The 57,179-nt window shown below is 25.0% G+C and overlaps 2 protein-coding genes across 5 annotated transcripts in view; one reads left to right on the plus strand and one right to left on the minus strand.

Moving 5' to 3' along the window:
* LOC112600411 (midasin) overlaps positions 1 to 14,192 on the minus strand; it is a 26,518-nt gene extending 12,326 nt beyond the window's left edge. The window contains exons 1-26 of the mRNA XM_025347612.1: positions 14,019 to 14,192; positions 12,057 to 12,269; positions 11,759 to 11,984; positions 11,524 to 11,668; positions 10,929 to 11,056; positions 10,439 to 10,732; positions 10,121 to 10,361; positions 8,349 to 8,520; positions 7,596 to 7,920; positions 7,314 to 7,530; positions 7,040 to 7,250; positions 6,510 to 6,975; positions 6,209 to 6,452; positions 5,794 to 6,002; positions 5,002 to 5,287; positions 4,816 to 4,926; positions 4,630 to 4,746; positions 4,238 to 4,552; positions 4,038 to 4,165; positions 3,773 to 3,951; positions 2,997 to 3,176; positions 2,776 to 2,939; positions 2,374 to 2,705; positions 1,323 to 1,520; positions 974 to 1,240; positions 265 to 486 (exon numbers count right to left, since the gene is read on the minus strand). Of these exons, the coding sequence (XP_025203397.1) occupies positions 265 to 486; positions 974 to 1,240; positions 1,323 to 1,520; positions 2,374 to 2,705; positions 2,776 to 2,939; positions 2,997 to 3,176; positions 3,773 to 3,951; positions 4,038 to 4,165; positions 4,238 to 4,552; positions 4,630 to 4,746; positions 4,816 to 4,926; positions 5,002 to 5,287; positions 5,794 to 6,002; positions 6,209 to 6,452; positions 6,510 to 6,975; positions 7,040 to 7,250; positions 7,314 to 7,530; positions 7,596 to 7,920; positions 8,349 to 8,520; positions 10,121 to 10,361; positions 10,439 to 10,732; positions 10,929 to 11,056; positions 11,524 to 11,668; positions 11,759 to 11,984; positions 12,057 to 12,269; positions 14,019 to 14,152 (5,724 nt within the window). The 5' untranslated portion in view covers positions 14,153 to 14,192. The remainder of the gene's footprint in view (positions 1 to 264; positions 487 to 973; positions 1,241 to 1,322; positions 1,521 to 2,373; positions 2,706 to 2,775; positions 2,940 to 2,996; positions 3,177 to 3,772; positions 3,952 to 4,037; positions 4,166 to 4,237; positions 4,553 to 4,629; positions 4,747 to 4,815; positions 4,927 to 5,001; positions 5,288 to 5,793; positions 6,003 to 6,208; positions 6,453 to 6,509; positions 6,976 to 7,039; positions 7,251 to 7,313; positions 7,531 to 7,595; positions 7,921 to 8,348; positions 8,521 to 10,120; positions 10,362 to 10,438; positions 10,733 to 10,928; positions 11,057 to 11,523; positions 11,669 to 11,758; positions 11,985 to 12,056; positions 12,270 to 14,018) is intronic.
* A 14,457-nt stretch (positions 14,193 to 28,649) lies between these two features.
* Positions 28,650 to 54,597, plus strand: LOC112600369 (patronin). 4 transcript variants are annotated; one of them, XM_025347558.1, is made up of 26 exons: positions 28,652 to 29,455; positions 41,687 to 41,782; positions 41,852 to 42,058; positions 42,291 to 42,500; positions 42,559 to 42,806; positions 42,878 to 42,987; positions 44,084 to 44,194; positions 45,354 to 45,435; positions 45,498 to 45,690; positions 45,786 to 45,969; positions 46,035 to 46,256; positions 46,351 to 46,523; positions 46,588 to 46,707; positions 46,779 to 46,888; positions 46,972 to 47,604; positions 47,681 to 47,892; positions 47,961 to 48,235; positions 48,304 to 48,534; positions 48,610 to 48,846; positions 48,944 to 49,142; positions 49,294 to 49,386; positions 49,485 to 49,556; positions 50,089 to 50,178; positions 51,950 to 52,130; positions 53,318 to 53,593; positions 54,157 to 54,597. In XM_025347558.1, the coding sequence occupies exons 1-26, from the start codon at positions 29,399 to 29,401 to the stop codon at positions 54,299 to 54,301; spliced, it is 4,767 nt and encodes a 1,588-aa protein (XP_025203343.1). In that variant the 5' UTR covers positions 28,652 to 29,398; the 3' UTR covers positions 54,302 to 54,597. The 4 variants fall into 4 exon arrangements, with proteins under 4 accessions (XP_025203346.1, XP_025203343.1, XP_025203344.1 ...); XM_025347559.1 differs by lacking the exon at positions 50,089 to 50,178 and having other exon boundaries at positions 28,653 to 29,455; XM_025347560.1 differs by lacking the exon at positions 44,084 to 44,194 and having other exon boundaries at positions 28,654 to 29,455.
* Positions 54,598 to 57,179: the final 2,582 nt, after the last annotated feature.

Genomic DNA, 57,179 nt, shown 5'->3' on the forward strand with positions numbered 1-57,179 from the left:
CTTTTTGAATATTTCTTAGATATGTAACATAGATTATATGGTAGATTTAACATTTACAGTATGAAACAATCAGTAAAACTTGTATTTTTCTCTGTGTAATTTCCTAGATAATTTTAAGTATGTATACAATTTTTAATACTAAGAAAAATGTTAAATACAAATTTATAAACCACTAATATAAATTGATTGAAAAATAATTCAGAATAAACTAATGGAAAGTAAAATGTAAATAAACTCAGTACATATAACAAACGTATACATTACCAAAATTGGCATCCAATTCATTTTCATACAAACAGCTAAAGAATTCAATGTGTGGATATGTGATCCCAAAATCAACTTATTATTACTTTGATCTATCGGCATGCCAATTGCGCGTTTACGTGGTACTATAAATCTATTAAACATAATACCAGAAGGAAATATTCTTAAGAAATCATATTTCTTCTCAGTAGTGACAACTATTGTTTTCAGTTCCTTGATGACCTACATAAAATAGTATTATTTAAGCAATTATAATTACAAGCAAAAATAGGTCAGAGAATTTTAAGTAATTGTCTGGTTATTCAAATATAAAGCTCAATTCCACCCATCAAAAAATATAATATCATAAATACAATCTTTATCTTTATTTTTAATAACGCAATGTGGAAAAAAGGGGATAGGTTTGCCTCAGGTGGAAAAGTTCTGTTTCTATACATTCATATTATATTTACAAAAACTAGACAGGTTAAAATTATAAAACTTAATTTGTGCTTTACCTTCATGTAATCTATAACTAAGATATAATTATTTTTTTTAAATTTTTATAAATTATTAATTTTGAAAAGAATTGTTTTATACTATAAGACTATAATAAGGAAAAAAAAATTCCTTGGTTATATGTATTTAAAATGCAAAAATATCTCTGACCTAAATATAAATATATATAAATAACAAAATAATAAATTATATTAAGTTTGATGATAAGTACCTCATTTTCCAAGCTTTTTAGACTTGCTGTACGGTCAGTAAATATTAATGGTAAATGATCTAAGATATTACATTTCAGTGTCAATGTTACATCAACCCAACGCAATATATCTCTTAGATTTATTTCCACATTATATTTATCACAAAAAGTCAAAGTAAATTTTACTACTTTTTTTAAATTTAATGGTCGAATCTTTGTCATTTTTGATTCATAAATTGTATTCATTATGCTTACAATATTTGTATAATCTAATGTATTTAAATGAACCTAAAACATTATCATGGTATAAATTAATTAATGATATCAAAAATATTTATAAAATGATAGGTATTAGTAGTTTTTTAGTTACTTGAAGAAAACGATTTAAGAATGATTTTGGTAGTCCTTTTCGTGCTCCTCCTTCGCTCATTGGATTTTGACAAGCAAATAATTTAGTTTTCTTTGATTCTATGATAAAAGTTCTACCAAGTTCAGGTATATATAATTCACCTCTATGATCAAGAACTGCATTTAACCCTTCAAGTACTGATTGTGATGCTAAATTTAACTATTAAAATTAATAAAACACTCATTATACTTATTATTATTACTATATATTAAAACAATAAAATATTATTATAACTAATAAACTTATTCATTTTTTTTTTTTTTTTTTGTAATAAAGAGTAACAATTTATGTTTGTCAAGTAAAAAAGTTACTTGAAATGCACTATGCTAAAATAACAATAAATTATTGTCTTTCAGTGCAATTTATTTTAAAAGTGGGAATCAGCATTTGTGTATAGTTAATTTAGTTGAGTAAACACAGTAAAAAACTTAAATTTTTAAACTTTATTGCTATTTTTATATCATTTTAATATTATGAATAACTAGAGCGGGATTTCTATGCAATTGCATATTTTTTCCCTTTTACTTTTTTGGATTTTCGTCATTTATCTTCACGAATCATAACAATTTGAATCTAATGGAGAAATTTTATTTGAATGTTTTTGTATATTTTTTACAAAATTTGAAATATATTGCATATCAAAACAAAAATATTTTGTATACTTAGTTTTTTTAAGTAATTAATTATTGTAAGTTGTTTAATTTGTGAATTTTACAGAAATAAAATTTTCTTGCAATTTTTATAATTTTTACTGCATATTATATGGCATATTTCAATACTTTTTAGTTTTTAGTGCATAAAAATCAGTGTTCTATTATTAACTATTTACATAAATTAAAAACAAAAAATTATACTTTTTGTGATTCTTAATAAAAACAAGATATTTTTTTAGATCTATGTATAAAAAAAAGTTGTTAATCTAGACTTTAAATATAATTTGTACACTATTAGAAGTGAAAAACAAATGAGGATCTAAATATTTTAAAGTATAAATTAAAATAGTATATCTTACTTCATCTAATAAAATCCAATTTCCTTCTTTTAATGCTCTTAAAAAAGGACCATCTCTCCATTCAAAACTACCACCATCACCACCATCTGTAGGTAAATCTGCCCCAAATAGATCTGACACATCTGTTTGTTCTGAGAGATTAATACGTGTCAATTTATGACCAGATGCTTTGGATACCGCTTGAATTAAGCTAGTCTTGCCAACACCTGGGCTACCTTCTAGTAAAATTGCTCGATTCTCTATCTGCATGCATCGTAATAATCTAATGACATTTGATTTGGTAGTAGGAGCGTCAAATGAAAATGTAGCAACTGTTTCTATTGGCATGTTACCTAATAATGAAGTGCACGAAAAAGAAAATTATAGTATTTTAGGCATAAAAAAGAGTATAAATATAATTACCTTTAGGTATGTAATATCCATCAAATCCAAACCATTCTGGTGGGCATTTTAATGGAAAAAATTCGACCAATTTATCAAAAATTTTAACATTTTCAGTCTTTAAAGATTTAGAAAAATGTTTAAGTAAAGTGTTTTTTAAGGCGCTTTCAATGGCTTGGTCATAACTAAAAAAATATAAAAATATAAATTTTATAAAATCAACTAAGAAAATTAAAACTTACGAATGGTTTATTGTATTTTTCTTGTCTAAAAATGTCATGATTGCTCCTTCTTTATAAAACGTAAAAAAAGCTCGAATACTATTGTAATTAATATCATTACTTGGTATTTGGCACATCATTGATTCAATAAATTTTACCCAAATTAAATAATCTCTAATAGTTACGTTCAACTTCAAATAACTATAAAAGTAATATTTATTAATTTATTATATAATTAACAAATATTATGGTATTTAAAATATCAATTAAATAAATATATACATTTTTAAAATATTAAATTTACAATTAAAAAACAATTGACAAGAACATCAACCTGCATTCAAAATCCATGCCAATTCAGAAATAAAATATATATTTCTAAATTTAAACAAGCAAATTTGATAATTTGATATTTGTCAACGACTAATACATGAGTTTATTATAATAATTATTCAAAATAAAGATCAATGCTGTGAGTTGCTAAAGATACATTAATATATAATATACAACGCACTATTTATAAAAACTTTAAATTATATTTTTTAAAACAATCAATATTTGTCAAATAAAAGGCGTATTAACAAAACTTTTGAGTAAGGTTTTGAATTTAAATTTAGTCCTTTCTTTTAATAACCCTAAATAATCCAATAAATATATAACCTGTTATAAATATGATAAATAAAGACAGTGCATTTAATAAATCTTTAGCAGAATTCTTTTTAAGTGATATAGTTTATAATACATACAATATTTAAAGCAAATAATTACATATATTTAAATGATTTAAGATTACTTACCCTTTTATTTGGTCAGTACATTTTAACCAGTTAACAAAATCAACCATTGATTTACTCAAAAAAAGACTGTGCTCATTAGATACTGAAAAGTTATGATCAATAATTTGTACAAGATCATCATAATCAGAACAACTCTCACACCAAATTTCTGTTAAGCGATTTCTGAGTGCTGGTGATAACTAAAATCATTAATTAGTAAAATATAAACAACAGCTTTAATATGAATATTTATATTAAAATTATTATTTATTTTTACTTAACATACTTCTTTCTTTCCATAATCACCTCCGGGGTTCATTGTACCAACAAAGCAAAACCCTGGATGCGCAACAAGTTCTGATTCACTTTCAGCATCTCCAATTTTTTCAGTTAGTAAAAGTTTTCTCTCAGGTTCTGAAAATTAAACAATGCACAGTTATTTATTTAATAATATTAAATAAAATTTAAAGCATATTAAAAACTAACCTAACAATGAATTAAAACGTTCTAAAACACTATCATCGGCCAAAGAAATTTCATCAGCTAAAAACATATGACCATCAGTTATTGATTCTATTAATGGTCCATCCACCCATTCAAATAACCTCTGATCATTATCTCGCTCTCTATTACGAACAGGTCTTAGTCCACCAAGAAAGTCTGAACTTTCAGTATGCTGATGACAATTAACAGTTAATAATTTTTCTTTATTAATTGCAGCAATCATTTGACACACTGTTGTTTTACCACACCCAGTTTCGCCAACTAATAAAACTGGTTCATTGAATTCTATAGCTTTACCTAATTTAAAAACAAGTAATTTTACACATGTAAGTACCATAAATATGTTATTAAACTATTAGACCAAATATACTTACAGACAAGTACTATCATTCGTCTAATGTTTTTGGACATATAAACATGTTTAAATCCAGGAAGATGTATTTCTATTTTTTGAAGTATATGGCGAGTTATTGGTGATGTTTTATCATTTACTACAAAAATTTAATTACGGCTTTTAATACAAAAATATAAAAATATAATAATTAATAAAAATATCTTACACGTAAATAATCTATCTAAAGAGAGGGAACATTTAAAATGTTTTTCTAGTATTTGTGATATAGTTTTTTCCTCTTCTGGTTTACGAACTTTAGAAGCTAATACCAAAAAACCTGCAAAATTAAATATAAAATTATAATAATGAAAATAATAATCATAAAAAAATAAAAGTAATATTAATTTATCACCTTCGTCTACTAAATGTTGATTCCAATCATAATTATCTGATTCTTTTGCTAAACGGTATCGCTCACCCCATCTGAATAAATCTCTTAGGGTTATAAAACCATGTTTTCCAGCAAATGCAGCACTTCCTTTTCTTGTTGACTGTAGATCTTTCATAACCGATATTACTTTTTTAGCATATGACAAAGGCATTTCACAGCGTTGAAACAATATTGTTTCTAATTCATCAGCTGGAATCTCGTCAAAATGCATCTCAATAAAACGGTTTTTGAATGCTCTTGATAATATCTAAACATAAAAAAACAAATTCAAAATTAATTGTTTCTTGTAAAAATCAAATAAATCATCAATAGGATTATGTCGAAAATATTATCACCAAGCATTATATTAAAAAATATAACCAATATACAAAATACTAAATAAATTATCAACAATTTTTATCAATAAAAAGTATTGTATTCTTACTTCTATGCGAGTAATAGAATACTGTAATATTTACATTTTTGTTGCATTTTTATACACTGCGTTATATTATAGAATTGTTACGAAAACATTAATTTTATTTTAGCATAATATGATTAGAATTATATAATACAAAACTAATAATAATGAATGATTATTTTCAACTAGTTTTCAAATCAGAAAGTATTATTATTATTATTATTCTCAACTGTAATTAAAACCAAAGATCAAATTATTTACCTATTATTTATTTAACAAGCCTTAAAATACCTTTTTAATAATTAATATTCTAAAAAAATATGAAGCTTAAAGTTGAGTAATAATTAACTTACTTTACGACCACCATATAATCCCGGAGGATTTTGAGTTGCAAATAATCTAAAACCAGGATGAGCTTTGATGGTAGTTTGTGTTTCTGGTATAAATAATTCACGATTATCATCTAATACACGATTCAAAGCTTCTAAAACATCAGTTGGTGCTAAATTCAACTCATCTAATACAATCCAATGACCCTTTCTCATTGCTTCAACCAAAACACCTAAAAAAATGAACATAATAAAATTGAATAAAAAAAAATGTTAATTAATAATTAATATAAACATAATTAAATAGACAGGACATAGTGGAGTAGGGACACTAGTTACCAACAGATATTAATGGATAACTTTTAGGTTTAACATATTTTTTAAAAGTAATTTAAAAAAAAACTTAGATAAAACTAATGTAATAATGTTCATTACAAACCTTCTTTAAAAACTAGTTGGCCAGTAATAGATTGAGCAGAATATGAACCAATATACTCTTGTAAATCTGTGTGTTCGTGGTTATTAATACGTACTAAGACATTACCAGATGCTGCAGCTAAATAAGTAATAAGACTTGTTTTTCCAACACACGTGTCTCCTTGAATTAGGACTGGGAAACAACTCAATGAAACAGCTCGAACAAGATCACGTAAATTTTTTCTAACACTATTTGTTAAAATATACTGTAAAATATTTCAATTTTAGTTAAATGTATCTAATTCTTAATTTTATATCCATACCTTTTCAGCAGTTGAAGGTTCTAATATTCCTTTTTGAATCCAATAACCTTCAAAATGAATAAAAGATTCTGTTTTACTTAAAGGTTTAGGAATAGGCTGATTAATAACTCCTTGAATTAATTTTTCACCAAACATAGTATTGGCTATTAAAGACTCAACACGTTTATGAGAGGAACTATCTAATTGAGTAAGGAAACTTAAACAGAAAGATTCATATAATGATCTCTGAGCTGTCTGACATGGATTCGAAGATGCTATAGACAACGCACGACAATAAGTTCTCAAACTATAATGAGGTTTGTGTCCTGTGCCATCAACTAAAAAGTTTTCAGCTTCACGTCTAGCAATTAAGTAAAATTTAGAAATAGCGTTTAATTTTTGAGCAGAATAATCTGATAAATAGCAAGCTGTTAAAGTAATTAAATCAGAACGTTCTGTTAACTCTTCAACGAAAAATTCTGTAAATCTGAGAACCAAAAATAAAATAAGTTAATAAAATAAATACAAATTGGCAATTTAATAGACAATACCTGTTTCGTATGCCAGGAGGTAAATCTTTTTTCCCCACATCAGTAGCTGGATTCATAGCAGCCATTAATCTAAAATTTGGATGTCTAGATATAGGTTTAGAATCAGTTTTTTCATATATCGTCACAGTTCCATCAGATTCGAGTAAACTAGATAAGCATTGTAGAGTTTCAGCTGAAGCAAGATTTATTTCATCCAATAAAACCCAATATCCTAAAAATGTATGAAATAAATATATGGTGCTACAAAATTTAAATTTTATTTTTATGTCATTACCTTCTTTAACAGCTTGTATAAGACTTCCTTCTACAAATGCAAAAGCCATTGCAGTCTGACAATGTTTAAATTGAATTTCAAAACGATTTAATTTTTCATTTAATTCTGACCAAGATTTAGTAGGTTTATTATTTTTAGTGTTTTTGTTTATAGCTTTCTTTAGAACATGCTTCATTAATTTTATCAAATTATTCCAGTCACGATTATTAAAACATTTCTAGAATAAAAAAAAAAAAATTAAGTTACAAGTTTAATATTATATATTTATCATAATGAATTTACTGATATATGGCCCAAAAATTTTGTATTTTGTTCAACATTAAATTCTGCTCTAAAAAGACTTTCAAACTCTTCTCTAATTGGTTTGATAATAATCTTTAATTCAACTGGTTTGTAGCCTCCAATAAGATCAACACTATCACTTTGTTGATTCATATTTAAAACGGTTAATTTATTTCCTGTATGCTTTGCTAATAGCTGAAGTGTAGATGTCTTTCCTGTACCAGTTTCGCCAACAAGCAACACAGATTCTTTGGTAGCAATTGAACAAGCAATACGTTCAAGAAGACAAGAAGAAGAACGCGTTAAGGCAAATTTTGAATTTGACCTGAAAAAAAATTATACAATGAATATGTGTGTACTGTGTAGTATAGTATAAAAACTATAAACAAAATAAAATTTGTTCAACCAATCATACAGAAATGTGTAAGAAGCTAAAGAAGTTTAATTTAAATTCAATTTTTAATTTTTCTATTATCAAAAGGGCAATATATATTTTTTTGTAAGTATATTTTACACTTAAAAATAACTAGACTAAAAATTCAAAATATCAATTAATTTTAAGAATTTAAAAATGGTAAATATAGAATGTATCATCTATATAACTTCCAATTGAATACAATTTTATTAATTTTAAGTTCTCAGCAAAATTTCCAATATTTCTATGTACAGTATGACTTGTTAATACAGATATAACAATAATATTGGATAATACAACATACAATTATATATGAATAGAAAATATTGAATTCTTACATATAGTTGTCTGTTAAAAATGAACCAGTACGTGGTAAAGTAACTCGGCCTGCAATGCAGTGTTTCTCATCAAGTACAATAGTTGGTTTATATTCATTTAAAAAAAATTCTGCTTTAGTTTTCACAACCCCAATTAAAGAAGCAACGTGACAAGCAAGTTCAAGTCTTGTTTCTAAAATGAATAAATTATTAAAATACATATTAATACATATATTGTGTTATATAATTAATAATTAATTTAATAAATATATAAAAAAGCCCAGAATAATTTACATAAAAGGATATCATAAACCTGCTATTAATGGGGTTTGATTTAACCAATTTTAACCTTGAATAAATTTCTAAGGTGTTGGGTATCTATTCTGTTGCATAAGATAACCATACTTAATGATTAAAATTGTTATTAACACTTATTAGTTTTAAATTATTCTTTATAATTATTATTTATTAATAATAATAATATATAAATATAAATTTGTTAAGATACAATGACTCTTACACCATCCAATATAACAGGGATGGGCAACTCACAGTTACTATAGGGCCAATTTTTAGAAATTTAAAATATAGCGGGCCAGAGCATAGAAAGCAAAAAAAAAAAAAAGGTTATATTCTTTTAAGACCGCAATAACGCTTAAACAAACTAGACATTGAGGTTTTTTTTGTTTGTTAATAATAAATAAATATTCATTCTCCCATGAGGTATTAAAAGTTCTATTTTCATCATCAATTTTACGCTTTTTTGCGGACATTATTAGGCACTACAAAAAACGAAAACAATAAATTCAACGACAGCACGACACGAACGATACGAAGAAACTGATATAATTAAATAGATCGGTACAAACAGCTATGGTTAAAATCTATACGTATCCATACGTGTGTATATACCTACTATAACTATATTGTGACATTTATACATTTAACAATGTTCAATACCAGATAACAATTATTATATCGATAAGATAGACTAGATAGAGTATACACTATACTAGACATTATAGATTATAGAGTATAGACGATAAAGTTTAAAATTGTATACCTATACCTAATGCAATTTGAAAATGTAGCGCGGGCCAGATAAAAAAGGCTCGCGGGCTGGATGCGGCCCGCGGGCCGCCAGTTGCCCACCCCTGCAATATAATATTAAGAGGACATGATATCTACATGTGTTGTATCTGTCTTACAAATGCATAACATAACAAATTTTACACTCAGAAGATCACGTTTTGCTTTGTTAGTTTAAAAATTAGAGTGAATTGATCTCTTATAAAATTTAAAGGTAAAAATATTATTTAGACGACTTCATGGACTTTTTACTATATTTTAATTTTAAAGGGAATTATAAATGTTTTAAAATTTATAAAAATTTATAATTTTAAAATACTTATGTTATGGAGTCATCTTAACATGTCATACCAGCATGTTTTGTCTACATCTTACTATCACAACCATATCAAAATAAATGTTCAACAGTTTCAATTTTGTGAGTTTAGCTTAAATATTTGAATGGCCTATTATCAAACTTAAAAATAAGAACATTATGTTTTATCATTGGTTTTTTTAAATATTTTATTTTTTATATGAGAAAACACAGATAATGTTTTTACTTTCATTTCACTTTAATATTTAAGCTTAACACACAAGATTGGAATTGCTGAACATATATTTTTTTATTATATGTGTTAGTCAAATAAAAAAAAAACAAGAGATACAACTTTCTCTTAATGATACTAATTAATTAAATTATATTTTAAGTTTAAAATATATACTTGGATTTGCTGCACTACAGCAAAATATGTCAATTGCATCTTGGATTACTTTTAAAGCTGATTCACTTGATGTCACATCATATTCTTTAACAATCCTTGCACACCATTTCATCAAATCTCTAGTAGAAGTTAATCTTCCATTTCTTTTTAAACTCAATATAGCATCGCTATCATGAAATCCAGCAGAAAACAGTAAAAAAACATCAATAATTTTTGGAGCAATTGTCTTTAGTATAGGAAACTAAAAAAATATTTTTTTATATATATAATAATATTAGTAAATGATTTTTATAATTTATAAATAAATTTAAAAACTACCTTTATTTCAATAACTTCAATTAGTTCATTTTTGCTAAGTGGTTCAACATTTATTTGAATATAATGTTTTCCTAATAAATCAGTTGCAATGTTTTGCTTATGATAGTAACCATTGGTAGTAGTTATAACTCTCTGAGTGAAAAACAGTTGAAATCCAGTAGCTGGAATAAGTCTGTCTCTAAATCCAGGAACAGTTAATGATCGACTCTCAATAAGAGAGACAAGAACAGCAGCTAAGTCACTAGAAGCTGAATCAATATCTTCAAGTAATAACCATTTTCCTTCAGTTACAGCCTAAATATAAAAAAAAAACAGTAATATATACTTTGTTTTCAATATTTTACAATTATTTTTTTATAAATATATATTAAGTAACACTAATTAAATCAAACTGATGAATAATCACAAAAATTGTATTAGTTAAAAAATAAATATTTTATGTTATTTCAAGCTAATAATAATACAGGTAACAAAGTTTTTAGTAACAAACCTTTGTTAGAGCCCCTGGCTGCCAAACAAATTCTCCAGGAATATCCGTACAATGATATGATCCTAGCATCATTTTAGAATCAGTTTCGTCGCCCAATTGAACAGTAAGTAATTTTTCGTCAGTATGTCCTATATTATACAATAATAGTTTCATTTTATTTGTATAATTTACAAGATCATCCCAAAATACCAAAAACCACTATTGTAAAAATGACTAAACAAGCAGCCATTCAATTCTAGAAGGTAGAATTGAATACAAAACTTAATTATTAATAATGTAACAAACATTGTTTAACAATATTATTATAATTTCATAAATTTAACCATTAATTTATTGTTTCACAATTACCAAATAGAATGACTGAATTTCTATTTAATAATATTAGTTTCTTAATAAAATATTAGTCAGAAAATTTAATAATAAAATATTTTGTTATTTTGGTGAATTCTGTTGTTTTAATATTAGATATTATATAAATAATATTTATATATTTTTAAAGATTATAGTAAGAAATAATTATTGTTTAATAGAAAGTACAAAATCATAAGCATATATATAAAAAAAATCAAAAACCCATTAATTGAAATGTACAAACCAGTAATATTTGCTAAATAATGTACTAAAGCACTCTTTCCACTCCCAACAGGTCCAACCAAACAAGCTGCTTTTCCTGCCGAGACAGCTAATGATAGGTTTCTTAGATTTTGTTTAGTAGAATTAACAAGTATAAGATCACCAAGCTATACAATAAATATTTTAATATATTAATACATATTTAATTGTATTAATTTATATAACATAGGTATAACAATCAATTTATGATATTATACCTGTTTCGGAGGCCCAACTATAGACAGAGATACTCCTTCAACAGTTGTATACTGGTCTGGGTCTGGTATATATGATTTTAAAAAGTCTTTATAATTTGAATTTGACTTTTTTTTGTATTTTAACATATTTTCTTCATTGGTATTTTTATCCATATGAAGCATAATAAGATTGTTTTTTTCTAATTCAGTCAATTGCAATATTATTGCCATGCATTGACAAGCCAACCTTAAAAATAATAAAATAAAATAACACCTTTTTGTTTTGATTGTAATAATAAATCTTTAATTTAAATTTTACCAAACGACATATTTGTCATTGTGATTTAAATAGCAGTTGGCAAATTGTGACCAATCCCAAAGATTTCGAAAATGTTCAGCAGCTAAAGTTAATGAACGTAAAACATCTTCAACAATTTTTAAATCTGTGTCAGCCATTTTCATCTTTTTAGCTATTGATGGTGAATTGTTAATCCAAGGTGGTGGATGTTGAGAATAGTAATCAAGGATTATTCTAAATATATATTTATAAAACAATTAATTTACGCATAACATGGATAATTATTATTTATATTATCAGAAGATACATTTAAAAAACATACAGGTAATAAGTTTTAATTTAAAATAAAAATTTATACTATACATTTTTTAAAATCAATTATTTAATAAAAAATTAATTATTTTAATACATTTTAATTATTTTTATATGTTTAAGAAAACATTAGAAAAAAATTCATTAATTTAAACTATTTTTTTATTATTTAACATGTTGGATGTGTCATTCATGAAAACAGTTATTACTAGGGCTCGGAAGTTGCAGGAATTGCATGTTGTTCTGTATGCTCTCAATTTATAGCAGATCAAGCTAGAAATTTGAACAGTACAATAGAATTAAAAAAATGAAAATTGAAAATGCATATTTTCGAGTATATTTTGCATATTTTGTCAATTTTAGTTAAAAAAAAAGTGCATATTTCATTGATTTAATACACATATTGCATACTTTTCTAAAAAAATTGATTTTTTTCTTTCTTAACCTGTACTCATATATTTCATTTAATATTGAATATAATATTCAAAATTTTCAACAAAAGTATTTATTACAATTTCAAAAATACTGAGAAAATATTTTTAATTATATTAAAAACCAGTTATAAATTTTTTTCAGTTATTAACAGTCTTTATGTATAATATTATTTCATTAATTTAATAACAACATCTGATGTATTTTTATTTTTTAGGAATTCAAAATTATTTTTCGCATATTTAACATCATTTTTAATGCATATTTTATATTTATTTATTTTTGTGCATATTTTGCCTTTTTTAGCTCCTACAACTTCTGAGTTCTAGTTATTACTTATTAGTAGCATATTAGTTATTAGTAATATGCTATTAGAATATATAATACCTAAACTAATAATTATAATTATAAATAAAATAAAAGGTAAAACATATAGTTTAAAAAGTAGTATACCTATTTGATTTAATTTAATTTAAAAATCTAAAATAAGTCAGTACGACTAGTGATATAATGGCGATTAAATAATATATAATAATATCATACATTACATACCTACTTAAACATAAATAATCTTTTAAACTTAATTAAGATTGTTGAAGATTTACATAAATGTTATACATTAATTTATTTTATTGAGAATAATTACGACTCTTAGAAGTTAATGAAGTTTATATTACTAAAATTGTCTGTTCAGGCATTAATAAATAATAAACTCTGAAAACACTGTGGCAAATAACTAGCAGCTTCAGACACATTGAAAAATTCTCCTAATTTTGCATTGCTAGTTGCATTATAGTTACCAAGTTAAAAGTACATAACACTAATAAAACTAACTAGAAAATATTTAATGATTTTATGGAAAATCTGTTTTCTAATATTTCAAATATAATTTATAAGATTGATACCTAATTAATAAAATATTTGTAACATATTATTACTAATTGAAAAAAACAAATTGATTTATTTTTCAACATCAAGCGCATGAAATAAATATATAGATATCAATCATTATTTAAACTTTCCCTATTTATTATTTTTTCTTGTACAGTAGCTAAATAGACTAACAATTTGGGAAAATATTTACAAAAACACTTAATTTTTAAAAATAACTTATCAATAGTTTTATATATAAGAAAATGAGAATAATAGGACAAAAAATGGATAAATAATGGGAGTTATTAGTTATATTTTAAACATTTAAACAATCTAAAAATATTATGTAAAATATTAATTCTTTACCTCTGCTCATCCACAGATAATACGTTAGGTTTTTCTTGGTCCATCACAAAATATTCGTTTAACACAATATAATCAAAACCATACAAAGTGAATAATGCAGAATTTTCATTTACTTCACATATATTAATTATCATACATACATTGTTGAATTAACATACGCACCGCATCGACCGAAATCTGTCGTTGGAAAAAAACGAAATACACGTGACTTACATGATGCATAGATAAAAGATAATACATATAATCATGATGGACAACTATGAAGGTATAGTCGAAACACTTGTATACGACTGTATTTAACGGCGGACTTGTGGGAGATATAAATAATTATCACAGTATTATACCTCCATAGATAATAAAATAGATTAAATCATGACACAATTAATTGTTTTATAAACCTATCTTACCTATTGTAAATGGTAAATCGCAATTCATGTCGTTCATATTGAGTTTTGACAATATAAGCAACAATTAATATTTAATAACTAAGTAATCCTTTTTTTTTTCAAATTTAAATTTAAATTATTATACATAATATTTATCAGAGAAATTGAAAACATTACCATTTTATAATTATATATTTGTGATAATGTCTACTTGTGTGAAATATGATGTGAATAAAACGATTCGTGGAGTCTATACTCTATACTCTTACTACTAGATTCTGTTTCTTTATCGTATGCATTACATTATAAAGTTTATTTACATAATTTTAAGACATTCTAAAGCCTTTAAATATTTTAGATAGATAATAAAATCACTCGAAAAATAAATGAGATACTAAGGATGAATCCATTTTTATTTTAAATTCACAAATTAGTACTAATGGTCAGATATTATAATATGGTGTCATTTCGTTTTACCACAAGTATTTTTCATCAAACAATACATTTTTATGCAGAATCACAAAGCTTTTTTATGTTATGCATAAAATAAACAAATAGTAAATCTATAAGTAATATACAACTGTAATTATGATAATTTTTTGGCTAATTTATCATAAATAACTGAACAATAATTTTGTATATGATGTTATAGCAGGTGATACCATTATTAATATATTAAATTAGACTTAATTAAATGATTATCTTAATATAACAGTGAGCTTTTTCTTGTATTAATAAACATATTATGTCTAAAATTAATACAAAATTACTGACCACTTTGATATAATAATTAAATTTAATAGGATAATCATCATTGTACATTCTTAAAAAATTTTGAGTATGAATAATAATAAAAAAAATAAGTTTAAAGCTATTAAATTATATTATTAATACTGTAAATTGAGTTAATGTTTTAATTTCAAATGATATTGACAATTGTATGAAATCATCCTTAATTGAAATGGACTAATTAACACTAACCCTTACACATCATTTTCCTATTCTCTAAATAAGTATAAAAAAAGTTTAACAAATAGACCAGTTATCTCTATAAGAATTAAGAAATAAACATAAAATGTTTAAAAAATTGTTCTAAAATTAATCTAAAAAATATATTGTCAAAATTTATTTCAAAAGTATCAATATAATCAAAAAATAACATGACAGATTAAAAACAAAATTGCACGTAAATCACAAAAAAAAAAATGATATTGAAAATATTAAAAAATAAATAATTACATTTTGAGTGATTGCACCAGTATAACAGATGAATTCAACATTTTTTTATTAATATGGAAAATATTATTAAAGATAATATTTATGTAAAAAAAAATTAAGATGTTCACTTCTTTGTAAATAAATATATACACGAGAAGTTAAATCAAATAAATAAATTTATGGGCAAGTATATTTTTAGATAATAATTATTATTATAAAAATGATTAATCATGAATTTCTATTTAAGAAATTAAACTATACTGATATATGTGGTACTGAAAATAATTTAAAAAGTTTTTACTCAAATGACAGATATCAAATATAGTAAAAATTAATGATAAATTTAATTTTAATCATGAAGTACTAGAGGGAACTTTTTTTTTATATTATATATACCTATATTAATTGATTATACTGTAATACTAATATTGATTTGAAAATAATTAACTTTGCTGATAACACAGTAATATTTCCTCTTGAAAAAATATTGAAAACTTATTTAAGATTATTTATTACAACTAATTCATTAAAAAATGTATGTCTTCTGAAATCTGAAACTATACTTAAGGAAAACCAATCAAAAATAATATTTATACTTCAATTGTGCAATTAAATTAATATTTAGGGTTGTACTTATGAAATTTATGTAAACAAACTAAAAATAACACTTAACAAGCTAATTAAATTTATATTAAAGTACCCTAATATAATTAATACTAATTTTGTTTATAATTTGTTTAATGTATTATTTCAAAAATGTTTGTTTATGCTTATGCATCAGTAAAAAATATTATTTAACATTCTAAATCTAGGTAAAATATTAACTTAACTTTAACTAAATATCATAAATCTTTTGGTCTTAGGAGTAAAAGTCTGTTTAATACCACTATTATAGTATTATGCTTAATGTGCTTCTGATTCATTAAAATTTACCTCCAATTAATAAAATTATGAAAAAGCTCTATAAGTACTATTGTTTTTGACGATAAAGGTTACATCAATTATCAATAATTCACAATTATATCTGTATGATGAAATTATAAAAGTTTAAGGCTCATCATGATCTACAGTCATTCATTTCAATAATTATAAAATCATTTATTTTAATAACATTCAATTCCCACTTTCCCAGTTTAAATGTTTATATTTATTTTAATAGTAATTTGTATTTTATTAATTTAAAGATTATTATAGGATTTAAATAGTTATTATCTTTAAAAGATTTTTTTTATATTTCTCATTTTTTAAGAAGGAGTATGTTTAAACTAGCCACTGATTAATTTCTTCATAAATTGTTACTGCAGGGCAAAATTTATGCCCCATTAAAACAAATATAAACCATTAAATTATACTATTTCTAAATTCAATAAATAATTATACAATTATAATATGCAGGTAATATCTTGGACTCTTTAGTATAAAAACCTTTTATTTTTATGAACAATGTCAATATTTACTTACAGTTCACTTTCATTATTTACATCGTGAAATTCTTGTTGATTATTTTGGTAATGAACTAAAGAATATTGATGTACTTGACTAAAAATTAACTTTTCATAGACCAACATAATATACAAATATAACATTTTAAATTATAATGGAATATAGAAAAGCACAAAAAAAGCATAGAAAATTCATAGTTGTTTTAATGTTTAATTTTAGCTTATAATTTACCAAATCAACATTTTAATGTTACTTAAAATGTATTTTTTAAATCTTTACAACAAGCAACTTATAGATATATACATATATAGCTATGTAAGTACAAAATAAAATAAATAATCTGTATTTTACTTAAACTAGCCAATATGCCAACAGTTTTATCAAAGTTGGGTAATAAAAATTAAAATGCAACTTATTGTAAAATATAGAATGTATTTTGTCAGTTATATATTCAATAGCATGATCTATACGTTGGACTTGGAATGTACTCTAATGAACAAATTGTAAAACAAACAATTATTGTTTGTTATCTAAAGCTCTAATTTTTTTTATTGTTTTTATATTTCTTCATTTAACTATTTATTGAAATTATTATATTTATATAATTAACCATAAATATTAAAACTTGAAATATAGGACGTGAGTACGTGAATGGTATAAATTTGATAAAGTATATGCATCTGTGACTCTTGTAGACCATAAAATATAAATGCTCTTTATAGTTTACATTTGTCATTAAAATGTATTGACACTTCAGCAAGACAAATGACAACATTCCAGACAACATTCTGAAATGACGCTACTAATAATTACAAATACTTAATGGCTTATTTAAATTTTTATATTAAACTCATGTTATCACAATTTGTCATGACCACTTTAAAATACGTGCTAAACTCTGAAAGCTTCAAGAGATTTAGAGTTAACGTAGTAAATTTCAATAATGTGATGAAATTTTGAAGTTTTATGTGATAACAATAAAATATGATTATTATTACGCTTATTGGCTATTACGTTTCGGAAAAAGTTATCACTCGATGATATCGTGCACTCGTGCCTTAAACCCGTGATAGTGATTTTTATTTTTATTTCAACCATTTTTTATCGAATGTCGATTGTTTGTATGTCAGACTTCAGTTTTAGAAATTATGTACATGATTGCAACATTTATTACGCGGTTCGTTAGTTACTAAATCGGATGTGTGTTGTACTACTATAAGAGAGGAATAAATCGAAATTCGTGATTTATATTAAATGTGTTTGCATGCGCCATTGCAAATAATATTAATTAATCCATTATATTTTGGAAATCGCATATAATATACATAATACTATCATTATGGCTGTAGAAAATTTAAAACAGTTTGTTTTTCGCAACAAGGAAGTTCTCATGTTTATAGTGGGATTTGGAGTAATGCACATTGGCTGGTATAATTTGCAACGTAACAGTACCTTGAATAAAGCAATAGCAGCGTCTCGTGATAAAGAAACTATTAAGGTAAGCATTGCTAGATTGAGGTGTATTTATATAACTCTTTTTGATGTCTCTGAGAAAGAAAAAAGTGTACACATGGTTGGCAAGTATTTTATTTAAAAATATACCTATTCTGTTATTTAAAGAAGTCTGGAGTCTATGTGTGATAATTTGGAACAACGCCAGAAACTTTTATATTTTCATAGCACTTAAAAGAATAAATTATAAATATTACCTATTATATAAACAGTGAGCATTAAATTGTCCATAGTAGCCAATAGATATTAAATAAATAGTTGTTTTACTTCAGCTTATTAATAAATAATAATAGATAGTTTCTTAATGTTATTTAATTATTTTCTTGTTTGCTATTGCTCAATTATTGCTATATTTAATTGTTCCTTATAGCATCATTATGATTTATACTTTTTACTAGATCCAACATGTATATAATAGATATATATTTTTTTTATAGATACCTATTTACTTATAATTTATTTCCAATTATCTTGAATTAATTTTTAAAGCATAGGTATGATTCAATTTAATCTATTATTGATAGGTATTTTGAATTTACTACTGAAATTTTATTAATAACTATTGTGGCGGAACTATGTTTTTTTAGGCCCAAGAATAAAATTTCTATAGGGTACCTATCTTATTTTTTTTATTTTTTTTTTTTTATTGACAAGTATAAAATTTAATAATGTTATAGTGAACAAAACGTGGATATTATAAAAACAACTTTTAATTTTTCGGTATATTTATCTTTAAAAGTCGTTTAAATTTTTTTTAAATGTTCAGCATCTATCTATTTAAGACTAAGATATATTAGGTATTAATTATAATATTAATATGTATGTTTTATTTAACTATAAAAATCTTAATTATATAGTTTTTCTGTGTTTTAGAATAATTTCATTTAATTTTTTTTTTTTTTTTTGACAACTTAAACAATTTTTTAAAACAATGTTGCTAGAATGTACACAGAGTAGTGAACCTACTAAAGATTTTAAAATAAACAAAATAATCATTTGTTCAGTTTTCTAGTAATTATGTAAACCATTTCATTGTTCATCTACAAATTTTTATAAAGATTATTAGGTTATATATTTTTCAAATGAATTAAAAATTTTAGGTAAATCAATTAAATCTAAATACTACACAATTTGTAATATTTAATTTAAGTTTTAAACTTAAATTTTATTTTTGCTATAATTTGACTAAGTGTAAAATTTTTTTTTTCTTTAAGGAATATAAACGATTAGAACGTGAAATTAATACAAACTGGTCAGAATTACCATCTTCAAAACAACAGCATCAACCTCAGACAGCTGGTATAGTATTAACTTCAGCAGCAGCATTTACAGAAAAATCTTCTAATACTCATTAATTATATATGTATTTATTTCAATAAACAATTAATTTGTTATTTAATTTTATATATATTTATGACAATGAATAGTTATTATGAAAAACAATTATATTTCTGTCTGTGAAAAATGTAGGAATAGCTTATTTTTAGACAGCACCTAAATACTAACAGAGACTTAAAATGTAGACTAATCATATTTATTATATTGTGATATAAAAATGTTATCTAGTCTCTAAAATGATAGTTATATAAAGAGTATAATAGGTTGCTATTTTTAATATGCTTATTCATTCATATATATATATAATATAATATATATAAATATTATGTAGAAACTAACTATAGTTCTTTTTTTTATTAAATATTATGACTTATTTTCCTTATTAATATTAAGATAAAACAAAAATGTTAACATTATGATAGATTTATAGAGTAGAACTATTTTAATAAATTATGATTTAATAAAATATATTTAAGCATTGAAAAGTTACTATTTATATTTATATTTTTGTTATGTTACATTATACTGGTATTTAAAACTGGTAGTTATGTTAAGAAGAAATTAACTTGAAAGTTTCATTTGTAGATTCAAAAGAAAGATAGTAACAAACTAATCAAATAAACATTCAGAAAATCTTACTTTACATTATTGATTAAAAAAATTTTAAATAAAAAGAACCTGCTAAATAGATCCATGCAATATATTATTATTACTAGTCTTATTAAAAATACTAATCACATTTACTCGGAATACATATTTAATTACTTGTTGTCATTTGTATTAATTGAATATACATGCAAATATTTTTTAGAGGTATTTGAACAATATTATACAAATACTTTTTTGTTTAGTTTAATAAAATTATTAGTTAATAAAACATAGATAATTAAACATATTTTGAAATATTTAATGTACACATACTTCAATAAATTTAGAAATTTCAGATATTGCTTGTTATAATATAGTTACTAATTAATTACCTCAAGTTAACTTAAGCTAGGTTATACCTGCTGGTATACCTGCATTTTAGCTATTAAAATTATAATATATTGTTTTAAAAATAAAATTTTAACTATTAAAATACAAAAATATTGTTCATTAAATTATGTTAAAATTAAAAAAATAAATATTTTCTTCTTCAGAATATAAATTTGAAAAACAGTATTTAATAATATAAAATCAATGATTCTATTATTTTGACTCAATGTTCATTAAAAGCATCTAGCAATGATCATTTTATAAAATTGAATATTTAATTTTTAAATGATTTATATAGAATCACAACTTCTTACTTCTTAATGAACTGAGACAGAATTATGTGTATTCACGGAAGTACAATATTTTTAAATTATATGTAATAAATAATAATTTAAAGGTATTTATTGATAATTTTAAATTATTTAACTAAATCATAATGTTCTAACTTCTAACTATTAAAAATTCTTGAATTTGAAAATGGTTTTATTATAAATGAAGTATGTATGTGGTATATATTACTAATAAAGTTCAATCACTGGGTAAAACTCACGACTAAATATATTTATAAATAAACTAATACACTAATATCTTATTTAGTATACTTAAGTTGTTTTAATGCTAGGATTTATTAATCAAACTCAATAAAAGCTGTAAAGCATAATTTTATTCTGACTTGATTTTGTCGGTTGCACACTTTTCTAGTGGTTGCATTGTAGAAATCCTTGTTATCTTGACAATAAAAATTAAGCAATATTTTAACAAATTATGCTTATTTATGTATCTGAATTTGGTTTACTTAATAAATGGAAATATAATTTTCTTACATAAAGTCAATTTATTTCCCAAAGTAATTTGTTTTAATAAAGTATGATTTTAAATTCTTATGTTTAACAAATATATATTTAGGTATATTACTATAACTTTTACTGTTACGGCGTGTAGGTACATCTTAGGCAGTGTAAAATGTTTTAAGAAAAAGCCTGAGTAAAATTTCAGTATTTATAATTTTTTCCGCACGAGTCTGTAAATGATTTTTTTTTTGTCATACGATTCCTTAAAAATATTAAATAAGTACACCATTGAGCTAAGACGGTGAGATTGAAGAATAGGTTCTTAAAAATTGGAGGATATATTCTATATTTCGATTGAATCTAAAAAAAAACAAGTTTTACTTTTATAAAGGTGTGAATAATTATTGGGTGTGTACCTACCTAATTTGTTAAGACATGGATATTACAAACAAGTTTTGTTGTTTTATAGTCTAACGCGTTGGAGGCACAGTGAATGTCACTGGTTACTGGACACCGTTAATAATCTATTTACACCATGATATAATATAAATATAAAAATGAATAATAGATACATACTTAAGATACCAATAATCCGATAGTGTAAATTTTAATACTGTTGCCTACTCACATCTATTAAAAATAGTTCGCTTTCCACGGGATAATATTATAGACATTAATGATATTATTTTTTTTTTTTTTTTTTTTTTTTTTTTTTTTTTATTGAACTTAAGCCCGGCAACTAGGGCCATTAGCTGTTTGTAAGGGTTACGTTGTAGGTTGGTACGGTAGGTTGTATTTTTTTATGATTGTTACGGTTGATAGCAAACACGTGTATGTGTGGCAAGGTTTTTAACCACTATGATCCCGAGTGGTCACCCATCCGGGAGCTAGTAGCTGTGGCCGTTACTTACTCTCAGTCGCATTCCGCGACTGGTAGCAGCCAACGCGCCACGCCAAGCCACAAATGATATTATTATCTTTTGAAACAGTTTCTCATTATATTATTTACTATTTAGAAATGCGCGTGGTGGAGTTTTTTTGTATAGTAGCTCAGAAGCCTCAGAATTTATAAATTAATCAAAAGTAGTGCAAATACACAGCAAAACTTATACCTAGGTAAACGCTATAAACTATAAATAGCTGTTGATACTATAAAAATTAATAAATGTGAACCTATATAAGATAGTAGTATAAATAATATTCTATACAAAATTTGGTAACATTATAAAATTGAATAAAATTATATTTTCATAATAATTTATTATTATTTACAAGTTAACAATAATATTTATGGTCTATGGACTGTGATGTTATAATGAAAAGTATTATAACTAGGTCTCGGAATTTATTACACTTGTATGAATTTTGAGCCATTAGATTTATTGCTAAGTTAGCTTGAAATTAATTCTACGACTCCACGAAAATAATATTAAAAGTTTGTAAATACATATTTTTACTTATTTAATGATTTTGTGATTTTAGAAGCATATTTTTCAATTTAATCATTTTCAGAACATATTTTATGATTAATGATATACTTATATTATAATTTGAAAATTTGACAATAAATATAAAATACTTTATAATAAAAATTTTTTTTTGAGGGCTTTCACAAGGCATTTATTATTGTATATTTGTATCATTGATTAGGTTAGGTTATTAATTAATATTTAGTACAATTTATAAAATATAATTTTTTTTGTTGACAAAACAATTGTATTTTTAAAAATTGTGAGTAGGTAGTAAAAATAATAAGTAGGTACATTAAGTTCCGAGATTTATAGTTATAAGTGTTATAACACTTATAACATTATAATAGTTATGTACTATGCTTTAATAAGCAAAAATTAGTTCAACATATTGTTTAACTAGTATAGAAAAATGAAATACCTACACTCAATACCTATATAAGCATTCAGATAAATACACGATTTCTACTCGGAATCGTTTTCGAATGGAATGATTTATCATTTAATTCAAATTTAACACATCTATTACAGTGATCTACTCAATAACGAGGTAAACTTGAAACCTGCTACTACTTAGGTATATCTTTTTGGCTATTGAATATAACTTCCTCGGTTTTTTTCTTTATTTTCCGTCGTGGTTAATTATTTAATCGCTAAAATCATGTTCTCTGTAATATTTTATATTTTATAACTTTTTCAATTCAACTAAATTTAAAATTTAAAGTCATATTTATACCTACCTACATATTTAAAATTGTAGTTAAAATGAATTAGATAGGTACCTAAATCTAATTAATTATTTTAGATTTTAAGTTGGGTGAAAAATGTTTTATTTTACAATTAAATGTGTTTTTTTCTGTTTGTCATCGCCTTTTGGACTGTAAAAATTGAATTTTTAATTTTGAAGATAATTTTTATTAGAAAATTGGATTTAGTTTGGTACTTTTGAGGAGGACAGGAGGTTCAAAATTACCTGAAAAAAATGCTTTTATAAACTCAGGAATTTTTACTTAAAACTAATAAAATTGATTTTGTTTTTTTGTTTTTGTTGTATCTCAAAAACTAATAACCGTAGATTCTTGACATTTTTACCAATTATTTAGGTATATTAGCATTTTATATACATGTTATAATATTCAAAATACATAACATTTGAAAAACCTTTAACCATTTTAATTATTTTTAATTTTGGTAATAAAAATATTATTCGTGGTAATCGTGGGTACTTGAAACTTTACCTATATCGCTGTATTTTATACATATAAAAATATTTTCTTACTCTATAACGAAGTACCTATACTCGATAATTTGAACATCTAAACTTTACAACAGATCAATTACATACTACACATTTTTTTGTATTATATACATTATACAATATGTAATAAAAAGAGGATATAATGTATAGTTTACGCGTTTAACGTAATAATATATATTTACTATTTAGAAAATGTCATGTTATATTCAGTATACCAATTCTAAATATTAACTTGTGGGGGGGGGGGGGGTTAAAGAAAATGAATCAACTTAATTTATCAGAGATAATATTTTTTAATTATACATGTATAGGTAAGTATATCAACTTTTAGGATTAATAAATATTTTTGTTGACTATTAATTTATTTTTTAACATTGACTTTAGTCTAGTTCAAGTTAATCGTTTTCATTAACTTGCTCATATCCGTCACGCTAAATATACCGTATTTACATTTAGGCAGTACTGCAATAGGTATACATATAGTGTATTATAGAATTTAATATTAAAATTATAATTGCATGTGTCAGATAATTGTGATACATTCTGTATAAACATATGTCATATAGGTATACTTATTAGTAATTTGTAAACAAATACCTAAGGAATTGCCATTTTCCAAATCGCAAAGTTTCGACGTGTACTCATTACTTGTATATTATTATAATTTAATTCCAGGTATATATAATGTTCAATTGTTGACATTAATTGAAAGTACCTACTTAAATTTGAATTTAAACCTCAAATTATGCGTATGTAGTATGTACATTTGAGTTCTAATAAAATTTATTGAATTATTATATACTTATGCATAATTTTTTTTTGTATGCATACTAAAAATCACAATTGTGAACTATATACGAAGAGTTCTATAATAGGTACCAGTAGTTGATCAGAACAGTATCACAATTTATTATGTTGTGTTATTATTATTTATTATTACGAGTTATGACATGTACCAGTAATATGACAGAAAAATAATACAATATAAAATAATATATTTCCATAAAGGGTGCTGAGAAGCCGCCCGATTGTCTTATAATTAATTATTAGGTATCTACATATAAGCGGCAAATGCTTGGAGATTTTAAAATCGGGTCGACTTTTGGACTCAGTAAGTAGTTCAATAGTATGTTTTGATGCCGACTTGCGTATATATCCGTGTTATTATTGATTTTGAAAATTATAATGTGTGTCATGTGTTGATGTGTGTACCTATTATAGTGGTAATTTTTGTGTCTGACGACACTTTTAAGAACAGAATAAAATCTTGGTGATTTCAAGTAGTAAATTTGATCTAGTGTTGGTATTTTAAGGAGATCAAAAATAGTAAAATCCAAAAATCCCACTTTTCGATGTTATTAGTTGTGAATTACTTCAAATAAACGATGGCGGCGTCGTGGAAGTAATGTGCAAGCGGTTCCCACGGCGCCGTCGATTACAATCTGAAAAAAAAGAAAAAAGTTGTGAATTACTAAGTAACAAAAACAAATAGCAGCAAAAGTAATGGGAATATCTATTTACGAAACACACAATAGTTTTCGACAAAAATTCTAGTTAATAATTACTAATTCTAGTTATTATTCGTTGTAATTTAAACAATTTTAATTGTAAGATACTGAGACCTTTTTAGGCTTTTTATCGACAGATATAATATTATTATTATTATTCATAATATAAAGTTTTCAATATATTAAGAGTTAGGACTAATTTTTTGATATTGGTTTATAGTGATAACCAGCTACTCATCCCATTCTAAGCAGTACGTTGGTGTTAAAGTTTAGTTAAAAGCAATAATTTATAATATGCTATATTGTCCATTTATAAATTTAGGGATGGACTGTCCCAAAACTTAGAAGATAGTAGGCTACTTTCCTTTTTTTGGGTCACGAGTCGATGTATAGTAATCTTATTAGTTATTACTTATTAATAATTAATTTGGTATATCTCGTATATCTACATAGGTAAACATTATTATAAATTTATTGTAATACGATTTGCAGACTTGCAGCAGTAGGCTATTGCATCATCATTGTGTGGTAATGAGCGCGTGTTAGGAAAAAAGAAATATATGTATGCGGATGGCCCACTCAAAATCAGTAAAAATATAGACAATTAAGTATAATAATTTAATTATTACAATGAGAAATAGCTAATAGTGATAATATATTTATCACTATTTTTAAATCATATTAATACATGTGACATGTCTTGTTTTGTATATTAGCAAATAATAAGTGCAGTATTTAGAGTACTGTTTTTTATAATTCATAATAATTATCTTCGTTCAGTAAACATTTATTTAAATTTTATTTTACTAGACAGATTATGTGTTTGGTCTATTTTCGTATTTTACTTATAATTGCCTTAACCTTAAATATTATTATAATATGATGTTTAAAATTAAAATTTAATAGTAAAATAGTGTACTATTAAATTTTAATTATACCATATCTCATATTAAACTAAAAAAGGGGTACAAAGTTTTTTATTTGCATGTAGGTATTAATTATTTATGTATAGATAATTAACAACACCTATACTTTATAGGTTATAAAATATGCAATGATTTTACTAAAAATTAGTTCAAGTTTAATACATTATATTAGTGAATTACAATAACAGAAATAGAAATGATCTACAGTTGGTATTTTGGTAAAAAATATTCTGAAAATAGAGTTTAGCTCAGAATAGTTTTTCGAATAAAATGATTCATTATTCAATTCGAATTTCAACATATATTACAATTAAATTAACAGATGAGCTAGTTAATTACTTAATGACGATTAACTAGGTCACTCGAAAGTCGAAATCTATACAGGTTTAGGCAGTACAGCAATAAGATATTAAGATGAGTAAATTTCTTGCTTTTTCAACCATTAATTCTATATAAAATAATATGCTGAACTCATTTTCAAACAAATACAAGCAATTTAAGCATCAATAATTGACACAATACTGAGATAAGTATCTGTCATTCGATCAATATTAAAAAAAAAAAAAAAAAAAAAAAAACAAATAAAAATATCCATTGACTTTTTTGCCCTAATGCCCTAATTGCCCTACTCCAAACATGGAACTTGCATTTATTTATTTCTTCAGTACCTCTATATCCTATTAATCATACAATTTATTAGTTCTAAAATAATTGTATGCGCATAAGTTAACATTAATACAACGTATCCGTTTTGTATAAAATATCTACTAGTCAAGCAGTAAAATTGTTTCGAAAATAAAACTAGAAACTCGTAGGGTAGCCGGTAGGTACATATTGTGTAAGGGCTTTAACATTTTTCAGAAAACTGTTGATAGGACGACATAGTATGGTTATGTAGATAAAAATTGGTACAAATGCATTATAGAAATCATATTGATTATCAAGTGTGAGTGCCATATACCTATTTTTTGGCGAAATAGAAAAGAAAAAAAGTAGGTACTAGATAATATTAATAATGATATCGTAATTTAGTTATTGGCACACTTCGGTGAATATAATCGATAATATTCAAATATCGGCAAAATCGACAGACCGTGCCCACGGGGTCCGACTGTAACAACGGAACTGCCGCGCCATTCTCACCTACGCGCGCCGCCCGGCCGCCTTCGCCATACGACCAGTACGGCAATGCGGTGATAAATGGTAATAAGGTAATAACCCGCAACGTCGAAGACGGCGGCGACGGTCGTCGGTCGGTAGCTACAGGAACACTCGACTTACAATCGCGCACACACAAGACTCGGCTAGCCGGTTCGCGGGCGAGTGGGGATGAAGCGCACCGTCGTTCCTTCCGCGCTGGAACGTTTTGTCGCGGCGAAAACGCTGTCTCCTCCTCCCTCCCCCCGGTAACGGGACGATATTGCGGCGAGACAACGTGGGATATGATTGTTGTTTTCCTTTTCACGCTGTCGCCGCCGTCGATCGTGCTATCACTGGGCGGCGATATCGAAACAAAGTACACGGCGAGCGATATCGCTATCGTTCACCGACCACCGTTTTATCACCGTTGCCCAACCTAACCCGCCGTCGACAGACGTTAATTTTAAACAATATAATAATACAATATTAATATTTTATCGTCGATTCTTGAAATTCGAATACACAATACACGCAGACCTGCGCACGCACGGACACGTCGTTTCGTGCGACATCGGTCCGCCGCCGCCGTCGTCTCACGCGCTCCAGCACTCGAGCATTGTGTAGTGTGTAATCAGCATTCAGCACTCACTGCTCACTGCTCAGCAGTCAGCACTGGAGCTCTCACTCGCCCGAGCGCCCGACAGCACGTCCGGCTCTTACTCGGTGGCCGACGCGTTCCGGCCACGGGTAACGAGTTGTCAGTCCGCGGGGGGAAGGGGAGGGGAGGGCATCGCGGAGCTCACTATCACCGCCGCCCAACCGTTGCACACCTCGCCCCGCGACCGTTGCGCGTACACCGCACACTAGCGCACGCGCGCGCGCATAAAACGTTACATTATAATTGTACGTGGGTACTACCGTCGTCGTAACACGAGCGATCGTTGTCGATCGGATTTTTGGATTCCGCCTCCCGACCGCCGACGGCCGACAGTCGTCGCGAACTCGCGTGCACTCTACACACGTCGTCCGTACAATCGATATCGGTCGTCGAGAATCGCTTTTTTTTCACCCCTAGGTTTTGGTTTTAACCCCATCGGCTGCCCCCTTATCCCCCCCTACGAACAACGCCGATTTATTTTTCGCAAGCACCCGTCACCGATTATCATTTACCTATTGTTATTATTATTGGTGAATTCACACGGACCGCACACACGCGCACGCACCGACTATAATAATTTATCATCGTTATCATCGTCGTCCGGTAACATCATAATAAATAATAATAATAGTTGTTTAATATCATCGATGTGGACTACGAAACGGCGTCGTTGGATCTTCGTTATTATGGTATAGCAATCTTGTTGATCAGCAATCGTCGTCGTCGTCGACCAGGTGCGAATAAAGCCTCGAGCCATGGACCGGGCAGACGGATCGAGAAATTTCGCTGGCAATCCGGACATCTGTTCACAGGTAAAGTCGTCGATTTTCGTTCTCATTTCGTTAGCGAGACCCGATAACGACTGCGCGCGGTCGTGACATTTATCTGTCAACTGTGCAACTGCTTCTCAAAGCGACCATAAACGTCGTTCCTGTATAAGTTTCCCTTGAACTAGGTACTGTAGGCAAACGTGTATCGATATGCGTGACCTAGGCACATATATTGATATAATAGTGATGACATATCTAAGTCGACTTTTTCCTGGTTTTGCTCAGTACCTCAAACATACGTAACCCGACTAGACTTTTAGTTTGAGAATAGTTAGAAAATTTTTTGATCAGTGTTCACTGTTCATAGTTTTTTTTTTCCATTCTAACGTGCTACTAGAAGACATGAATGACTCTGGTTATCTGGTTCGCGATTTGGTAAGGTTATTAATTCACACTTTTTACGACAAATATCTTTTATTCTATTCCTCCTGACAACGGTATCAGTTTTGGATCTTATTATGGTATACCTTTTTTCTCTTGAAGAAGTTTCTGTTTTTACCATCTACCAACTCTTCTATTTTGGACACAACGATGTGATTGAAATTGACTCATATAATTGAGGCAACACTAGGTTTCTTCTCGAGTTTCTTTAAGTTCTAAATTTCTAAATTACCTTTATGATTCAATATTAAATTTTTGCTTACTGTGATATGTTTAAACCCTTTACCGTTAGTTAAGTTGATAAATATTTACTTTGTTATTATCATTAACTAATTTTAAAGTTAAAAGATTCCTATTGATCTAAGTATTTTATTTGTAAAATTGCTTTATTTACTGAATTGGAATATGGTTTCTTTTCAAATGTTTTACTTACTTATTAATAATATTAGAAAAACTTGAGTCAAGTTATTTTAAATCCTATGTACCTATCATAATAATATCTAGATACCATTATTGAACCTAGATTTTCTGGTATCAAATTAATAAAATGTTGATGTCGACCATTGGGTATATTAGTTTTAGGTATTAAGTATTTTCTTTTTCAAAATTTCATGAAATTATATGTGTATATACTTTACTTATCTGATTCTATAATTAATAAGATAATTTTAGCTTCAATGTTAGGTAGGTAGATTGCTTTTAACTATGTTATTTTACATGCCTATCTATTATTTATTATGTAGATAAATATTATTCTAGATATTTAAGTAAAATATAAATATCTCTCTATAAATTATAGATAAATATCTATAATTTAGTATCTTTGTATATTGCTAATCTACCTAAATTATTTTTTTTGAGTATGATAGACTAATTCATGAAATTTAAAATTCTATATGGTTTATGAATTTGTTTTACTTACTCATAAAATCAAGTATCTACATTATAACATGTCCCACTAAAGTAATTATCTTTTTATTTTTTTCTGTACCTAGGTTTCAGTTTATTATTTTTTAAATAATCATGAATTACCTATTTAGTGATTACTCAGATACCTACTTGTGTTTCATGTAAAATAAACCAATAATCTTATTAATTAAAAACAAGTTTTGCTTTTAATTTTGTAATTAATTACCTATTTATTTTTAAAGTGTTTTAATTTTGTGATTAGGTACCTACAATAATATAGAACTAAATATGTAATATATCAATATAATACCTATAACTAACTGTTGCATTGGGGATCCCATACGTCCCATATTTGAATGAAGTGTCCCGATATCTCGACACAAATTTAAAAACAATAATTTTGTCCCGTATTTTGAATAATCTGTCTAGTATGTACCTTATTTTATAAATTAAATTTTTTCTTATGATTTAGGTTTTTAAATTTCAAATTATTGATAAATTATAATATCTAAATCAAATGATAATTAATACTTATTATTTGATTGTGATTAACTTTATTTTATAGTATATTTAGTAACTATGAGGAAAATTAAATGTTGCATCGAGGCCAAATGTAATTTTAGCTACCAAATGTTTATAAAGAATTTGTATAACAAACATCACATATTTAATTTTGTAATATTTTAATTGTTAACATAAGTCTTCTTACTTCATTCCTAAATTAACACCAATATAAATTACAAGTATAGGTGTGATTTAAAATGTCCCGTGTTTAAAAAAAATAAATCTGGGATCCCTATGTTGCATATATATTTTAAATTAATTTAACTGATAAACTATAACTTAAATATAGATATACTTCTGATATTACTTATTAGTTCTGGAATAATAAATAGTTTTAATATTAAATACATACCTATTTCATTAAACAAGTAAATATAGATAATATATATTTTTAATTATTTGTTGTTGCTGATTATTATTTATTTATTTGATAATTAATTTTTATCTAAAAAAAATGCTTAAGAGTTAATACTCATAGTTGAATTAGTGATTGGTATAAAATATCCACCAAACCAATAAAGTAAAAATCATTTTAGATATTCAAGCTTGAAATATATAATAATCTAATCAAATTTTAGATTCTGAGCGAAATAATAAATGTATTGATTTTACAATGATATATATTTTTTATGTTAAATCTATTATTTTATATCACCTTAGATTATTAAGTAACTAATTAAGTTTTGGTGTACATAATAAAAATTATTCATATTAAGTTAGGTACCTGTTTCTTAGTATTTTATATCACCTATTTAATGTATATTAAATATTTATTTCAATTATCACTTACTTAAACACATTAAAAATATTGAAATTAATTTTTTTTTTTTTAGTATTCTAAGAAATATCCTATCTAGTGTGTAGCCTGAAACAAAAAAAAAAAAAAATTATACATTTTATACTTAATATTTGATCAACAGCAATTTGTATTAATTTTATTAAATTTAATAATGGCCTGTAGAAGCTAATAAAAAAAAAGTATCTATAATTTAGAATCAAAATATACTTTCCCTTACACAAGTAAAAAATGGTACTGGTTTGTTATAGCCCCACCATCCATAGAACAATAAACACATCGTATAAATAAAAAATAATGAGTTCATTTATTGATATTTATTAATCTAATAATTTGATGATATAAAATGAAAAAAAAATAAAAAAAATATGATAATGTCAAAAATTATAAATAATTTATATAAAAATGTTTATGGTTTCTGTTATTCCTATAATTCTACTACACTTTTTAAAATGGTGTCAAACAAATCTCTGTTATTCAGATCACTACATACATTTTGCCATGTAAGAGTCTAAAGAATTTCCGTCTGTTGACTGTTTCTCTACATTTTTTGTTGCCCCATTTGGTCGATTAACGATTATTAGTTACCTAATAGTAATGGTACGTATTTTTTGTCAAATTATTTTATAATATCGGTAATATTAAGGCAACTTTGGCGTCTATTTCAATAAATAAATATTATTATATTGTTGATTATTAGGTATCTAGTAGTAATATATATTTTCTATCAAATTATTTTATATTTAAAGATGTGTTTATTGTTATATGGATGGTGGCGCTATAACAAACCTGATTGGTAGGGCTATAAAGTTTTCACTCGTGGCGGCGAGGCTATAATAAACTAGTACCTAAAAAATTAAATTAAAATAAACAAAATTAATAGATGTTATAGTTTTTTGTCAATATTATTTGGTTTATTCAAAAATATAAATTTGTTATAAAATTTAACAATTGTTAAATTTTAATTGTATTTTTATACAAGAACTTAAAAAATATATATTTTTTATTTGTTTTTATATGCATGTTTATTTATATTTATTATTATATTTTTAGTTTGAAATTTGATTTAATCCTAGAAATGTAATTAGTTAATATAGAACAAATTCCAAATTGTATGTAGGTACATAATTATATATGTTAATTAAACAATTTTCTCTTATTTAAATTAATTAATTGCAAATATAATAGGTAAATCAATTTTTTGACATTTGTATTGTCTGACCTATTATGAAGAATAGTTGCAAAAAATATAAGTCACTATTAATTTCTTATGTTTTTAATATTTATGATTAGGTATATATTACTTTTATAAATATCATAAAATATAATTTTTTCAATAATAAGCATAATATTGATTGGCATTTGGCAGAAAAAAACATAGTTAGTAATAATAGTTTTATTGTTACATTTTTATATTCTATAAGTAGTTTTAAAATGGATTATTTTTTTTTTTTTTTTGTTTCAGAAAATCTAGTTTAGAGTGTTAAAATTCCCCACTACTTAACCTTAGTTATTAAATATTTTGTTAGGGATTAATTAAAATAAATTGAGGCCAAGTTCATGAGTCAACTTGGAATATTAGTCCATGAATCAAAATTCAGGATAAAATTTAAAATAAATATATCTTCAATATTAGTAATGTGTAATTTCTATATTGTATCATTATCAATGTCTTGCACCATTCTATTTATTTGAAAAACGTCAATACCTCTGTAATTGTATATTTGATATTATTGAGAGATAATTTTTTGATAAATATTTAAAGATTACACAGGTAATATTAAATCAATGGAATTTTATATTTTTTATACTAGAAATAGAAACCTAAAAAAAACTGCAATCTTGTCTAAAATTAATACACTATACAGGTACATTATATCCATTATTTCATTGTTTATATAAGAATGGGCATAAAAATTGTATTATCACAGGTAGAAAAATTCATTATTAGACAAATTATTGGTCTTTTAAATTTTAATTAAAAAGACATAAATACTTATATATTTGCAAAAATAGTTTTTGATGCATTTATTATATAACTATGTAAAATAGTATTGTAGGCTCTATTTGGGGCATTTAAATGTCGAAGGCAATGTGTACCTATTGAATTTGTGTAGACTTGAGTCTGTTTAATAAAACAATTTCATTTTATTTTGATAAAATGTGATAATTTATTTTAAAATAGAAAATAATAATAATACAATTTATTTTTGACGAAATGAATAAAGTATGGCAGTCATTATTATCCATTAACTATCATATCAATGTGTATATTTTCGGTTCTTTATGTAACATTTATTTAGAGAAAAACGCTTGGAAAATTACATAAAACAAATTACCTAATAATATATCTAGAATATTATATTATTTATTTAGAAAAAATATGTTATACCATAATTTGAAAACATATACAAGATTGATTATTATTTAAATATTTTTTACGAAGTTATTGGCAAAAAATTTTAAAGTCGAATATTAGTTGTATATACTTAATACATAGAAATGGATTAGGTACATACAACATACTACATTCATGTTCATGAATTGTTACGATTTACGTCTTGTTACCTAATATAAGTTTTGACACATAATACTGCTGTAATGTGATTTAAATGAAACATAATTATTTTTCAATTCCTTTTATGGTATTGCCGTATTTTTTTATTTTGTTTAGAAGCTCGTTTAATATCCAAGTTTACGAAACAGAAATGATTGTTTTGTATTATCATTTATTACTTTATCAGTGGACAAAACGTTGTTAAATAATTTTATTCGTTGAAATACTTTTAAACATTTAGTTGAAATGTCGTCAATGAACTCAATATTTTATAGCATTTATTTACTTATTTAATTTATAACAATTAGAACTAGAATACTTAAGTAATTATAAATATTATTAATTTTTCTTTTTGTCAACAAATTGGTAATAATAATAATTCATTTGTTTTCATCCAATTTAACATTAGTAACTAAATTATATATATATACCTATCTTAACATTTTTGTACAATTTTTGTTTCAACATTGATTGAACTCATTATATTAAGTACTTTGGATAAGTTATCTTTAAATTATAATCGCCAAACATCTGTAGGTCTGAAAAAAATACGAACTATTTTTTAAAGCCATAAGCGTTTTTTGAGTAAGTTTTGTCTTGCATAACATAAATTTATGTTACATGAATGTTATTAAATAAACAAGTAGGAGTATACCTACTCTCATAGTTAGAAGAAGGCGTTGGCAATGGAAGTCGTTTTGTGGGGGCCCATGCGGTCCACCACACCTGTCTGGTCCATTGATATTATATTATGGTCTTAGGATGTATCAAATTAATCACAAGGAATTTATATTAAAATAAAGACATTTTTTTTACTCTCAGATTTAAAATACAATTATTGATATATTTTCATATTTGTTTGTATAATTGCATCTCTCCGTTAGTGGTGTTAAGTGGTGAACATCAGACGATGGACAATAGGGGTAAACACAGTTTTAGAATAACAATTAACTGCTGTTTGTTTAAGGACAAATCAACTGTGTATAAACTAAGGTCAATAGAAAATAATATAGCAGATGTTACCATATGTCATTGTTGTTATTGAACTGGCACAAATGTATTTCCGATTTAAATTTTTATTCTCATTTTTCGACGAGTTTTGTTGTAATAACATATTATTTATATTCATTTTTATACGTATTAAAATATTTTATGTAGACAATTTTTGTTTTAAGGTTCTATTTGTGATATTATGTACTTGTGTTCTCATTGAGGTCAAAAAGTAGGATGATTTTTTTCACGTTAATAAATTATTATTAGGCCAATGAATAGGTATGACAATTTAAGACACAAGGTTCATTGAGTTATTTTAAGGCGAACGTTTAACAGTAAAAAAGAATTGGAAAATTATTAATTTTTTTTTGAAATTACATTAAACAAAAGTAGTGATTTCTGTATTTCGTTTTTTAAATTTTTTGATGCATATTATATTTATTACATAATAATATACTATGTAGACTTAGTATAAACGTAAATTGTATCAACTAATTTAGATTTTGTAATTACTTATAAGTTATAAAAATTACTTTATTTGAAGTATTATTTTTGTATTATTTTATTGCAATGTTTATTAAAATTGTGTATAATTTATGTAATAAATTTCAATACATTCCAATGTTGTTTCTTAGTGAAAAATAAAAATAAGTATAGTTTTTCTATTTAATCATTAAGTTTTTGTTCTTAAAATATATTTTGGTGTTTACGTAAGAAATATTCGAAGAACATAATATTATCGTGCTAGTACGATTATGTAAGAATTCCGAAAATATTTTGAGCCTTCTACAATTAACAAAATTATAACAGGTTATAATGTAAAATCACAGATTATAATAATTAGTTTAGGTAATGTAATTTTGCGTGTTATATTCGAAAATAAATATCTATCATACTTATAATTTAGTAATATGTCAGTTACAATTTTTCCATTTGATAAATTTACTGCATTATTTTCTTCATATTATTTTTTAATAGAGTTAATACATTCAATGAATGTTTAGCTTTTAATTTACTTCTATCCAGTAACTTGTGTTTTCATATAGATTTAGATGAGTAATAACGATGTATCGCTTGTTCGTATATTGTTCTGAGAATGGGCTGGTTCTTATTACATGTTGATATAAAACATTTTAATTCAGTGGTATAAAATTATTGTAAAACTTAAAAACTACGATTTTGCCGAATTTGGCTTAACTACCTTTTGTTATTAAAATTTCTTAATTCTTGAATATTTTACATTATATTTATTGTTTAGTTATTCAATATTCAAGGTTTCAATATTTTTTAACCTTTTGATATTGCCTACGCTTAAATGTCGTTTATTATGGTTTAATTTTCATCAATCACGGTATTTAAGAACACGCGTTAATAGTGCTAATATGCCATCTTGTGAAATAGGGTTTAATATAGCATCGCTTTAGAGTTCAGAATTATATTTTAATTTTTTAGTTTGGAGTGTTTATATATTGTAAACAAAAATTTGATGTCGTTACTTAATTTTTCCTTAGATTCAATACTACAAAAAAAAATTACATTAAAATAACAAAATTTGTAAAAATAAATTGTAGTGTTATAATATTATTTCTATGCATCATACAGAATGAACGTCATAATTTATAACAAGTAGGTACTTGCCTACTATAAATGTTTGCTGTACGAATTATACGAGCGCATGACTCATTTCTGAGATAATACGCACATTCGTTTAAGCGTCTAGTTAAATGAGCATATTATATTTAATATTTTAAAATTTATAACTTGTTTAAATATTTAGTATGTATCCATATACTTATTATAAGTTTGTTTAAACTTTATGGTGTAGATTTTATAAAAAAATGTAATGTATTTTGACTTTAATAATAAATCTTTTTATTTTGTTAGATTTGGAAATATAAATGAATACTAAATTTGTTTTAAATATTCAGGTATAATTAATTGGATTTTTAAAATAATAAATTAGTTTCAAGCCAAGACGGTGCATAATAAAAATTGGTAAATCGAGTGATCGATTTTTAATACTAACATTGCAAAGTTAAGTTAACGCGTTCTACTTAAACTTGCAGATTATTATACCGTAAGAAGTAACTGGATCCTACACAACGGCTCCATACTTTAAAATAGGCTTCGTAAAGGTACAATATATCATAAAAGAGTCATTAATTAAAAGATTTACACATTTTTTTTTTGTAAAATCTAAAGTTTTTAATGCTTTACAACAACATTTGATCTAAATGAACTAGATAATTTTTATAATATCCAAGCCAGTAATTTAATTGACCGACAATGAAAAGGCGTAAAAAGAATCGAGTATGAGTGATTCATAGCATATTATAATTTTTGATGCAAAAGGATAAATGATTAATTTCGTTGTATGATTGTGATTAATATTTTTATTTTTTTTTTGAAATTTACAAGTAAGTTAGGGAGGAAACTATTATGAATTTATTGCAATTTTATTCATTAGCATCTGAAGTTGTAGATAAACATATCAAGTTTTCTTCAACTTTTTATGAAATGTAAATTGATAATGTAACAGAGAAATAACATTTATTGACTTTTTCAAATAGCTGAAAACTTGATGTAATATGTATGATAAACTATATTTAAAATAGAATTGAAATATTTTAATATTTTATAAGTAAACAATAAACTGAATTCTACTAAGAATTGTTTTTAGAATGCAATAAAATTTATTACGTAAAAATTAAAAACAATAAAGCACTTACCAACTATATATTGCGCGAAGTGTATTTTGCTAGACAAGTGCCTATTACTGGGTCTCTGTATTTCATGTTTACCTATGTTTAATTGTAATTTATAGTAAGTACCTAAATAATGTAATTTTATGCTCATAGTAATAGTATCAAAAGCCATTAACAATATTAATAATAATAATAATAATAATAATAATAAAAAACATTAATTTTTTATAAGAATAATATATAGGCTTAAAAATTGTATTAAATATGTATAAAGAGAGGGTATTATAAAACCAAAATCTAAATAAATTTTACCACGCATATTTTGTCTTAAAACAAACTTACAATATAGATAATTATGGGATAGGTATATTTTATGTTGTCAATATTCATTTAAGAGTAAATTAAATTATCATTAGATTTCAAGATAAAAATATTATCTGAGACACCTTGTAAGATTTATTATTAGAGCTAGGATTTTAATGACTTAAAAAATATACAAAAATGCGAAAATGACCTTTAAACTCTAAAAAATGTACCTAGATGAGCAAAAAAATTTTAATTTTAAAATAATAATTATTATTTATTCATATTTTACCCAATTTTGTATGTTACATAAAATATGTAAAAATTTGTTTTAAGAAATAAATTAAACAAATATATTAGAATTTGAGTTGACTATTAATTATATTATTTTTTCAATATCAATGATCTGGAGCAGGTAATTGGGATTATCTTCGGGATTATCTATACAACACATATTAAAATAAACAAAAATGAGTTTAAATACACAAAATTAACGTAATATTTGTAAAAAATACAAATAATGCAAAAAAATACAAAAAAAAAAAAAAAATTATCCATTCTAAATCGTTGTATAACAAAATACATTTTGTTTTTGATTAGAACTGTATAGCACTTAAAGAAAAAAATGTAAAAGTTATCAAAATCCTAGCTTTATTTAGTATTTATTACCGATCATTTTCATTTTAAGAGTGGTCATTCCCGCGTTTTTTATTAAAATCATGTACCAGTTTTACCGGCTGTAAACATATGAATTCGTCACGATGTTAACTTAAAAATTATTTTTCCTCTTGATTGAAACTGTACACTTAAATACTTCAAAATTAGATTTTAAAATTTTGAATACTAAGAAGTTTAAAATGATAATGTTGAAGTAAAAAAAAATATATTTAAAAATAAATAAATGTTGTTTTCATAGAAATGTCATTAATAGTTCAAATATATTTTTAGAAACTATATAGGATAAATAGATTAAATAATATGATTAGGTTGATACTTTTAACAAAAAATAAGTAAAATTATTACTTAATATTTGTGTAGTGCGTTTTTAACATGTGCATTATGCATGCATGTGTGGGAGCGCTGCGCCATTTATTATTTTACTTTACTAAAAGTGATCACTTACTACGCATATTTAAACTATCCGCATTTAAACATTTAGAAAATTTCCTTGAAATCCTTGAAAACGGCTAGTATCGGATCCTTTCAAAGAGAATGACGAGTAGTTTTAAATCGTAATGTTTTACGTAGTTCCAAATCCTTTTGAAATTAAAAGATAAATTTAAGGCTGAAATAATATTTTCACCTTTAAACCTTGTATAATATTGAAATAAACATAAGTTAGTTATGTTGTATTTTTATAAGTTGGAAACAACACGTCCATGTAGTAATTTGTTAATTATTATTTATTATTTATAAAGTTATATATTTTTGATTTTGTGTTTTGCTGATTCAGTCATCGAGATAAAAATAAATTAACTCTGAAATACCCCTGAAACTACAAAAAAAAAAAAAAAAATTAAAAAAATAGCAAAGGTAAAAACCTTAGTAAAAACGATCGAAGCGCATGAATTGCGTAAAATTTTTTAGAATTTCAAAGTTAAGTAACACGAATTGCGTCCAAAGTTGAATTATTAAACAAATTTTTTTCAATGGTTTTCAAACTGATTTTTAATTTTATAAAAATACTCTGTATTACAATATTAATATTTTAAAATTTGTGTTAGTTAAATATTATATCATTATATATATTTATATATTATATATAGATTTTAGTGATTTGTATATTTAACAATGGCAGAAAACCATAAAAATTTTAGAAGGGAAGACTAATATATTTAACATAAATATGAATCTGTAAATAGCCTTAAATATAACGTTAAATTTTTTAAGAGTCTTATGAAATATTTAGGAGGGGGTTTAGCCTCAGTTTATGTTTTCACCACAATGATTAGACAGTCAATATTTAAGTTTATTATAATTTATTTTTCAGGTAGATACATTTTGAAAACCACAATTTTATTAAGAACAATGAATATTTGGTACTTTACTTAACTTATCATAATTAAGTCATAAGATATTATAAACATTGCAATCTATTGATAAAATTAAAATTGAATAACTTTATACAATGTTTTAATAAATAAAATTATTCAAATGGTAGTGTATAAATAATAATTTAGACATTTTTTATGAATATATACACAAGATGAAGTACAGGTTATTATTGTCAGCAATTATTTTATAAATTATAATTAACTATAACTTAAAAAAAAATCATTTAATGATATATTTTCATTAATAATATCTCCTGTTCTGACAAACTGGTGACAACTAAATTTGTTGATTGCGTTTGATTATGTGTATACTCATATTATGTCTGATTGACATGTGTGTACTTTACTACTTTATAAATATGTATTAATACAATATTTTTTAAATTTGTTGTAAAAAAAAAACACAATATCAATTTGTTAAATAGAAATTTTTGAATGAAAATTTTTTGGTTTCTTAAAATATTTTGTTATACTTGAAGTTTTGTTAGAGATTCTACTATACATATGCTAGTTTGTAAATTATTTGTCAAATATAATTTTTATTTGGAAATATTACTTTAAAAACCACTTAAAAATATTAATTGTGTACATAAAAAAGTAATTAAAATTACATTTTGGATGCAGTTCATTAAAAAAAGTCCATTTACCTGACTTGGTGTGCAATTTTTTTGCATCTAAAACTATTCATCTACTTTATTACAACCACTTTAAATATTTATTATCATTATGATAGGTAGGTAAAAAAGTATTTTATACTATTTATAAAATAAGAATGATAATTCTCAGTTAATTAGTAAAAGTACCCAAAGTTGATAATAATTAATCAATTATATTATATATTAGATAGAAATAATGTAGAATTGTATTTGAATGTATTTCAGTATTTTAAATTGAAGTGATTAAGTGATGATTATTACTAATGATTTATTATTATTGTTTTTATTTTTGCAGGCTAAACAAAGAGCTACGATAAAATGGCTTCTGTCTAAGGCATACAATAATAGAATTCCAGAAAATGTTATTGATCCATTTTATAAAGACCTTGATGTGAGTATAAATTTCAAGATATTTTTAAATGTTAATATAAAATTAATATATGTATTTTTTTTTTTGTAGAATCAAGAACATCTAAAACCACCTTTGGTCCACTCTTTAGCTAATGCTGAACTTTATTGTCTGGCACTAGGAAATATATATTCTGATCCAAATTATCATAATCTTAATCACTGGGGAGTTATTCAAGCTTTGAATAAAAAAGGTGTTACTGTAAATGATCCATTAGTAACAGAAACTGTTTTAATTCAAACAACACCTTTAAAACTCGTAAGTTTTTGTTATAATTATTCAAATAATGTTTGTAAACTATTGGTTATTTATAAATTGTTAAGATTCAATACTGATACACTTATTTTTTTTCACAATTACAAAATTTTGAATTATATTGTTTTGGTAGTTTAATGAAATTAATTTAACTGAAAATTATTATATTTGTTAAGTATGGTTATTTTTAATTTAGGTGAATAATAATATATTTTAATGCTATTAATTTATATAGAGTGCTCACATGGCAATAATGGAAGCTGTTATGACATTGTATGCAAAAGAAGTAGCAACACCTAACCGCGTGATGGCAGCTATACAAAGACTGAATCATGTTCCTCACAGAACTACTATTGTATTGCCTGAGGATAACGAAAGAGCTATTTTATTATGGGTTAATCGTACGGTTGAAGCTTTAAAACATCGTATATCTAGTTCACAAACGGTTGGTATTTTTAATATTATTTGTTTTAAAGTTATTAAATTTTGGTATATAAACCTAGGAGAACTCATCTGTACCTGACATTGCTCCTGTGAATGATTTCCATGAAATTAGTGATGGTGCAGCTATAGCAGCATTGATATCTTTTTATTGCCCTGATGAATTGCCTTGGCAGTATATTACTGTATCTAAAGCACCAACATCTACAGATTGTATAAAAAATTTCAGTGTTATAAGTGATTTTTGTGATCATAGTTTGCCTTTTAGTATATTTCACATGAGGCCACAAGATGTATATTATATAAGAGGGTATTAATACTATTATAATTCTATTAATTTTATTATAAATACTTATTTAATAAACCTTTATTTTTTTTTAGGTCTATGAAAACAAATTTAATTGCATTTTTTGCTGATTTGTTCAATGTTTTAGAAATACATCCAGCTAAATGTGTCAGTTTCAATCAGGGTAGAAATGATTTGGCAGATGGTAATTTAAATTTCTAGTTTTATTTGTGCAAATTATTATTTTGTGGACGTGGAATTAGAATACTATCTTCTAATAATTTGTTATGCTTATGAATGGCTGAAGTGTGAACAATATAAATCAGATAATTTGTTAAAAACCATTTTATTCACATTTTAATTTCAATCACTTGCAGCATTTTTTATAATTTATTTTATATTTTTATGCTTATCCATATAATATGCTGAAAATTGAAAGTATAATTTATTTAAATTTGAGATAATTTCAAAAATTAACTTAAGTATTTGCTATTTACATTTTAAGTTGAACAATTTTTTTTCGAATTTTATTTAACAGTATTTAAAAAAAAGATATATACGAGTACATAGTATGACTTTTAACACTATTAATAACAATTTTAATAAGTTGTATTATTTAAAATTTTATATTTTAGTTGATAACTATGTTATATTACAGTGTGAACCATAATAAATAAGTCATATGCAGTTAAAATTATATTAAAGAGAATGTTGCTTTTAACATAATAAAATTAGAATGGTATAAACAATTCGAACAATATTAGTTAACTTTTAAAAAATCTATTTTTGCAATCAATATTAATAATTAATATCATCAGAAATTATTAAATTTAATTACACGTCCACAGTGAGTTTATGTATTTTTTTTATGCATAAACTAGTATCTATTTAATGTAATTTTTAATTAACTTAAAATTTTATTCAACAGTCATTAAATTTGTAAAGGTATTATGATATTAAAAACTTTTTGCTGTTAAAAAAATAATCTTCAGTGTTGAAATAAAATTGACAGTTCCAATAAGTTAGGTAAATTATTTGTACAAAAAATGTATATGCAAATATTTTTGAGATAGATAATGTATATATATTTAAAATACTTTGATTTTTGCACGATTGTCATTCTAACTTTAAATTTATGATTGAATGATGGATATTATTTAACATTTTTAACTTTTTAACCAACAATAATACATTATACAACTATTATAAATAAAATAATATGAAAAGGGGGATTAAGTAAATAAGTTTGATAAAAAAAAAAATTCAAACCATTATAGAATTTTTTTTGCTTGTGGTGATAGCATATCCGAGAAATAGCCATGGAGTAGCGCATAAACGTTTGTTACCTCAAGCAATTTCTGTTATACCGGATCTCCGCAGTAATTTGGATTCACATTCAACAGGGTTTACAGGTATCTGAATCATATTCGAGTTGGTTATGTGTTGTTTATTTTGTTTGTGTTTTTTATCAATATATATCTGCCTCTAAATTCAAATATCACCGCATAGCTTTGTTTGTATATTTTACACCTTAATTTTTATTATGTTGAATTTTAGATATTTTTTCAATATCAAATTTGGATAATATTATTACCTCATTATAATTTTTGACAATGTCAATGTGTATTGATTATTAACTGTTTGCAATGATTAATGTGTACAGAATAATTAATATTAAAAATAATGTTTATTTGAGGGTATTAATTATTTTTATATTTTATGCATGTTACCTTGTGTTTTTTAAGTATGGCATTATGATTTTGGTGAATGTTAAATACATAAATAATTAGTAAAGTCATATTTATTTTTAAAGAAAATCTAATATTTAAAAACATTTTAATAGATTTTTATTTATTTATTCTTTTTTTTTTTTTAGTTAGAAATATTTAAAAATTCTGAAGTGTTTATATACTTTTTCAAATTTAGTTAATCGTTAAAATATTTATAGAAAATTAAAATTGTCTATACTCATTTTTACTTGCTTATAATGTTATAAATTTTATTGATTAATAAAAAAGTTTTAAATAATACATTTTTTTTGAAAGTATCCATTGTTAAATAATACAGTTTATTTTTAAAAGTCTACTCGTAAGTATGTTCTAGAGAATTTCAGTTTTAGGGTACAAATAGCTTATAAAATAAATTTCATTAAAATAATAATTATATTTTTAGTAAAAAAATTTTTTTATCTAATTCATAATTAGATATGTTTATGTCTGTCAATATTTAAGTCAATTAGTTAATGTACGCCTTTATATTGCCTAAGTGAATAATTATTTCTTCTTTAGGGAAATGAATCATTATAATATTAATATTATATTAAAATATTTTTATAGATATACTACACTAAAAATAATTAATTTATTATAATATAGACATTTTATCAAAGTAATTATTTAATTATTGTATAAGTCAATCTTAAAAGTTATATTATTTTGTTTATTATATGTGTTTATGATGATGTGTAGTTAAATGTTGTGAAGTTATATGAATAAACATTGTTTTTTTCTTATTTAATGAAAACACTTAAATATTTTAGTTGCAACTATTTACGTAGTATTTTGTCTGCAGGCATGGCACATAACAATTCTGTAAAAAAAGTTTCAAATACAATAACACCTCAACAACTACAAGACGGAAAAAAAACTAGCCGGTATTAAAAAATTTTGAAAAAATAAGTGTTATACAATTTTTTTTATTACTATTGCATTCTAGATGTAATGGCGAAGAACAATTTGTCGTTCATCGTAATCGTTCTGTTCTCACACTAAATTCAATGCTAAATCCTAGTAATGGTGATGCTAATAATGATGTAGCAGCAGGTAAACCAACTCATTGGGAAGACACAAGAAAACAATCTTATGCTGGTCGACGTTCGAGAAGAAATTCATTTTCTGAAGATTCACAAGTATGTTCTGCCAGTATACATTATTTATAGCTTATAAATTATAAGCTTTATAATTATTAAATTTAAACTTACATTTGTATTTTGATTTAAATTAGTTAACAGTTGAAAATTTTGGTGGATCACAAGATAATTTACATTTCCTTGGTCGAAATCCTGACAAAGAACCAGCAATTCACGTTGGAAGAAAAGATAGCATTAGTAAAGTAACAAATTCTCACTCGCAGGAAAATGATAGTTCTGGTGTTCATAATCTATTACAACACTCCAATACTAGTCCAGGTACTTTTATATTAACTAACTAGGTAGGTAAAATAATTTTAATCATAAAATATTTTACATTTTAGCAATGTCAAGGGTTTCTAGTGATGCATCAAACAACAGCCAAGGACTTCAACGGATGTTGTATGATAGTTTTGATGATGTAGAATCTGTAGTTCAACCACCTATGCCTACACTTAAGCGCAGTTTATCTTATGTTGATACTTCTACACAACCCATGATAAATGCATCTAGTACTACTACATGGTTACAACAAAGTTCTTCATCTGCTGCTCACAGTGATCACGGTAATGCTACTTAACAGTTTAGTCTTATTGTTAATCATACATACTTGTTATTTAAAATTAACGTTATGAAAATTTATTATAATTAACTTTATAGGAGATGATTCTGAAAGTGATGGTTCTGTTATGAGTTCACAATTGCTCAATATAAAATTAAAATTAGAAGAAAAAAGACGACAAATTGAAAACGATAAACGTAAAATGGAATCTCTTATGAATCGACAGAGACAACAAGTAGGAAAAGCTGCATTCTTCCAAGCTGTTACAAGAGTAATTTTTATATGTCAATTTACTTTTTGATGTCATTATTTAAATGTAATACAATGTTTTTTAGAGTAAAAATGGTAGTAGAAATTTACAAAGTCCCGATTCAAACTATAGCAGAATGATGTTTAATGATGGTAACATTTCACCATCTTCTATTAAAAATGCACAGCAGTCTTTTTCATTTCAGGTATTTGTATAAAATATTGTTATTTTATTAGTAGAGTATTATTAATATTGATAAATTATTTGTTCCAATAGGATAATGGGATGGAAAGTAAATGGTCTGATCGAATGAGTCAATATACGGATGATCGGAAGACACCCGATTTAGATCACATTAATACAGACGATTATAATACCTTATCCAAGTTAATATTATTACTTTTTTATTTTTCATATTTTAATAAATGTTTTCAATTTTATGTATTTTTAATTTGTTTAAATGATTTAGAATGCATTCAAATTATCAAGAAATTCAAGCAGATCTACAATGTTTAGCTAATCAACAAAACCAAATGCAACATAATAGTTTACAGTCAGATATAATGCAACATTATCCAGTTATTCAGTCATTACAACAAGTTTATCAAAACACTCATTCCATTCACCAACCTCAAAATTATTTAATTAACCGCCAGCAAAGTAATAACTGTGTAATGTCTAATGGACAAATAATTCAACACATGGAACATAACAACTCTGATAATAATCAACAATGGCACAGTCTTATGAATCATAATCAACCACCCATGCCAGCGTTCAACAATTATAATCAACCACAACATACTCAATACCAAAACCAGCAAGGTTATGTTAATCAAAGACCAGTTTCGTCTAATACACTGCCAAACCCCAATGTATATTCTCCAGCGGACAACCATTATTTGCCACAAGACCCATATGAACAAATAATGCCATCTAATAAAGACACACAATCCCAGCAGTTTTTCTTGCATAACAATCAACAACAACCACAACAGCAACAGCAACAGCAACAACAAAAATTCAGGAAAAGTTGGGATATTTCGTCATCACCACAGACTCATGCTTTTGCTCAAGAATCTCAAAACGTTTGGAATGGCAGGTAAATATTTCACAGCCTAGTTGAATTTTCTAGGTTATGTGAATGATAATATTAACTAATAATTAAATTTTTTTAGTCGCACAATACCAAAGTCTTCGCAACCATCGTCATTGAGTGGGTCGCCTCGTCAGAAGTCTGAATTTGCTCTGTTAAACAGGTCTGGTGTTAAAACTAGTCCTTCGTCACCAGTTCCTCCTCCTCGTCGTAATTCTAACCATGTTGTAAGCCATTCTCAAATGCCAACTCCATCCATTGATGATATGCAACCTCAAAGTATTTCATTCATAGGTATGTTAATGATATATAAATTATATATTTAACAAAATTGTATTGTTTAAATTTATATTTGATTGTAGGCAACGATGCAAATAAATCAGATCTTGACCTAACCGAAAGCCTGAATAGAATTCAAATAACGTCTGGGCATAGAACGTATAGGATTCCATCTCCTACACGAACACATATGCCAATTAATCGAAATTCCTTCAATGATAATAATACCTCTATATCCAATCCTAGTCAAGATGCATCAGCAAACACATCAGACAAAGGTTTTTATGTATCATTTGAAGATGAAGATGCACCTAAACGACCCAAACCTCCATTAAGAATGAAAAAAATTGTGTCAAAAGTTTGTAATTATTTTACTTCTGTAATATAACAAATTTAATTTGTTTTATAAATGTATTTGATCTACAGGAAAGGAATTTGACTCAAGTATTAAACAATTCTGTATCTTTAAACAATTTGGATATTTCTCCTAGACATTTTAATTCTTCAACAATCGCCAAATCTAAAGAGTTGTCTACTCCAGTTAAATCTGCTTCTGAATCTGCAGTATTACAAAGCTCAAATAACAAAATTAATCGCTCCAAAATTTCAAATTCAACTGGAGTTGAACTCATTATTGAAAACCAAAATCCAGACCCTGTATGTTCATACTTTTAAAAATTATCCTTTATTTTATAAAATATTTCTAGCTATATTAATGTATATTATTTTAAGGTGGCTATTGATGAGATGGAAAAGAAAAAAGAAAGAATTCTCTTATTGTCTTTACAACGGAGACAGCAACAAGAAGAAATTAAGAATAAAAAAGAAATTGAAGCACAGAAAAGAAAAGAAAAAGAGAAAGAAAAAGAAGAAATGAAACTGCGTAAGAAAGAAGAAGAAAAACAGAGAAGAGCAGCAATATTAGAACAATATAGGATTAAAAAGACAATTGAAGAAGCCGAAAGGGAAGTAAGTAGCAATAAAAAATATAGTTATAGTTCATTTATATAAATACTCATAATTTTGTTTACATAACTAATTACTTATGATTAATTTTATTATTAAGGGAAAAACTGTTGATAAAGAACTTTTAAACTCATTGAAAATTAATAACAGTCATACTATGGGTGGCCCTCCAAGGTTACGGAGTAAAATGCAGAGTGGAAGACCCCGACCTAAAACTATACATGTTGATCGAAGTGATACCCCTGATGGAACGATGACACCATCACGAGGCAAAAAAGGTTCAATTACAAATCTTGCTAGTAAGTATCAATATTATTATTTTTTTATAACTCTTTGTTACAATACTGACTGTACTATCACGCTTGATGTTGTTTGATTTTATTTGTTTAATCTTTATTTGGTTTTTGTGTTGAACACTACTTAACTAAAAATCTTATTTTGTGCACGTAGCGTTGAATTCACAAATTAGACGAGACTATTACCGGGGATCACAAGACTGCTTAGCCGAAACGCGGCGAACGTCAACTTCCTCTCTTTACTCAGGTATGTTGATTTCTGATATTCCTGATCCAAAATTATAATTTAGGTTGTATCTGTGCGATACCCATCAGTATTTTCCCCAATTTTTATTTGTTGTTTAGACTTGACTGATGAAGGAAAACTCAATACTCCTAGAAATTTAGACCGTCATGGATCTTACAAAAATTCTAGAGGTTAGTATTTTTTTAATAATACTAGATGTGTGTAGACAGATTTGTTTTTTATTTTAAATATATATCTTAGTCGTTTTTAGTTTGCTTGCTAATTGTATATTTTGCTCATATAGCAATGTTTATTACAAGATGTGTGTATGTGTAGCATTATGCTTCTTTAAGCATACTGTATCTTAAGTATTTTAATTATTACTATTGGGATCATTTGGAGTTAGGCTTTTCAAATTAAGATTATAATTTTATAAATATAACACGAGAAGCACAACATAAATTCACTACTATTAAATTAATATTGTTGGATTAAAAATACAGTTGGTCTTTATTTAAAAGATAACAATTTATTAAATTTAGTTTTATATTTTAAAGTAATTATGAATATAATTTTGTATTGAGATTTAGTATTCTGATACATTGTAAGGATCCTTAGTTAGGAATATTAATTTTTCTGTATAGAAAGATCTTTTTTGTAGTCTTAGGATGTAGTATTTGTTTTACAAAATTTTGGTAGCATGTTTGGCGAACGTTTTTACAGATTCTTCTTTGGACAGAACAAAACGTAAAACAAATTTTGGATACTACAATAGTGCACCTCGTAAATCCAGTTCTCTCATGAATTTGTATGGTAAGCTAAATGTAAAAAACAAAAATTGGTGGAGGTCAATCACGCATGATAGTTTTTTAGCAAAAACTACAAATATAATGTGTTGTGGTGGTGGAAATCAATATTATGTTATCTCAATTCAAAATTTTGAAATAGCTTTTATAATTATGTATCAGAGTTTCGAGTATTATTGTAATAATAATAAGTGTAAATAATGTATTTTAGTAGACAACATCAGTATAGATCAACATATTATTAATTTATTTTATATTATATACATCTTATACATTATGTAAAATATTTATGTATTCATTTCTATTGTAGAAAAAAAGTACTCTGATATTTACTAAATTTTTAATCTATTATACATGATAATAAAAAATGGTGTTGCAATAATCTTTTTTGTTTTTATTGATTATAATTAGGGTTTGTAACTTCTTAGTTTTGGATATTAATGATAAATCATAGTTATTATATTACTATATAAGTCTGAGAGAGTTTATGTTAAAAATGCTAAATACAATTTATAAAGCATATTTCAGATATTTTTTCTTTTAGTAGATAGTATATTATATATTACTTAATTTGTATTTTATTTTATGTTATTAATTATTAAATAAATATTAATATATGCCTACAATGTGCAAATTAGTTAAAATTAAAAATTATAATAATAATAAAATCATGAAATAATATATTTAAATATTTAGTTGGTTTAAAAAAATGTTAGTGTATTAAAGCCAATTGAATCTTAACTAATAAAAACATAATTTTATTTATTTCATAATTAACAAATTTGTTCTTGATGTTATTATATTTGTATGTTGTTTTTCAAATGCTACAAATTGTTTCCGAGTATGCTATACATTTTTATTGTATGCGACAATTAAACAATTCTTTAATATTAATATATTGGTTGTTAGTCAAGTCTATCATAAAATATGTTAACTATGTTTTTTTTAAATTAAAATAATGTCAACTAATATAATAGGAAAACATACTATATAGTTAATAGTGAAATGTATTTATACACCATATTTTATACATTCTTACAGAATGATTATTTATTAATTTTAATTAATAATAAATAAATTAAGTGCATAACTTTTTAATTTTATAATGCAATAACATCCAAGCTTTAATGACTAATTTCTCTATTTTAATCACAATAATTTAAAAGTTTTGTTTCATATTACTCTCCACCACCTACCTGCTTAATTTTTCAGATTCTAAAAATAATGATAAATAATTTTAATAATAATGGTTCTGGATAATAATTTACAATAAGAGAACTGATAAATTTACTTGGTTATATAATTCACTATAAATAATGTGCATCCTTATAATATTATTGAATACAGTAAAATATTATTTTAATATTTATGTTACCGTCAATGGTGTAATTTAGGTAATATACCTAACATAAATGCCTATTAAATAATACCATTAATGTCTAACATTAAATTACGATATTGTCCATGCCTAGGCATTGGCAGTCAATTGACAGTAATATAGACAATGTTGTAAAAATCAAATATTTTATTTATACATTCACAATTATGATTAAGAAATTACCATAATGTCTACTAAATTAACTTAATTTCTTAATTGATATTGTTTACACTTTGATTGGAAACATTGCTTAGTGATGAACTTTAATTCCTCAATTTCATCTTTGACGGTACTTAACATACACACTTGGACATACATTTTCTTTCCGTCGTCCATGTGTTGTGCGGTTATCCTGTGATGTGTGTTCCTGTTATAATATTTTATAATTATTAAATTTTAGGAGGTTCGAGTTGTGATCAAGACAGCATGCTGTACCGGTGTGGTGACACGGATTCGGGTTTAGGACGGGCCACGCCACCAAGGAGAGCCGCATCGCCGTCTGGTCCCGGGTCGTTACCCGTTCGACGAAAGTTCGATGATGCCGCAAGTGAGAGCGGTGGTAGTGATTACAGCGGTCCAAGGTAAGTGTAAACAATGGTCTACATCAACATCATTCGTTTAATATGAAAGGGTTAAGAGAATAAAGGTATTAATTGATAAATTAATGAGATTGTCCTTTTTAAAAATGTTAATACTTTAAATATGTATATAGTAACACGCTTTAATCAATTGTTTATTTACTAAAATAGTAGTTCAACTAGGTAACTCAATATAGTCAATATATTGTAATACTATAATGTTTATTTATACTATAGTTCTCGTCCGTAAAATGAAAATGAAAGTGTCTCAATACATTTCTTCTCTTAACCCTCTAATAGAGTGTTATTATTAGGGCTCCGAAGTTGATGCGTTTTGCATTTCTTTTTTGAAACTTATTAGACGATGCTCTTCTGGCCATAAATGTGTTTCATAAAGATGTGAATTTAAATAACTAATTTTTATTTTGTATGTTTTGGCTTTTTTTTTTACTTTTTAAGTCATTTTTGGGTCTTATTTTTCTTTTTAGTTCAATTTCTTGTATTTATAATTAGATTTTGTCAATTAACATCTTTACACGCATAGTTTTTGTTTAACACAAACTGTATATAAATACCTAAATCAAATTTATATTTTATAAAATAATATTTTACACAAATTGTATACGGGTCAGGTAAAGATAAAGATTCAATAGAATAAGGCAATTGCTAGCTGTCATTTTTACTTTTGACGATATAAAATTTAATATGCTTTAATAGTACAATGTAATAATTTTGAGTAACTTTTATTATTATTACTATTTTTTTTTTAAATGTATTTTTACTAATTTTAAACAAATATTTATAATTTTTTAGGTCACTTTATGTCATTTTAAATCATATTTGCATTTTTTTTCTTATGTTATATATTTTTAATATTTTTAAGGTTATCAACTTCCGAGCCCTAGTTATTATTATATAGATAATATATCATTATGATATTCTTACGTTATTGTTATGGTGAGAGAAAATTCAACGTTATAAATACCTATCTGAAATAACCATTTTAATCCAAGCAAATAAAATTCAAATTGTAAATGTGGTTCTATAAAAATGCGTTTTACATACATATTTATATTACTTATTTGATTTTGATAAAAGATATGTAACCTATTTATTATTCTTAAGTTACTGAGAAAAATTCAATTTTTGTTTAAATCTAGTCTAATAGTTTCGCTCTGTTTTCTTTTTAGGCTCTACAAACAACCAGTGACCAAGTCCAACCGTGGTATAATACTGAACGCTGTCGAGTATTGCGTTTTCCCGGGCGTAGTGAACCGGGAATCCAAAAAACGGGTACTTGAAGAAATCAATCGATCCGAGGCCAGGCACTTCCTGGTGCTGTTCCGGGACACGGGCTGCCAATTCCGTGCGCTATATTTGTACTACCCGGAGACTGAGGAAGTGGCCAAACTCTATGGTACCGGTCCGCGGGTTGTCACCGATCGTATGTTTGACAGGTTTTTCAAGTGAGTCGAACCGGACAAATTAAATTAAAAACGAATTATTATTTGTTTAGAATAGTTGTCTACGAATAGTTGTTAACTATTGACATTCAACAACGAATCTCAAATAAATGTACTCTATTACAATCATCATATTACTTCAAATGCTTGAAATTTAAGCATTTTATAACATTTCGTAAATATATGTATGATAGCCGCCAATAAATTTATATTTATAAATATGAAATAATAAAAGTGAAAAATTTAAATAAATAACAGGAAATGTATCTAAAAAAATTACGTACGTATAGCTGAAAAAGGAATGTTTGTTAATAATATATAGGATTTTCGTGGTGATACAACTCTCAAGTCTTAAATCTATATAATAATATATTTTATTTAAAATATAAATTATTTTATGTATCATACTTATACGTTCATTATTTTCTTAGATAAAAAGATGCCAATTAAAATGAATAGTAGTAATAGTATTCATCCAGAAATCGATCGTATTAGTCCGGAAAATAAATATAATTTTGTTATTAATTATATTACGCTGTATTAATATTGTCCCGTGGTTTTTATAGGTACAATTCGGGTGGAAAATGTTTCTCACAAGTACATACCAAGCACTTGACTGTCACCATCGACGCGTTCACCATTCACAATAGTTTGTGGCAGGGTAAAAAAGTAAATTATCCCAACAAAAAAGATATGACGCTAGTCGTTTGATGCAACACTGAAGCTGCCGGCCTGCGCAGTCGTTGTCGTTTTTTCGTTTAATTTGTATAATTATTATTATTTAGGATAAAATATAAATACCCGCCGTATAACTTATACGGTTTACGATATTATGTTGTTGTCCCGCCGCTTACCACACGTCAAGCGCCAGTGATTTCTTAACAATTTTCGTTTAACACAAGTCTTAATTATATCGGCTGTCGTCTAGCATGTAGTTATTAATATTTAAATAAAAAGTAATTATAGCCGAATAATAACTACTACCTACCTACCTACCTACCTTTAAATATAATAATATATATATATTTAAATATTAATATATATTTAATAATACTATAATAATTTTAATTTTAATCCTCGCGGAAATAAAAGATTATTTATTGTTGAAAAAAATATTATTTTGTACACATTTACAACCCCTATTTATATGAATTGTTGTCTTATTAAGGAATCTTTTTTTTATAATCTGTACGTCCGTTGTGATTTATTAAAATTGTATTATTAAGAATATTATAACTAACATTTGGATATTTTTTACTCAAACCACATGTTGCGTTCTGGTTTAGCTATATATTTATATATACATATTGTGTGAGTGTGTTGCAAAAGTATTTTTTTGTAAGCATTTTTAAGAAAATTTAAAAAATTTAATAATTTTTCTTTTCTTTTAAATATTTATATTTATATACTTTTTGGTAAATAAAATCGCTTAAACCTACGATTTTTGTACAGTTCATAATATTAAACAAAGGCGCTGTATTCGGTAGTAAATAATTGTTTTTTTTTTCGATATAATTTTTTTTTTTAAAAGAACAAATTAGTTTTGATCATTTATATCAATGTTATTTAAACCGTTTATTAACGTGTCCATCTACTTATGTTTTATCTTATTGTCTACATAAGAAATGATTTTAGCGCATATCGAACTATCATTGCTTCGTATAAAATATGTGAAAATGCGCGTATTCACGAGCTTCTTTGTAAATGTATCCATTGTTTTTTTACTTAATTAAAACATTGAACATAACTATAGGTTTAAACATAATACTCGTCATTTCACCTTTATATTTGCATCAGAGTATAAATTATATTATGTTATTATTATTGAGATATAATATTTTATAACGGTTAATCGTATAAATTAAAGATCACACAATAATAATTTTTAATCAAAATTAAAGAAAAAAAAAATAGAATAACAAATAAACTAAAAAAAATTGTTTAAACACCATTATTATTAATTAATATTATTAAATTATATTATTCTCAAACAATTAATACCAAAAAAAAAAAAAAATGTATGTCTTCATTTATAATATTAGTAACCAACTAAAATTGATTTATTTATTTAGTATAATAGTTTATTTTTTATTCATTTTAAGATTATACTCTAAGATCTGTTTTGTTAACAATTTGTGCCAATTTGTAAACATTAGTATTTTTTTTATGTTTTTCCTTTTTTCTTTTTCTTTTTTTTTTTCTAAGTATTATTACTATTTTTCTTGTCATTCACTATTATACAACTACAACTATTACTGCTACTATATTATTACTACTGTTTCATTACATATTTTCTTGGAATTGATGTGTATTTATGTATACACAAATCATTGATTATATTTTCTACATGTTAAATATTGTTTCATCTTTAAATTATGTATATTATTATGTCAAGCTATCAGAATGGTACGATTTGTAATTGTTCTGTTCAGTTTTATTTTTTTATTTTTATTATTTATTATTTTTTTATTATTATACATACATATATATAAACATATATCATAAATAATATGTCTATATATGTATATTTATTGATTTTTAGCCATAGTCTTAGAGAAACTGACAAATATGCTGATTAAAAAAAATAATTGTTTATTGTTTACAACAGGTACATTTTAATAATATATAATAATAATAGTAATAATTATTATTTTAATACATTGATTATGTTCACTAAAAACCAATAATTAACAGCGTTATACCCAATGAGTATAAAATACTATATTATATATGTTGTGTTGTTAACTAACGATTAAATTGTGATAATATACTAAGCTTTTTTTTCTTTTTCTTTTTCGTATTCAATCATTTTTTCTTTATCATTAGTTACGTATATAATAGTATAATAACAGTTAAATATAATTAGTGATTTGTTGACATGTTTACGCTTCACTTTTTTTACCTTTAAGCTATGTCTATGATTTAATTAAATAATCTGTAACACAAATACTTAAGCACTTTCTAAAATATCTTCTGTTTAAAATTTGCTAAAAGCTTTATATTGGTTTGTATACATCAATTCAAATTTACATTAAATTATTTTTAAAGCTATAAACTATCCATTAAATTCCAAGTATCTTTATAAAGATAAATATTTCTGATGCTCTTTGAAATTTTTTTTTTTATGTTTGTGTGTGCTTGTAACATACTCAACTTATCTTTTGAATAAGAAAAACAGATGGATAAGTAATTTATTATTCATACCAAACGACAAAACATTTAACTCTCATCAAAATATTCTTAAAAAAAATTGTATAAAAAGTGTAACAAAAAAATATCATATAATGATATAACTATAAAAAATAAATTTTCATTTAAAAAATATTAATTATCAGTTAACTATTTATTCTTGAGTATTTTTTTTTTTTATGTATCCAAATTTAATTTTTTTTTAAAAATATTTTCTGAAATAATCTGTATTTTATATGTACTTGAATAATTAAAAAATTATTTTTTTCAAGAAAATGTATATATCAAATTTAACCTGTAAATAGGTTCTTGTAAACTCTTCTTTGTAAATGAGAAAAGATATTTTTGAAAGTGTATATTATATATATTATATATACGTAGGATCTTAATGGTTAAAGTG

The sequence above is a fragment of the Melanaphis sacchari genome, unplaced genomic scaffold (genome assembly GCF_002803265.2).
Source record: "Melanaphis sacchari strain LSU unplaced genomic scaffold, SCAv2.0 Contig64_pilon_pilon, whole genome shotgun sequence".
Classification (NCBI taxonomy): domain Eukaryota; kingdom Metazoa; phylum Arthropoda; class Insecta; order Hemiptera; family Aphididae; genus Melanaphis; species Melanaphis sacchari.

Excerpts from the sequence above, each read along its gene's own strand:
- LOC112600369 (XM_025347558.1), top strand. The coding sequence starts at position 29,399 with ATGGACCGGGCAGACGGATCGAGAAATTTCGCTGGCAATCCGGACATC. Across the intron at positions 45,691-45,785 it reads CATTTTCTGAAGATTCACAA|TTAACAGTTGAAAATTTTGG; the intron begins GTATGTTCTGCC and ends GATTTAAATTAG. Across the intron at positions 49,387-49,484 it reads AACTTCCTCTCTTTACTCAG|ACTTGACTGATGAAGGAAAA; the intron begins GTATGTTGATTT and ends TTTGTTGTTTAG.